We start from the raw sequence: 70,966 nt of genomic DNA on the forward strand, positions 1-70,966 counted from the left end.
AAGCTAAAAAGTGCATCTATCCATCAATCCATAGAATACTTATTCTTTGAGGGTCTCAGGGGGGGCTGGAGCTAATCTCAGCTGACATTGGGCGAGAGGACAGGCCGCCACCGTATCATAGGACTGACAAAGACAAACGACCATTCACGCCCACATTCACATCTACAGTTAGCCTTAGCTGCAGGCTTTTTTGACATGGGGAGAACATGCAAACTCCACACAGCTGGCTGCCAGTTTCAAACCAGAACCTTTTTGACATGAGTCAACAGTGCCACTGTACCACCGTGCCACCCACCTCCAGTTCAAAGCATTTTGAAATAACAAGTCACGGTGTGTCAGTAGCAGGGCCAGGTCATCCTTTAGAAATGTGCAAACAGTTTTAATGTGCCCTCATCCCCAATAATATAATAATAATAGGAGTCTGCACCGTCAAAGTAAACTATAAATGTGTTAGTAGAGCTGTGCATACTCTATCCATTATTTTTGGAATGAAATACTACTTTTATTATTTTTTTACTTATTCTATTCACTTTGCTACGAGTCAGTTAAGGTGAAGGCTTGCTCTGTTATTAATGCCTGTGTGTCATCAGGACGCATTAGTAGCTCTAATGAAAGCACCTTTATCCCTCCAATTAAATCTCGTCCTCTCGTCCAAGCATTTCTTCCTTCTCACCCCCGAACCCAGCAGCCCACACAGCGACACACACACACGCAGAGGTACAGACTGTTTGTTTTGTGGGTGCGTTCTCCACCTGCTAATTGGGCAACGTCCCTGACTATTATCAACTTCTGCAGGTACAAAAAAACTGTGTGCATCAGTGCGTGTCTGACGGGTGCGTGTGTGTTTTCCAATCATCTGAGGCGCAGCAGTGCACTTAGTCCATTCTCAGCCTGCTCAACCAAAGCACACAAATTAGCCGCGTTATAATGAGACGCGCTGATTTCACATACAGTTTTCAGCGCTGTAGACATCACTCAGTTATTCCTTGAGGAGTTAATTCATTTGCATCTGTCTTTGTTCTAAGATTTTGTAATTGGCTAAAGACTGACCCCCTAAGCTGTGGGGGGCTCTGGGGTATTTTAATCGAGAAAAAATTGAGAAAACAGAAGTGTAATAAAAATGTGTACACTCAAACCAATTATTATCCTCACACAGATAAGTTGGAGGGAAATCAGACCATGAACACAGTTGAGTAAGATGAAATGTGTCAACCACAATCATGAAATCACAAAAGTAAATGACATGATACGTGTTTTTAGGATAGAAATGTAATAATAGGAAATTACATTTTCTTGTGGTTTTGGAATAAACAAGAGACGACTTTTATCCCAGATGGCAAAGTACCATTTCATTGTTTCCTAATCCTCTGCGTGCCCCCAAACACAGATAAGGAAATCACAATTGATGGCCCTCCCTTCAGTAGCCTGGGAATTGGCTGCGATCATTACTGTCAGTGTAGTATTTGTTCTAATGCCTTCAGGATGAGAGACTTAATATGAGTCTAATTGTATTAGTGGAGTAAAGAGACGATCGGGCACATGGCTTTTGTCTTTGTGTACGTGAAACTCTTGCCAGGCAGCACACACACTTTGACTTTTGTCATGTTCAGAGAAACACACACAGGCACGCACACACATGCACACACATGCAAGATGTTGGTTGATTGCCCTGCATGAGTGAGGAGAGATTTGAGGTCAGACAGGGTAGACAAGTCTCATCGGAGTGTTTGAGCTGCTGTGATACAGTAATTTAAATCAACACACACACACACACACACACACGCACTTTGACTGCTAATTGGACGTCTAGTACAACTTACAGGTACAACTTTGTTCCTCTTATTTTTTTCTATTGCGTATTGACAGTGTCTAGTCAGCACGTATCAGAAGTATCATATTAATTAACGTGTGAACACATAAACCAGCAGATCTTTTGACATGCAATATTAATCAAAAATATTAACCAAAAACACCACAAAATGAATGATTAATAAACATTATAATACATTTGATACATGAACTGAATCCATCATTCTGGATGAATATCATCATTGAATTGTTTACATGATGACCTTTGCATTCAATTAATTTTTACACATTGCTCAATACATTTTGTAAAGAGTCAGACCTTGTGACAGAGTGTGGCCTTGTGAACGCTGCTTGTGCAGCACACACACTTCTGTCAACTTCAATCTGCTCTAGGTCAGCTACTACAGGTTTACTTTGTCGGATTTGAACAGTAACTTATTGTGGCTACTGTTTTAACCTGACATCTTAAGGCAGAGAAGTTTCCATTTAGCATTAACATTTGACCCAATTTAGAGAAAACCCACAAAGAGGAAAATGGAACTATATGTACCTTTCCATCCTGACAGTCAGACCTGGCACACATGGCACTCTCCCACCCTCAAAGAATATGCGTAACGGATAAGGGTGGGTGGATGATGCCTTTCAGTGATGACTCATAGCATGTTCACCCTGACCATGTTCTTACAGGCACACAGCCAAAAGGGACCACCCTCAAGGACAGTCTATTATTTGATGTTATTTTCTTTCTTTTCAGTACATGTTAACTGTTATCTGAGGTTTTTGCATTTTAGAGTTTCTTTTATCAAATTTATGAATAGTATTTTTTGCTGTATAGTGTCTGAGGTTCACCAACCTGGTTTTAGGGGATTTAACATCTTAAATGTTCATGTGATCCATTAAATGAATAGTTTTGGCTAAATATATTTTCATTCTGTTTTTACATGAAAAATCACTCTCATATCTAGCCTGGTTGGTTTCAGATTGAGTTTTCTTTGGACAGGTTAACTCTTTCCCTATGTTTCTCTATGTTAAGTTATCAGGCTACTGATTTAACCACATATCAATCTTCTCTTTTGAATCTCTGCCAGAAAGCAAATTGGCATGTTTCCCTTTAAAATCATCTTTCTTAAGTCTGTAACTTATCTCATGGAAATCCCACTAAAGAAGCATTAATGACTATGTTATTAATGGGCAAATTGGCGGATTTTTAAGGTAAAAGACTTTCTGGGACAAAGTTGCATCACTGGATTCATGTCTTGTCAGGCAGGTTGAGCCGAAATGAAGATTAGAAGATCTGGACACACACACACACACACACACAAACACACGCACACACACAAACACACGCTGCACTGCTGAAGTGACACACAAACACACAGATGGTCAGATAAACCCATAAATGTGATCAGTGGGTTAGCACTTGACGTCACTGGGGGTGCGCTCAGGATTATTTAATGTTTTGCAAATGCAATGCAGCAGCTCTTGCTGAGTTGCATAACATCTCGTGACAAGGGGACTGTGACACGACACTGTGACAGGGCTCATTTTGATTTCATTACAAGAGGCAGAAAGTCGTTGAGTGAATGGACAAAGTCATGCTGTCACTTTAGCCATTTTTGGTATAAAAGTGTCACGTGTTACTTTTCCAATGTTTACTTGGTGAAAACATATGTTTCAACTGAAGGCAAAGCTTGCTCTGGTTTCATAATTCCTCATTACTAATTCCTTATATTTGTTATCTGTGGTCCACTGCTGTTTGCTTACCACCTGCTTTCTGTTCTCATGCGTCCCCAGAGTTAATTTCCCTGTCTTTCTAATTGTTGCTGACCTCCTGTTTCTTATCTCTGACTGACAGGTGTGAAAAGTGGACTGGCCAGAGCTGTAGTTGCTGTTGTCGTCAAGGAAACCGAGAGTCCAGTCCTGTTACCATGGGTAAACAGAACAGCAAGCTACGGCCAGAGATGCTGCAGGACCTCCGGGAGAATACCGAGTTCTCCGACCACGAGTTGCAGGAGTGGTACAAGGTACGTAAACAGGACTCGGACTCGGTATGCAGAGTCTGGACATTTTTGGGAGAGCACTAAATTATAACTATGGACGTATTACTACAAGCCATAAAAATAAACTAATTTTGAAAAGAACGGTATTAGTTTTTATTAATTCTACTTAGCACTTTGAATACAAAATACATGATTATGATATGATAATGATATTATAGATAAAGTTAAATGAAAAGTAATGAACATTTGCCACAACTTAAATAGCTTTACCGAAATGAATCTTGTGTCAAAATGAATGATGCCACATGAATGTGAGCTCTGTTTTCTCTTTTGTTTTGGCTCTGTGTTGTTCTCCACCTCTTTAGCTGCTACATGCTGCATAAAATGCTACATAAAAACAAAACAAGGAGGTAAAACAGGTTTTAAAAAAGCTGAGGCGAAGTGCAGGGTTAATTCGCACTGGGTTTTCAACATTAATGCAGCTCTTAGATCTGAATACTGTGCTGTTGGTGAGACTTAAGAAGGTATGTTAACGTGTGTCCGTTAACTTTGAGTCCAAATGTCAACAATAAACTGATGTTGTGGCAAGTTAACACCTGCCAGGGGTGATTTAACACCTTTGTCAAGGGCAAATATCACTTTGGTAACACCTGTCAACACAGATAAATACTTAATAACAATTGAAAACACTGCTTGTTATAAAGCACACACCAAACAATATCCTTAAAACAATGTTTTTGAGAAATAAAGATAGCACAGTGGCCCTGAATGAATCTGTCAGCGCCTCCCTTCCTCAGTAAAGTCACGTTTTGTGAGTAATTACTAAAACCGACAGCTGCCTTCGATGTGACATTTTCCTCCGTCCTGGCCTGAGCTCCACCCGCTCCCAGTCTGTTAATCCACTGGGGAGACTGAATTAGATCTTGGCATGATAAAGTGCCACAGTGACCTGAGCGATATTGTGCACAGATGTGTGTTTGTGTAATAGCTATATGGCTTTATGCATGGATTAGACCTATGGAACATCTGTGTGATCTGTCCGGGTTCAGGGCTGCACATGTCAAACCGTCACCCCCCTGATCCGTGACTTAAGCCTCATTGACCCTGGGTCTCTTCACACCGACTGCGGATGCTGATGACGATTGTCCGTATTAAGGTTACTACATAAGACCAAAGAAGGCCCGAAAAACAAGTTTAATGTCAGTCTAAAGGTTGTGGCGGTGAAACACCATCACAGTACCCAAAGGCAGATTCCATCACCACCAAGGTCACATTGTTATAATGGACTGGGACTCCAGTTTGGGAGTTCAAGTTAGTGACAGTAATAGTGTTAGTGTAATATAATTGAGTAGAATAGAATTTTCAATGGACTGCAGTAGCCATGATAGCTCCCCAAAAGCGAAACCAAATTTCTTAAATGCCCCCTGGGGGCTGGACGCAGAACAGCTCGTAAATCTGTGTTTTCTCTTTTTTCCATTACGTTTGGTTTGAATTAGTTATTTGATGCCATAATATGAGGTAAAACGTCATGATTGACAGTGGAGATCGACTCACGATTGGTCGAATGCATATAACGGCAGGATCTCGCTACTGTGGTTTCATCCCCCGATCGCCACTTTGCAGACTCTGGCTTCAAATATGGAGGATGGCCTTGTTCGTTGCCATGATAATTTGGTTTAATTTGTGGATAGTGGGAGGAAGAGGAGACAGGTCGTCCATCCTACAGTCTATCCACGAGTTTCCACAAGAGTTGGGTTAGTTGTCATATCCTTTAATATGCCCTGCAAGGACGACAGCTTTTTCGATTTTAGGTTGCTTTACATGTGTACGCCTGTTAACATCCGTATTGCCCATCACCTTTCTGAAGCTTGCAGCAAAGGCTTCTGCTCGAGACATCTGAAGTTAACCCAAGAACCGCCTGCTCTAAACAGATTAACAGCTCCTAGATGCTGGAGATGTAATTTAAACTGTATAATATATTTTGCAGGATGTACGGGTGCCTGGGGTCCCAGAGAATTCATCCAGCTTGTCTTTTTGGGGGATTTATTAGCAATTAATCTAAGCTTTGAGTCAGAAAGCCTCCCTGCAAGTTGTAAAGCTCTCTTGCTGAATGTCTGGCAATGACATTATTTTCTGAGAAGCCATATTGGCTTTTCACCCTCACTTGAGAGAATATTTAATATGACGATCAAAATGTAAGTCATGCCTTCAGATCTGGACAATGACTTTGCTTTCTGCTTCTATCTTAACAGCCTTTGTAAAAAAGAACAAGAAAAGAAAAGAGACAGACAGAACAGAACAGAGATAGAGACGGACATGACTTTTACCTCCCTTTTCTTCTCAGGCACAATGGTGCTTTATCGAATGTGACCCCATGAAAAAAGGGGGGAAACTGCCTTCAACTATCCAAGACCACGCTCCTTTTTGAAAAATCACTTTTTCAATATGTCCAGAATAGAGCATTGCATGAATGCAACAATTATTGGTCAAAGTTCTGTTACAATAGGAGTTTCTGCTGATGTAATTGTGTTATAGAGATGTTTTGTATTGTACTGCAGCATTAAGGGACTTATTTTTAACCATGTCCTGCGTCATTTTGTCTATTTCCCTTCCGGCAGGGTTTCTTGAAGGACTGCCCCAGCGGAACCCTGAATGTTGAGGAGTTCAAAAAGATTTATGCCAATTTCTTCCCCTACGGTGACGCCTCCAAGTTCGCTGAGCACGTCTTCCGAACCTTTGACACCAACGCTGACGGGACGATAGACTTTCGGGAGTTCATCATCGCCCTGAGCGTGACGTCACGGGGCAAGTTGGAGCAGAAGCTGAAATGGGCCTTCAGCATGTACGACCTGGACGGAAACGGGTACATCAGCCGCCAAGAGATGCTGGAGATTGTACAGGTGAGCAAGGGACACATGGGTAATGTAGTCTGGCTGGGGGCAAAGGAAGAATTGAGGCATTTAGACTATGAAAAAGCATGTAGGGTATTTACAATTTACAAGTCTGTGCTTCTGCTCAGGTGTTTTGGGGGTAGCTAAAAAACAACACAAAATACTCTGCTGCTTTAGAGGCCAGAGGAACAGATTTTGAAAACAGCCCCAGACATTTTATTTTGCCACTTCAGGGACAGAATGTTCCAAGTCTTTGCTTCAGAGGCTATGTCCTGACTTTTAGTCCCTAGTTTTTGGGCAAACACCAAAACACTGGATCTCACACTTCCCTTAACACAACAACAGTATTAACCGGATGATGGCACCAGGAAAAGCTATGCGTGAGTGTCCTCTGGTAACACACTGGACCCCAGATAGCCCCTGATGGCTGTGCCGTGGAGAGTAAATGCACTGCATGAATGTGAGTGAATGGTAAAACTGTACTGTAAAGCTCTTTGAGTCGTCACCATGACAAGACTAGTGATATTTAAAAAATACAGACCATTTATAATTAATATTGAAGGGATAACAAATGCGTGAAGAAAACCTACATTTCCCATAATTCAACCGTTTCCATCTTTTGTAAGCCGGATTCGTGAGTCTTTGAAACTACACGTGTCTCAACAACATATTAGATTTCCTTTAAAATCAAGATAAAATGCACAATCCGATGGATCTAATATAGTGACATGTGGTTTGTGAGCAACAGTGTCATAAATCTCAAACCTAACTTTGCATTGCATTAACACATGGTGCAGTTTAGCTGCTCATTTTCTTTACTGACGCATTTCCAACATACCTTCAAGTTTCCCAGAAGAGCACTACTGTACATTTCATTCGAACCAGCCAATCATATCTCGACCCGGACAGAAATAGAGTGCTTACTTAGTTATATGATTAGTGCTCACTTAAATTATGCAAGTTAATACATCTGTTTAAGTATGCATGGTTGATACTTAATGTGCTGAATGCAATACTGTTGCTGTGAAGACTGTTAAGTACAGTGCTGCATTAGTGCTGAAATATGAGACTCATATATGAGATGGATATATATATATGTGGGATGGAGATATTGGTTGGAAGATCTTGCTGTGTGCTGTGTGTGTGTGTACTGTGTGTACTGTGTGTGTGTGCGCTTGTGCACCTCAGAGTGCTCATGGATTAGTGAGTTAAATTTAACAAGAGTTTATCCCTGAGTGTGCAGAATACTGGGATTATCCTCAAGCTCATTAAGGTTACGCACCCTGTGGATGAGAGAGGAGGGGCCCATTGTATCACTGCACACCGGCAGAGACGGACAGATCGTCATTGTGGAGGAAGTCAAATTTGTTTGTCTTCGCCATCCTAATCAACAGAAAGATAGATTTAAAAAAAAATGTATCTGGCATAGCAACCTGTTCCTGTTGATAGCAAACAGTGGAAAATGTTTGCCACATAAATAATGGAGAAAATCATTGTCCAGCCGCAAACAAGTCACTTAGTTTAGCACATTGACATCAGCGGTAACCCTTATCACCAAAAAGCTCTCTTTACACGTTTGCCGATGTCTTCCACGTGTATGACACCTCATTACACCTCCTGAGATATTTTCTGTTTTCCCCACATGGGCTCACTCGGACATTATCCAGAGTTTTAACCAGGGGGCTGGCATGAAACGCTCTTGAGAATGTCCACAGCAAATTACTTGGACCTTTGCAATCTCACATACAGCCTCTCCGGGTAATTTCTGGAGTCCAGTGCGTGTCTGAAAGCAGCTTTGAAGTCAAATGATAAAAGAGAACAAAGACAGAAATTGTGAGTCAGCCTCATTGTCCTCCACTTTTGATATTTTTTAACATATGAACTCTCATTTTGTTCTCCAAGAGATGAAAAGGATATTCACTGAAACGCACAAAGGGCTTAAGCTACCTTCCCTCCCGACGGCTGTGCTGTGACACCGATCCACCGTCACTTTTACACCCCATATTTCCGATGCAAGAGATTTATTGGGCACGAATATGATTGTAGCCCCGTGCCTGAGGCCAGCGGATCGTTGCAGCCTCGCCGTGCTCACTTGCAGAGGTTCATTTAAGGCTATCGGGGGACGGGAGGTGCTCAGATCAATACAGTAAGCTCTGCGTGTATACCACCACACACACACACAAACAAAGCCTCTGCCGCTGTGGTACGATGCTGTGGTTCTACAGGCGTACAGACCTCGTGTGGGTCTTTGTGGAAAAGCTGCCCAGGGTGCACCTCTGAGCATCTGGAGTAACAAATGTCAGTGTATCAGCATCTCAAAAGCTGCCGTGACTTTATTTTTCAGTTCAGTCTTGTTTTATTTCTCTCCCGCTGAGCCTGCTTAATGGGTCCCTGCTGGCCTGAATTCACTTAGCTTTTCTTTTCTCTCACCCCCACCCACTGTGTCTCTCTCTTCTTTTCTCTCTCGCTCTCGCCTGCTCCGCCGCCCGTCTCTCAGGCCATCTACAAGATGGTGTCATCTGTGATGAAGATGCCAGAGGATGAATCCACGCCAGAGAAGAGGACGGATAAGATCTTCAGACAAATGGACCTCAATAATGATGGTGAGTGGAGGAAATGGCAACATGGAGCGATGAATATGCTGCAGAGAGAGAGATCGGAGGACAGGAGTGATGAGCAGCAGACAAATGAAACAGATGAAGAGCAGCAAAGACCATTTGAAATGTGCTCATACAAATGAGATTTAGAAAGGCACTCAGTAGAGTACATATCTTCTCTGAGGCCTAGCCCTCCCCTTATGAAACAGCATTTCAATTCACCAGATCTAGATTTCTATTTGGATCGGCACGGGATCAAGATCCATGAATTCTGAGAAATGACCCTGCATAAACTGGATCTGCTACAAAATGTAATAGGTTCCTCGTAGGGTCATGTCTAACCCCTCCCTCCAATAAAAATGGAACATACAGTATATCCTCTGGTGATTTATATAAAAAAAAAAGAAAAAGGAAAATAAAGTTCTACCAAAAATCCTCTGTCTCATCTCTCAGGCTTTCTCCAAGTAACGGGCTAATTGAAATCTTTCATATGCAAACTAACCAACATAGTATTCATGCCGTGTCCATACTTGCAAAATAATTTAAACTGTTATTATGAATATTTACATCTTCTATAGGGGCTGACGTCACTGTGAAGCTTGTCATAATTGCAACATGTTTTAATGTTGTGGATGATCAGCGTTTATCCCTCAGGTCTCTATTGAACCTGCTAAACCACCAAGAACATTGATATTGTTAACTCCTGTGTCTGTCAATGAATATTCCTAGAGGATTCTGTATAGTTCAGGTGTTGTCATTTGACACCGTACCAACTTATGCTGATAGTCATTTTAATTTTTTGCTTTCAAGGGGAAGATGTGGTGTCGGACTCTTGAGTAAATGATTTTCTTGTCTTCTCTCTGTGGTCCGTCCTGCAGGCAAACTGTCCCTGGAGGAGTTTATCAAAGGTGCCAAAAGCGACCCCTCCATCGTGCGGCTACTCCAGTGCGACCCCAGCTCGGCCTCCCAGTTCTGAACCCCCGCCTGGCTATGCCCCCCACCCCCCCTCCCTTTCCTCCTCACTTCCTCTCTGTTGCTACTGAACCAGTCACAAAAAAATCAATGCATGATGGTTCTCATTTCTCATATCAACTTATATTTTTTTATGTTGTCTGCAAGGATCGAGGAGGAATTTTCAAGAGGATAAGAAAAGTCATCACTGTCATTTTTCTTTAATTTTTATATTTGGGGAAGATTCTCTCTCTCTCTCGCTCTCTCTCTCACTCTCTCTGTCTCTCTCTCTCATGTTTCCTCCTCCACAACACGTGTATATCATGTACATACTGTATGTCTATGTATATCATAAGATGAAGTACATTTGTCTTCATGTATGGTGCACACACTCCGGCATTGAAAGTCAGTATTATGTAGCGTAGCTTCCTGGTCTGATCTGAATGGGTTGTAGGGAGTTCAAGGTGGGTGGGTGGGGTTATTGGGATTTTACTGCTATATGATGTTTCGCTGAGAAAAAGAAGGCCTAAGATCCCATTAGGTTTTTATTAAATATCTACTGGCTTATTGTTGATTTTTAAATTTCAAATGTTTTTGTTTTTCATTTGTACATATGATTTTTCCTCCATGTTGTTTTATTTATTCATTTATATTCTTATCAGCGTGCTTTTACTTTGATAAGTTGTCAAAGATGTTGCAGTTTACAGTGACAGAAGGAGAACATTGTCCGCTAAGGTCGAGCTCTTTGGGATTTTTGTGGTTGTGGGAGAATACGCAAATCTTGTGAAATAAGATAAAGTCCCATGATGCATTTGATCAACGACACCAGTAGCACATATCGTTTGAGCCGCCATGTCTTTGTTAAAGTGTGGCCGCGCATTTAGGTCCGAATGTGTGTGTGCATGTGAATTTGCGCGGTATGCTTGAAGCTAACTTTTACAGTATTACCATGTCGTGCTGTTTCCTAATCTGTAAGTATTTTAAAGTTCTTTATCGACGAGCAGTAAACTTGAAGAGTCCCAATCCGTCACTACACTGCATGCTCCTGCGATTTAGACGGCGATAAGAATACACAAAACCAGTTCAGGCACGGTGGAATCCTTTTGTAGCTCTGCAGTGTCCTCAGCAGCGTACCAGACGTACCACACTGAATATTTGTCTCGCTCTGGGACAAACCCTGACCCCCCCAACCCCCTCCTCTCTCTTTCCCTTTTCCTCTGACAGACTGGAAAGTTCACTAAGGGCTCGTTCATCACTCTCTAGAGTCTCGTTAAATGCTTTTATAACCTGGATCAGTGCGCTCACGCAGCAGAAACATAGAGGGACAGGTGTCATGAGACGGGAGAGAGCTCAAGTACTGACTCTGGTTTGGATTTTTTGGGGTCACTTGTGCAGTAACTTGACAGAAACAGGAGGCTGTGTTTATATGAGCACTAATCGACATCTTTAAAATATAATATGATATTCTCAAGTTTTTATTTTGCATAAGTTGTGACCTAATTCAGGGGCTGCATCCTTTGGAGGAGCCACTCTATGAAGACCGCCAAGGCCGAACCAAAAGGAGGCGGTCTTGTCTCCAGAGGCTTTCTATGATCGGCATCACCAGCTTTTGCTGAAGTATGACATGCCAAGAAAGTGCCCCCTTGTCTTTTACAAAAATGCACCTTCAGCTGCTCAGTTGAGTTGAAGCATCATACTCAAGCATTGTGTGTCTGGTCACTTTCTGGTGACCTTACCTGTTTGAAAAGAAGGTTCTTCACTGAAGCTCAATGAATCCTTGGATGGGCGCGAAGCAACCCCAGTTGGAGCGTTCGTTTCTCTGGGACGGAAGGGTGCATTTGGAGGACACCTTCAAAATGGGACAGTATAGTCTTCTAATGCAGCCTCCGGAGGATGCAGCTCCTAAATTGAGACACAGAGAAAGTGAAGAGCTTGGAGATATGGCACCAAATCAGTCCCTCTGATTGAATAAAGTATTTTCAACTGCGTGAGATTAGAGTTTTAAAACAAAGCCTTGACTGAACGAATCATGTCTCACAATCCTACACCTCCATCCTAAATACTGTGCACATGTACAGAGCCACTGGTTGCAGCGATGCCAGCACCTCTCTCATGTTGAAGTCATGTAAGGCCAACGTTGCCGGATCTCTCTTACCTTCTGTTTTTGGAAATAAATCACACTATAAATTCTGTTGTGACACATGTAACCATTGGCCAAACTGACAACAAAAAAACAGATTGGAGCAAAAATACTATTTTCCATGGATCATGATTCTTAATCAGATATGATCCAAAACAAAAGACCAGTGGATGCTTTATATTGTTTGGATATTTAATATTGTTATGATAATGGCATTTCTTTATTCTTGATGGATACGGTAGTATATGTGTATTTGTGGTACAAACATTGGACTTTTTTACTTTTAACTTTAATTTATCAAGTATAGTTACTTTTTTAGATTAGGAACATACAAACATAGGATTAGTTTAATGTTATCTATTGCTTTAGATCAAAGTACTGAAAGGTTATATAAGTAGTAGTAGTTAAAAATAGTTCCAACTTAACTAACAACATTAAAGAACTGCTTATTAATGCATCAATAATTATGATCCAATAATGTGAAATTACAACACTGACTAGGGGTATTTTGCGTAATGGGTCTTTGTCCTGATACTATTTAGGCTAAAGCTTTATTACCGATATTGCAGTATAGTTATCTATTACAAACTGGTCTGAATACTTCTTCCAACAGTGCCAATTAGAATTCTTTAATTTGACCCTAAATATTCCCTCGCTTCAGAGAAAAGTGGAGAACGTCTCAGTTTCCATTTCTCAATTTTAGTCTTCTGACTTTAGGAAATCCTTTTCTAACTGGACACTGAAATGTTCCATTAAAACCCAGACTAATGAAATCATTTTATCCGTGTTAGAAGCTTCATAAGGCAGGACGGGCTTCAGTTCACACATTGTGGGAAATGTGCGGAGTAAAACTGCTCATTACACTTGGATGATTTCTCTGTCTGCCGTGGGAGAGAAAAGAAATAACCTTTTGTTCAATGCTCAAAACGACACTCAGTCAAAACAGGTTCAATTGTGAAAAAAAGGTCCAATATCAGCCTGATAAGTCCAGTATCAGTCTAATTGGGATTTTGTTTTTTGTGGTGGCCCGAGTGAACAGCCACTACAGAGCCTGAGAGCTGTGCTGGTGCAGCCACATCCACATGACATGACACTGATCCAAGGTTAACTCGAACCAAAAGTTTGCACGGGAGCTTCCTAACTCTGCTTTGGGGGAATCCTATAGTGTCACTGCCTCCTGCTGGTAGGATAAGGAACAACAGTTGCTACCCCAACACCAACCTATCACAGCTTTGCCCTTTTTCTATTCTCACTGCCTCTGACAAACCGGTACCTTGTGTTGGATAAATATGGCCCCTCTCCTCCTTTCTACCTTCCCTGTTCCCTCTTTCACTCCCCCCCCCCTTCCCTTTTTTTCGGTTGCATGAAAACCTCATGTGAGGATGTCATGTTTGTTTTCTGTTGGACCTGAAATTGAAATAAATATGTGTTTCAAAGCTGCACGTGTGGACTGCTTCCTCATTTCGGGTTATTAAGGACCATCATGCATTTGCACACTTTCGAGTTTGGAACATTCGTCTGTCATGCCATTGTTTTTTTCGCAATATCCTGTCGGTTGGTATCCATGCATGTCTGAGTGTAACCAGTCATACCTGTCCGGTTACTGTACCTGCTGCCATTACCACATATTAGAATGACTTTATTTTTCCACTAACAAAGGTCAGGTACAAAACAAACAAAGGAGCTTAATTATTTTTGAATAAAAACTTTATTTACTCAGGCAATAAATACAAAATCTTGCAGGCTTAGTTTCTCATTAAACTGTTTGTTGACTGCAGAAAACGCTACGCACACAAACATACACACTTTTCTAAAAGGTTGAAGGCGTGCCCACAAACATACAGCATATTCTGTGTTGGACATTTCACCGGCCTTCATCATCCATATTTATCTCCACATTAAAGTAATAATTCAACTTCAGATCAAGTTAATTATATTCTTATGACAGAAAACCGTAAAAGTAACAATTGGCACCTTGTCCTGACTTTAAAAGGATTTGTCTCCTCTTTCTATCCTGTGATGAATAGTTTGGCCATTATGAGCAAAAAACTTAAAAAGCACACACACACACTCACACATAACAGGGATTCCACACACAGTGCAAAGATCCTCTGAGCTGCAAACATTTCATGCATCAGATTCACGACGGCCCGGTGCACTGCTAAATAAAAAAGACCCTCAGTCAGAGTCTGTAGTTTTGAGGAGGAAAACAGTGTATGAGGTCTGACACTGCAGTGCACAGACACACAGCCCTTCTTCTTCATGAAGCTCCCACCTGTCAAATGTGGCTAAATCCAGAAGCTGGACCTTTCCATTGTGCCCCGCTCCAGCAGCTGGTGTTGCTCCGGTGCCGTTTGCTGGCTGCCAGCCCTCGTTACCGGCCGCTCTCTGTCTGACCTTTCTCTGTGCGGCTGGCGAAGGGGCTGCCTCTCAGATGCAGGAAGACTCTGGTACAGACGGGGAGGATGCTGAAGAGGCGGGGGAGGTCTGTACTGCTGTCTCGAGGGAGCAGTGTGCTGCTGTCTCGAGGGAGCAGTGCTCGGCTTTGGAGGTTGGCTATAGCCTCTTCTAGGAGGTTCGGGATAGTGCGATGGAGGTTCACTGGAGCTGCTTGGTGAATCTGTGTAGCGAGAGGGAGCAGCTGCGGCCTCCATCGGCCTCACCACATTGATCTTCACAAAAAACAGAAAGATATAATCCAGTTTTGAAATAAGGCTAATTTCAAACTAACATATACACCGGGATTCAGCCGCACAATGTGTCTCACCGCTCTGCCATGGTCTTTCGGTTGCTTCTTGTTCCGGCAGCACGGCAGGCCCAGGAAGGAGGAGCAGACGGCCAAGCACTGGGCAGAAAACACCATCTGGGTGATACATGTGGCGATCAGAGGCAACCAAAGGATCAGAGTGGTGCTCTGGGGAGGGATGAAGGAGCGGAGTTAGCAGCGGCCACCAGCTGGACCCTAGTACAGAGAACAATTTGAGGCAAGAGCTCCCAGCAGCATAGATGAGGACACAGTCGTGTAATGAGGCGACTGAGAATCTTATTTCTCTCAAATGGCTGTGGAGCCCTGTGCAACAAACACGGCAGCAAACCGTGGGAATTTGAGTTTGCACAGGAGAGTGTGGTGAATAAATGATACACAGCACAGAGTCAAAAGTGCTCGGAGGGGATTCGAAGAAAGATAGCTGCCTTTTGTTCGGCGTGCTCTCTAGCAGGCTACAAAGAGAATGTGGTGTTGTGAGCTTTCTTTGGAATCCATGATGAAATATGCAAAAAACTTGCCCACCTATCATTCACTGTCAGAGCCAGAAGCCCGAGACACTTTCATGTGATATAATGTGAGAAGGTGCTCTTTCTGAGTTGGGACTTACTGTCAGAAATATTTGGTTGATTGTGCCTTTGGTCTAATTTTGGTGCTGATTTTCAAAGAAAAATGAAAAGTTCATAATTTAATTATACCTCACATCAGGAAAAGTGTAACACCTGAACAATTTGTAAATTTGCAGATGAAATCATCACCTCCTTGGCAGAGGGAACACATATGGGTTTATAACAAACACTAATGTAGTTACACACAGCTATACCGACAATTTTAGTGTGTAATAACAAACCCTTTTTATCAAGTTAGATATGGTACCATTATAACTGTATCTACAGTGGGACCGCCATTGACCTCTTGGGCCATAGGTCACTTAACAGATAAATTGTAGATTACAAGTCGTGCTAAAATGCCAAAGTGGTGCTGATGTGTGGAAACAGCTGTGTGGCTGAGCAGACCTGGCAGTTGGTCTGAGGACCAGTGGAGCACGATAGAGTCTGAAGTGGACCGACAGGGTCAGGTCAGCATTTCTGCCACCAGCCCGTGGGCTGCAGAGTGTGGCTGACTGAGCGACAGAAAGACAAGACACTTCAACTGCCTCCTTCTCTCACACCCCATGTACACACACACACACCCCATGTACACACACACACACACACACACACACACACACACACACACACACACACACACACACACACACACACACACACACACACACACACACACACACACACACACACACACACACACACACACACACACACACACACACACACACACACACACGGGATTGAGCCTATGTGAGCGCTCTGTTGAATCTATGTGACAACAGTCAGCTCTTCAAAGAGCCAGTTGATGAGGAGAAAGCCGCTGTGATCTCAGTAGCAGAACAACGTAATGCACTCACGTAGATACGCGTGGGGTCAAAAGGACACTCGTTGGTGATGCTGGAGTAGCCAATGGCATCGGGGAAGCGGCAGTGAGTCAGGAGGCTCCGCCCTCCATGTATGATGGCCCTCACAATGGACACGAGGAGTCCGACGGATGAAGCCGCCGCCGTGACGGCTGCCACCAAACTGACTATGAAGAGTGACCACGTCTGTGGGAGACATATTGGGAAAGAAAACCTTGATCACTGTCTGTAAGACGGGGGAATATGCAGCCGTTAAATGATTCAGGTACAATAATGAATTAAGCATATAATACAAACAGAACAACTCCCTCAGATTTAAGGTATCTGCTACAACATGAAGAAAGTTTCCTATTTAAGAATAATCTATTATATATGGAACCTAAGGAAAAACAAACGAAATAAATGTCAGAAAACAACAATTTATTCTGTGAAGATGTGAAACATGTAAATGTGGAAAACCCAAAAAGACCAATTTAATAAAAACTTAATGCACCAATAGGGTTTTAAAATGTTGTGTACGTGTCTGTGTGTGTGATAACAGCAGCAAATAGTGTTGAACCAGGAAACTTCTCATCTGGTTTGTTCGAAGTTTGAAAATAGTTATTTGAGTGCAAATGCAGTCGGCACAGTGTGACCAGTCTATAAAGAAACCTCTTCTCTGCAAGTTGAGATCACCAAACAACAGGCCTGAGGACTGGATGTCATCATACAAATAATCCATATACAGTACAGTCTATGATCCAGGTCGATATCAAGAGTTAATACCTGGTTTAAATGGGACATGTAGGTCAGAATTTCTTTCGCTTAGTCTTCTCTTGTGATTTTCCCAGCTTCATGGAAGTCTCACTTTTAAACACCATGAAAAATCTCTTTTGAAAACACCCATGTAGAATCCATGAATTTATGCTAAATAACATCTATGGAATGCAACAAAGAGAATGCGCTTTTTTACGCAAAACAATACAAAGTTACATTTAATGTGAAACCAATCATTTTTCTAAAGGATTAATGGTTTCTGTTGTACTATATACTATTTGTTTCAGGAATATTTTTCTGGCGAAAATAGAGGAGATGTGCCAGAAATTCTCAGGTTCCAATTTCTGTTTATACAAGTCATCTGAAAAAGACATCAACTACAATGACTACAAAGTTTTTTTTTCACATAAATCATTTGAATTAACGATTAGCAGATTAAAGACAGGGTTAATAATGATGGAAATGCTAACTTCTGACAATCGTCTCTGAGGCTGAAGATTCCGGGTCGTGCACAGGTTGTTTAGGGACAAACAGGTACACCAGTCAATCCTTTCATTTTGTCCAAATTAAATGATTGGTTGTGTTTATTACAGATGCAAGACGATTTGGTTAATCAGGACCTGAAAAGTGTTTCAGAAACAAATTACATACTTTAGCTGATAACAAAAGGTTCAGTGTGTTAGATTATCTAATTGTGACATTGCAGTTGTGCACCAGGCTGCTCATCTACTCTTAATTCTCAGTACACAATAACTGCAAAGCTAAAATTTATAATAATATTTTAGTGCTCTGCTATTTTAGGAAATAATATGGACTTGAATAAAGTAAACTATGATTGTAACCCCTCTTTACTTCCTCAGCAGGTGCCAATGAGCTTGCAGCTGCAACAGCCAGGAGAGGGACGTCTAGAAATATTGACAGAGTGACTCCCCCTCTGTTGTTTTAGTCTTTTAAGGGATTGATTGATATAGCTGGATGATGGCAGCTTGACCAAACTCAAATATTTGAAGTAATAATGTAAAGCTATTGGTGATGCACAAGATTTATAGACAAATAAAAGTTCTGGATAGAGGAACCAACTCTTCAATAAGTTTACAGAAGGTGTGACGAGGGCACAGGAAGTCTCCAGACCGATCGGTGAAGAGCAGTTCAATAGAAACCTGATTATTAAACGAATTAGGGAGTGTTGAGATTAAGAGTCATTCTCGGCACATGATGCACGAAAAAAAGAGAAGATAAGACGGATGAGGAGGTAACCTGCTGCTCGTCGGCCCTGCCCAACCCGCTTCACAGTTTCTCCTAGTGACAAAGGGACTGGGAGTGGTTTGATCGTGGCAGGTTTGCCCGGGCTTACTCAATCTGCCTCGTCAGTCCCGTCTGAGCAAGCAGACAGCTGACTGAATAAACAGGGAGGAGAGGCCGCTCTGCATGACTGGAGGGAGGGAGCAAGGGAGGGTGGGGGGGGGGAGAGAAACAGAGGCTGTTCCGGCACTGCAGAGCTGGAACAGTCAGACAGAGAGAAATGCTGGAAATCAAATATGAGAAACCAGGAAAACAGCAGAGAGAATACAAGTGTATGTGAGGAGTAGGTAGAAGGAATAGTATAAGTCAGAGCGTCGTCTGGCAAAGTAGGGAGGGGGTTTCTGGGAAATGAGAAGAATTTTATTTTAATCACTTTTTGATAACTTTAAAATGTAATTTAAAAAACGCGATACTAACCAGGCCTCTACTCCTCGTGTTCTTAGACAGGACGATGGCCAGGATGCCAACAACGATTCCCTGCAGACACAAGACAGATGTTCAGTTTGCAGCTGCAACGTCTAGAACAATAAAGAGTCGACAGATCAGGCAAACAAACATCAAAGATTTATAAAACTCTAAGATCTCTCATCGTACACTTCTCATCTGGTCTCCATACAGGAGAGGCAGCAACACAAGTCAGCATCACAGCTGTGTGTGTCATTGCAAGCATTTCAAATATGTGTTAAGGCACCACTGTGTGTGTGGGCGTGTGTGTGTGCGTTCTGAAAGTTGTTTTTGTCAGACCTGACAGTCTTCATGAATCGACCTTTTACTTGTACAAGCAGGTCAGATTTGTGAATTGTGTCAAAAGTGTTTTTCATTCTTTGCTCGCAACATTTAAAATACAACCTTCACTCAGGAGCAAAAACCATACTAAACTTAAAAGAAATAATAATTTAAGATTTATCATGGTAATTATCAATATTGACTGGTTTGAAATTGTTTATCTTGATAAATGTTTTGGCTATATTGCCCAGCTCTAATATATGCATTCAAATTCAAGGGCAATCAGGGAGAAGATACTTTGGCCCGGCCACTGTATCGCCATTTTACAGCTCCAAACTTTAATGTCTTCTTTCTTGTTTCATTCCCTACCCCTCCAAAAAATAAAATAGAACTCAGTTTTGTAGTTTTTCGGTAATCCTGCTAACAAACTAACTCACTCTGATGAAAGCATTATCCCTTTTTGGGATTGCAAAAGGAGGAGGGGTGTGGCATTACAAGTAACCCTGATTATAAGAAGGATCCAGCGATCTGCTTGAGTGAGATTTTAAATGATTTTTAGATTAAACACTGTCCTTCTTGGTTTTTAAGGAGCCACATGGAGTTTATCTAACACACAGGCTGATGCTTCTTTTACCAAATGTATTTTCCCCAACAGCTAAAGAGAGACTCTTATGGCATTAAGCCAAAATAGCTCTTTGTTTTAATATTGATTTGTTTTCCTTTTTCTACAGCACTTAATGATAATTTCTAGTTCTTGTGGGGTATACTCAGTGTGCAGGCACAGACATGGTGGACAGCTCAGTGCGAGGCGTCCCATCTCCAGTGACTCACCACCAAGCCGGAGGTGAGAGCCACCACGTTGGAGATGGCATACTCCATGGCCCTGGCCTGCTTGTGGAGGCTGATGTGCCTGAGCACCACGCCGTGCACCAGCGCTCCCAGCAGGAAGTTCACGTGACCGATGAGGACCATGCACAGACCCATCTTCATCAGGGCTTTCGGTTCCTCCAGCCAGGAACAACACACTCCTGATGAGGGAGGGGAGGAGGGAGGAGAAGAAGAAGGTTATTGCAGCAGGAGGTAAAGAAATAGAGAGCTGCAGTGATTTCAGATGAGGTCACAACATGTCCATGTTCACCATGTGGTATGGATCAGAGACACAGGAGTCAAAGCCACTGCAGAGATGTCACTTGCATTAATGATTAGCTGCTGAGCACATAACTACAGAGCAAGCTGTGACACACTGGAACTGCACCAAACTACACTACACGGAAAAATCGAACTTTCAACTTCTAAAACTACCTGAAACTTAAATCGTACCAAATATTCAAGAGACACTCTCTGTTTGTTTCAAATTATGTTGAGAAGCAAAAAAGGATATTAATGTTAAATTTCACTTTTCTTTTCAAAACAAGTGCACACATGAGATCAGCTGAGACGTTTCAATGACAAAATGTGCTGTTGAACTAAAGCCATAGTTTTACAGACACATAGAAACCTGGGGTCAAATCTAGCACGTGAGAAACAACTAACTTTTGTCTGTTTCTGTGACATCGAGTAACTGCAGCATTATATATGATTCTCAGCTGTTTGTTGACTGTGTTTGTACAACAGGGAAAGTTGCTGTTACAAAGAGGAAAGTTAAAAGATAGACACCAGTGAGAGTAATAAGTAAACATGTAACACAAATGCAACGAGATGTATGAAAATATAAATGAAATTGAAATAATATGAGAGTGGAAACTAAATATTCAAAGTGAAACATTTTGCACAGGAGCCATTGAATTGTCCTAAAAAACGTTTTTGCAAAGTTAACAGTTGATAAACATATATATATAAATGCAAGTGCGTGTGTGTGTGTGTGTGTGTGTGTGTGTGTGTCACATCCCTGCATGCATTGGGACAACACACGTGCACAGGTGAAAATTAGCAGTTCACATTAACACTGTTCAGCCTCGCACACTTTAAACATGTAGGCCAAAGGCTGCTGGTGAGAACACACCCAGAGGATGAATGTGAAACATCAGGACTAATAAGTAAATAATGACTTTGATACATGTTTTCACAACTACTCACCAACACAAAGACAACGACACCTCCACACACACACATTTAAATTTACATCTATTACCTGCAGCGGCCATATCTGTGTCAGCTCACCATCCGTTTCAAGTGATCAGAGTGTTGACTTCACTCAGAGAGATCTGCTCCTCTCTCCAAACACGGTGACACAACAGTCACACAGCAGGAAACACACACAACAACACTTCTGCTTTCACAATAAAACCTCGTCTGATCTCCCGGCCTGTCTTGTTGCAATGTCGATTTATCAGAAAGATAAATAAAGAACAATAACACATCCTCAAAAAATCAGGACATGTAGTATTTAAACGAGGGTTAGATATATTGCACTAAGTGAGTACTGTATGAGACTATATTTGTTAAAACACTTGAGTTACAAACTACAGTTTGGGAAACAATAGTCAATCACAACCGTTTTAAATCTGACTGTATGTTTTTTTCTTAAAACAGCTCAAGTGTTAAATATTCATCTTTACCGGGTGGAGCGTCTAATGCTTTTATTTTGAAAAATTGCCAATCACCAATCGTTGATTAAATTTAAATAAAAAATTTTTTGTGTGTGATAGAAAAAAATACGGAAATGATTCATACAATGGTGTACTGGAAAACACCTAAAATAATTTACGTATAAAGTTGTTTATGTAATTATTGTTATTATTATTATTATAAGTAGGAGTCGTAGTAGTCGAAAAGTGACATGTATTTGTTAACACCTGGATCAAAGCCTGGAGAAACATGACAGATGTGTTTTTACAACATTTGACGCACCGATCATTCATTTTGCACTATTGAAATATTTACTGAAACATTACATTAGGCAACATATACATTAAGCGATAATGTGATTTCAGAGGTAGACAACTATTCCAATCTCACCTTACATACTATAAAGTTACTAATCACAAGATCTATAGTTAATTCATACTGTGGTAATTAAACATAGACTAGTGAGCAATCATTAAAGAACTCAACCATGTGAATGAGATCATTGAATGGATCATGTTTGCTGGAACCTTCAGAACATGATTATGAAGAAGGCCTTTAGCGCCTCCAGGTGGAAAATTGGCGCCCTTACAGGAGGAGAGAGCGGATCTTTCTACTCAATAACGAGCGTTTACTGTGATTTATAACAGGTAGGGAGAAAACACTTTATTCTCAGTGGTTTGACATTATTTATAGCAAATACAAAAAACAAATGGTTCACTATAATTATTCCTCTCGTCCATGAAGTCCAAGTAGAGATAATTTCCTAATGTAAAGACAATGTGGGACAAGATCCACCTGGGAAAAAAATACATTCATCAGAGGTTTCTGTTTCTGAGTACAAATCCTCAGTCATTTGAATCTCATAGGGCGGGACCTCTTCACACCCGATATGGACAGGAGGAACAACTACGTGCACAAAGACATGTGAGTATTGTAGTAAGTCAAACGTGAAAAAAAAGCTTTTCTCCTCTCCTTATCCTTTAATGGAGAAAAATGTACGACATTTATTCAAACTGAGGCATATTGAGACATTTAGTTTTTCTACTGGCTTGCCAGGATGGTGGAGAGGACTAGCAGCCATCAGAGCTCAGCCCAGGGTGGATCTTTCTTGATGCAGTGCAGGCGCTGCCTCGCTGTTTGAGAGTCACCATCCGGAACGCAATCACATATAAAATCTCACAGATGTTAAGCACCACACACGCAACAGACGCCCCCACCATGAAGTAGGTGAAAACGGTCTTCTCTGTGGGCCGGGAGATGTAGCAGTCAACCAGATTGGGACAGGGACTGACATCACACTGGACCTTCCTGGGCAGCTTGAAGCTGTCGTAGATGTAGTGGAGCACGTACAGGAACAAGACCTCAAAGGTGGATTTGATAAACAGGCTAATCAGATAGGTCCACCAGAGGCCGCCGTGCTTTTGGCCCGTGTTGTCATACAGCCGGGTGTGCTTCCCATGCTTGGCCTGGTAATTACGCTCCCGATCTTTTCGGTAGGCCACGTGCAGCACCACCATGAATGAGGGGCAGGTGACAAAGATGAGCTGGAGGGCCCACAGGCGGATGTGGGAGATGGGGAAGAAGTAGTCATAGCAGATGTTGGTGCAACCCGGCTGGCGGGTGTTGCAGTCAAAGTGTCCCTGGTCATCGGACCAGACACGCTCAGCGGCCACCACGTAGACCAACACCCGGAAGACGAAGACCACTGACAACCAGATGCGCCCGAAGGCAGTGGAGTACTTGTTGACTCCACTAAGATGTTTCTGGAGAAACTTCCAATCCATCTTCTTTTGACCTGTGACTGTCAAGGACTCTATCTTTATTAACTATATCAACTGCAGAGCTGTGGAAAAATAAAAAGACAAAGATGAACTTAGTAAAAAAATACAAAAACCTTATAAAATCGTTTTAATACTGCCCAATATTTTATAATCTGTTCTAGATATTTCACAGTATTTTTTCAATCTGTGTGATCGAACATTTTGTTGATACTCCAAAACCTCAATAATCTTCGTCTCACAGTTAAAAATCTTTATAAAATCTGGTACTTTAAAGAGAGATACTTAAGAGAAAATGGTTGCTTGTTCATTGAAATAGAAATACTTGGTTTCAGCCTCTTCCCACGTCTTTGGGAAAGTTTAGGCTAAAGTGTGTATGTAGGTTTTTTTTCAATGCTTTGTACACTGTTTCAAATGAATGACAGTAATCAACATCCAAATTCCTCTCCTGGATCTCACGTTCTTTGACTGAGCTAAAATATTCATAAGACATAACAGAAATTTCTTTGCCTACCTTATGAAGTGTGGTTTTCCCCTCAGTCCATGATGTCCCGTCTTGGAAGCAGACTTACTGTAGGAACACGGTCCACAGGCAACCTCTCTCCTACAGTGGTTCTCCAATATTGACTGTGTTGAAGAATCAAATCATCCATCTGTTGCAGTAAGTGTAGTGAATGGGGGACACTGCAGGAGCTCGTTCACTTTCACGTGTGTGTGAGACACTGGCTGGGATCCTGCTGCTGTGGCTCGGTGTGTTTCTGAATGATCGCTTCAATAAGCAGACACCTCTTAGGAGGAACAAGTCTCACAAGTTTCTTACAAGGAAACAGAATATTAGTTTTAAATAAAAACAGTCCCTAAAAGTATTCAAGGAACTGAAAGTTATTTTGTCTGAGACAAACCTTGGATTCGTTCCATGCAGAACCTGAACGCAGCTAAGGGTGGGGGAATGAAAGGATCCTGTAAAGTGACACACTGAGTTCCATGGAAGAGCACAAGTGACAAGGAAATGGTAATACATCATTTCATCACTTTTAGGGGCTGTTTTTATTGAAAACTAATATTAAGTTTCCTTGTAAGAAACTTGTGAGACTTGTTTCTTGTAAGAGGTGTCTGCTTATTAAAGCAATCATTCAGAAACACACCGAGCTACAGCAGCAGGATCCCAGCCAGTGTCTCACCCACAAGTGAAAGTGAACGGGCTCCTGCAGTGTCCCCCACTCACTACAGTGACTGCAGAGTGAATGAACCTGCTGCCTGTGGCTCCTATTGTTACTTTATTCAACTAAAAAGAAATAAAATCCCATAGGACCTGATTTGGTGCAATAGAATAATTATTATTCCCTGTTTTGCTGATGGAGGTCGATAGAGGCGTTGCAGGGATCCATGTAAGAGCCTTCGGTCAACCTACCTGTTCCTTTCAGATTAGTAAAGTAAAGTTATTGTTACAAAATATAACTTTAATACCAGTATTTGATGCCCTGTTAAAGAGTCTTGAGGCTTCACTTTAACCTCCTAACAAATTTTACAAATCTGCTCTCGGTCTGTTGTTCTGAGGAACGCAGGATGGTTAATTTGTCTGAAACTCAGTGTGGGAGTGGTAGTTTGATCAACTTAAGTCAATAATGCTACTCCCGTCACTAAACACACGTTGATAATTCTGTACCCAAGTCAGTTTGATACGTCACGTTGTGGTTTTTATGATTATTGAACACGTTTTAATACAGACTCTTGATCTGTAGTCATAATTTTACTCCATAGTAGTGCACCCATATTTTTATCTACCTTGCATATAGTGAATAAATATATATTATAATTATGATACACAAATCAGTTCAGTTTAATACATTAAACTTATCTAAAAAAAAAATAATGAAGAAAGGGCAGAAGCAAATTTCACATGATGGTAATTTAATTTAGAAAATATTACAGACATCTAGATGTCATGACATTGTGTTTGTTCTTACATATATATATATATATATACATCACTTCAAGGTTATGTAATGTTCACACTGCAAGTCCAGCAAATTTATTTTTTGCCCATTGTAGAAACAGATAATAAAATATTATAATCATATAAATAGACAAAATAAATCACGTCTGATATTTATCAGTCGTTTCAGATCACAAGCTTATAAAAAGTATTATATATATATTCAGTTCAACCATATTACAGGATGAAAACAGTATGTATCTCCAAAAATGTTTACCAAAAAATTGACCTTTGTAAACAACAATTCCTTAAAACTGCCTTCAATTTTAGCCAACATTTTAGCCAAAAGTCCAACATCAAAGTTTCTTTGGTTTTTAATTTGTTCTCTTAACCCTAACTCCCACGCTGGTGTCGCTCAGGACACTGCGATGCTGTACGGTGGAGATGAACTCTCTTTGCCAACTTCTCCATTGCCCTTCTCCACCATCTTTGGCTTCTCCAGGTTTGGATCTTTGTACACCGAGTTCTCCCGTCCCGTCAGAGGAGTTCTGACCATCATGAAGGAGTTTGGTCTGGGTGATTGCTGGCCTCCTCCGCAACACTCCCAGAACCTCTTCCCACACAGGTAGATGGTCTCGCAGAAAGTGAGGAAGATGCACACAAAGCTGGTCACCACCATGAAGACAGTGAATATCTTCTTCTCAGTGGGTCTGGAAAAGACATGGTCAAAGGTGAGAGATAGTATTGCATTAAGATTCAGTCCAGCCATTTAAATTCAAGGATCTTTAGGATTTAGAATGTCAGAGGTTCTCTTACCTGGCGATGTAGCAGTCCACCATATTCGGACATGGATCTTCATTGCATTTGACCAGTGGAGGGAAGAAAGTGGCCTCGTAGATGTAGAAGAGCAAGAAGACAAACACTGAATCCACTATGATCTTGAATAGCAGGCTGCAGAAGTAGGTCCACCAGAGACCCCCGCGTTTCTTGCCCGTGTTTTGGTACAGAGGGGTGCAGTTTCTCCCGTGCTTCAGCCGGTGTTTGCGCTCGCGGTCATCCCTGTAGGCCACATGGAGAGTCACGAGAAGGGACGGGCAGGTGACGAAGATCAGCTGGAGAGCCCAGAGGCGAGTGTGGCCGATGGGGAAGTAGTGGTCATAGCAGACGTTGTGGCAACCGGGCTGGCGAGTGTTGCAGTCAAAGTCCTTCTGCTCGTCACCCCAAACCTTCTCGCAAGCCACAACGAAGACCATAAGCCTGAAGATGAAAACGATAGCGAGCCAGATGCGACCGAAAGCTGTTGAGTACTTGTTCACCCCGCTGAGGAGGCCCTCGAGGAAGGACCAGTTCATGGTGTTGTCTCTCTCAGATACTGGGCTGGACCCCCACGAAGAAGAAAAAAAGCACTCAAACACTCGGTTGAGTGCTTGAACACAGAATTCTTGGACTCCCTGAACTGAGCAACTGAGCAAAGGCTTCTACACTTAATACTACTGCCTTCTTGGCACAGTTTAAGGGGAGGGAGGTTTATTGAACAAAGCAAACATTGACGCATTCTTCAGCTACAGTCTCTGTGGCAGGTAGTCAAAACCTTGACTAACAGGATGGAGAGATGGTACAAATGAATTTCCACAGGTGTCCAGTGCAAAGATTAAAAATAAAAACACTCTCCAGTAAACTTTACAGCTGAGTACGTCGGCCAGTTTTTATACAAAGGTTAAGTATATTTTACTAAGTGAGTACTGTATGAGACTAAATTTCTTTGAAAACTTACATTCAAGAGTAACAAACTAAAGTTTGTGAAACAATAGTCAATCACAACCGTTTTAAATCTCAATATAGGTATTTTTTGTTAAAACAGCTCCAGTGGTAAATATTCATCTATACCGGGTGGAGCGTCTAATGCTTTTATTTTGAAAAGTAGCCAATCCACAATCGTTGATTAAATTGTAATACTGGAAACACCTAAAATTTACGTATAAATGTGCTTGTTGTAATTATTAATATTATTATTATAATTATTATAAGTAGTAGCAGTAGGAGTCGTAGTAGTTGAAAAGTGACGTGTATTGGTTAACACCTGGATCAAAGCCTGGAGAAACATGACAGATGTGTTTTTACTACATTTGACGCACCGATCATTCATTTTGCACTATTGACATATTTACTGAAACATTACATTAGCAACATATACATTAAGCTATAATGTGATTTCAGAGGAAGCCAACTATTCCAATCTCACCTTACTTACTATAAAGTTACTAATCACAGGATCTATAGTTAATTCATACTGTGGTAATTCACATAGACTAGAGAGCAATCATTAAATAACTCAACCATGTGAATGGGATAATTGAATGGATTATGTTAGCTGGAACCTTCAGAACATGATTATGTAGAAGGTCTTAGCGCCACCAGGTGGAAAATTGGCGTCTTTATAGGAGGAGAGGGCAGATCTTCTTTCTCAATAACAAGCTTTTACTGGGATTTATTACAGGTAGGGAGAAAAAACTTTATTCTCAGTGGTTTGACATTATTTCCAGCGAATACAAAAAACAAATAGTTTCAGTTTCGGTCAAAGATACATTGACAATGGTTACAATTACATGAGTCTCCTTTTATTTTAATGATCAATAACTTTTATTTCACAAAAAATAATTCTGAAAGAATAAAATATTTTGGCAATATAGATACATTCAAATAGAAATTATATGAAACATTTAAATAACCTTAAGGGATATTTTCACTGATGTTCACCTCACGTCTGTCTTAAAACTATGCACACGGGCCCAAATGTTCCTGAAAAGAATATACTGTAATTATTCCTCTCATCCAGGATTTCCAAGTAGAGATCATTTCCTAATGGAAAGACAATGTGGGACAAGAAAAACAAATAGGTTCAACAGAGGTTTCTGTTTTTGAGTTGGACAAACCAAGTAGAAATCCTCAGTCATTTGAATCTCATAGGGCGGGACCTCTACACACCCAATGTGGACAGGAGGAACAACTATGTGCAAGAAGACATGTGATCATTGTAGTAAGTCAGACGTGAAAAAAAGCCAACCTTTCCTTTAATTGAGAAAAAATTATGATATTTATTCAAACTGAGGCATTTAAGACATTTCGATTTTCTACTGGCTCTCCAAGATGCTGGAGAGGACTAGCAGCCATCAGAGCTCAGCCCAGGGTGGATCTTTCTTGATGGAGTGCGGGCCATGCCTCGCTGTTTGAGAGTCACCATCCGGAATGCAATCAGATATAAAATCTCACAGATGTTAAGCACCACACACGCAACAGACGCCCCCACCATGAAGTAGGTGAAAACGGTCTTCTCTGTGGGCCGGGAGATGTAGCAGTCAACCAGATTGGGACAGGGACTGACATCACACTGGACCTTCCTGGGCAGCTTGAAGCTGTCGTAGATGTAGTGGAGCACGTACAGGAACAAGACCTCAAAGGTGGATTTGATAAATAGGCTAATCAGATAGGTCCACCAGAGGCCGCCGTGCTTTTGGCCCGTGTTGTCGTACAGCCGGGTGTGATCTCCATGCTTGGCCTGGTACTTACGCTCCCTCTCTTCTCGGTAGGCCACGTGCAGCACCACCATGAATGAGGGGCAGGTGACAAAGATAAGCTGGAGGGCCCACAGGCGGATGTGGGAGATGGGGAAGAAGTAGTCATAGCAGATGTTGGTGCAACCCGGCTGGCGGGTGTTGCAGTCAAAGTGTCCCTGGTCGTCGGACCAGACACGCTCAGCGGCCACCACGTAGACCAACACCCGGAAGACGAAGACCACTGACAACCAGATGCGCCCGAAGGCAGTGGAGTACTTGTTGACTCCACTAAGAAGACCCTGGAGAAACCTCCAATCCATGTTCTTTTGACTTGTGACTGTTTAGATCTCTGTCTTAAAAAACTATAATTTGCAGAGCTGTGGGAAAATAAAATGACAAAGACAAACTTAGTAAAACGATACAAAAAAACATATTAAAATTATTTTTCATTCTGCTCAATATTCTATAATCTTTTCTAGATATTTCACAGTATATTTTTCAATCTGTGTGATCGAACATTTTGTTGATACTACAAAACCTCAATAACCATCGTCTCACAGCTGAAAATGGTTTTAAAATCTGGTATTTTAAAGAGAGATACTTAAGAGAAAATAGTTGCTTGTTCATAGAAATAGAAATACTTGGTTTCAGCCTCTTCACACGTCTTTGGGAAAGTTTAGGCTAAAGTGCGTATGAAGGTTTTTTTTCAATGCCTCGTACACTGTTTCCAATAAATGACAGTAATCAACATCAAAATTCTTCACCTGGATCTAACGTTCTTTGACTGAGCTAAAATATTAATTCACAAGACATCACAGAAATCTCTTTGCCTACCTTAAGAAGTGTGGTTTTCCCCTCAGTCCATGATGTCCCGTCTTGGAAGCAGTCTTACTGTAGGAACACGTTCCACAGGGAACTTCTCTCCTACAGTGGTTCTCCAATATTGACTGGGTTGAAGAATCAAATCTTGACCATAATCTGGAGGTGTGGCCAGTTTCGGCTTCCACCCTGATTATCTTGTTAAAACTCCAGCCTCTTATGATTAATATTTTTTGAATGTTTCCTGGCAACAATTTATCATTAAACTGACATTTAGGTGAGCTGAGGGCTTAAGGAAGCATTGACGTTAAACTAATTTCTAATCTGTGTCCTACATGGTGGTCAGTGCTATAACTAGACAAAGAATTCAGAGACTGAACGGCAGTTTGTGGAAATAATAAAGGTGATATGATGATAATAATAAGGAGAAGAAACCAATAGCAGTTTTATTAATAATGTAACAAAGTGCTTAACAAGAAGAAGGATAACCAAAATATTACACCCAGAAAGGCAGATATGGCACAATGCATAACAAGTGAACCATAGTACGCCTCGGATGTTTGTCCGCTCTGCTCACCACGTTTCTTCACAGGTGACTCCGTATCAGTTCCATTAGGCGATTGCGATGTGGAGATATGCCTCTTTGTAGCCTTTGACTAATCAGAATTAAACAGGGCCACCACCTAACATTTGTTTGAGCAAGCACGTCCATTAAGAAGCACCAGAGATATGGGGAGCCTTTGTCGCAGAATCAGATAATCACTTATTCATTTTATCAGGTGAAAATGTACAAGAGGCACTGCCTTATTAGTACACGTTGCTTTATGATACTGCCCTTTACAAATCTGCTCTCGGTCTGTTGTTCTGAGGAACGCAGGATGGTTAATTGGTCTGAAACTCAGTGTAGGAGTGGTAGTTTTATCAACTTTAGTCAATAATGCTACTCCCATCACTAAACACACGTTCATCATTCTGTACCCAGGTCAGTTTGATACGTCACGTTGTGCTTACTCTGATTATTGATCACGTTTTAATACAGACTCTCGATCTGTAGTCATAATTTTACTCCATAGTAATGCACCCATATTTTTATCGTCCCTTGCATATAGTGAAGAAATATAAATATTATAATTATGATACACAGGTCTGTTCATACAACTTTTCAAAAAAGGAATAGAGAAGAATGGGGCAAAGGCAAAGTTCACATGATGCTCATTTATTTTAGAAAATATTACAGGCATCCAGATTTCATGACATTGTGTTTGTTCTTACATATATATGAATATACCTCACTTCAAGGTTATGTTAATGTTCACACTGCAAGTCCAGCAACTTTATTTTGTGGCCATGGCAGAAACAGATAATATATAATTATAAGATCATATAAATAGACAAAATAAATCACGTCTAATATTTATCAGTCTTTTCAGATCACAAGCTTATAACAAGTATGATATATATATTCAGTTCAACCATATTACAGGATGAAAACATTATGTATCTCTAAAAAAAATTACCAAAAAATTGACCTTTGTAAACAACAATTCTTTAAAACTGCCTTTAATTTTAGCCAACATTTTAGCCAAAAGTACAAAATCTAATTTTCTTTGGTTTTTATTTTGTTCTCTAAGCCTAACTCCGACGCTGGTGTCGCTCAGGACACTGCGATGCTGTACGGTGGAGATGAACTCTCTTTGCCAACTTCTCCATTGCCCTTCTCCACCATCTTCGGCTTCTCCAGGGTTGGTTCTTTATACGCCGAGTTCTCCCGTCCCGTCAGAGGAGTTCTGACCATCATGAAGGAGTTTGGTCTGGGTGATTGCTGGCCTCCTCCGCAACACTCCCAGAACCTCTTCCCGCACAGGTAGATGATCTCGATGAAAGTGAGGAAGATGCACACAAAGCTGGTCACCACCATGAAGACAGTGAATATCTTCTTCTCAGTGGGCCTGGAAAAGACATGGTCAAAGGTGAGAGATGGTATTGCATTAAGATTCAGTCCAGCCATTTAAATTCAAGGATCTTTAGGATTTAGAATTTCAGAGGTGTTCTTACCTGGCGATGTAGCAGTCCACCATATTCGGACATGGATCTTCATTGCATTTGACCAGTGGAGGGAAGAAAGCAGCCTCGTAGATGTAGTAGAGCAAGAAGACAAACACTGAATCCACTATGATCTTGAATAGCAGGCTGCAGAAGTAGGTCCACCAGAGACCCCCGCGTTTCTTGCCCGTGTTTTGGTACAGAGGGGTGCAGTCTTCCCCGTTCTTCAGCCTGTGTTTGCGCTCGCGATCATCCCTGTAGGACACATGGAGAGTCACGAGAAGGGACGGGCAGGTGACGAAGATCAGCTGGAGAGCCCAGAGGCGAGTGTGGCCGATGGGGAAGTAGTGGTCATAGCAGACGTTGTGGCAACCGGGCTGGCGAGTGTTGCAGTCAAAGTCCTTCTGCTCGTCACCCCAAACCTTCTCGCAGGCCACAAGGAAAACCATAAGCCTGAAGATGAAAACGATAGCGAGCCAGATGCGACCGAAAGCTGTTGAGTACTTGTTGACCCCGCTGAGGAGGCCCTCGAGAGAGGACCAGTTCATGGTGTTGTCTCTCTCAGATACTGGGCTGGACCCCCACGAAGTAGAAAAAAAAGCACTGAAACACTCGGCTGAGTGCTTGAACACTAAATTCTTGGACTACCTGAACTGAGCAAAGACTTCTATATGTGGCACTTAATACTGCTGCCTTCTTGGCACAGTTGAAGGGGAGGGAGGTATATTGAACAAAGCAAACATAGACGCATTCTTCAGCTACAGTCACTGCTGCAGGTAGTCAACACCTTGACTAACAGGATGGAGAGATTGTTAGACATGAATTTCCAAAGGAGTCCAGTGCAAAGATTAAGAATAAAAAACTCCCTACAGTAAACTTTATAGGCGTCTACTTCAGCCAGTATTGCAGGTAGGCAAAGGTAGCAGTCTATAGTTGCACAGTAGTTTGGCACCATTAGCAGTGAATGGGTGAACTGGACATTGTAGTCAACAACATGGTCAAACATAAAAGCTCCAGCTTGCACGGCTGCACCTCCAGCTTGATGCCACTTGTGTCCATGCAATCTCCAGGCTATACAATCCACACTCGCTGTGCAGAACAGAATCTGAGTTGTAATGCCTCCATCTGCAGCCTGTAACAGCTGGTTAAGATGAAATTCTTTGTGGACTGTCCAGTACTCAGACGGGAGTCCCAGACGATGAATATATAAAATGTGCTCCGGCCAGACTCCAGTAATCCTTTGGGTTTGGGCTAGACTGTATAATATGATTAGGATATTGTCTGTGTGAAGCTGGCAATCAAATCTAAGGGTATTATATTACAATGGGTATTCACTCTATCCACGCTGGACAGCTGAATGGACCTGGCACAACGCAGGCTTCCATTTGAAAAGGTTCTCTGAGCGAACGGCCCAAGGTCTCCGCCAGGACCCAGAGAGCCAAATCTTGAAATGTTACCAGATTTTGTGGACTGACCAAATATCTGACATGACGAAAGCACAGAGCTGCAAACACAGGTGAGCTCTGCAGGTTGAACCCATCTGTTCATTAGTGGATGAATGTCAATGCCAGTGGAGACCTCAGCGGCTCAGAGGGCCACACTAAATTCATTCCATTAAAATGTAAGGACGAGTAATCCTGGTTAACAATAATATTAATTAGCTTGACATCATAGTAACTTCTTCAATAGATACTTGCAAATGAGACTTTGGACTTTGAAAAACTGAAAGTGGCAGAGACGTGTTCATGTCAATAACTCGGCCGTGGAGGTGATGCTTTCAATGCTGTGTCTCGGTTGGCAGGATAACACAAAAACTAACAAACCAATTTTCTTGAAAACTTTGTGGAAAGATGTGGTGTGGCTGCTCTGAGTTGCCTTCTCGTTATAATCATTATTATGTCATTGTATTAATGATTGGTTTTATTCTATTATTTTAACCTTTTCAATAAATGTTTGTATCTGTATACATACCATACACCACAGGTCTCCAAATACCTTTTTCCTCAGAGCTACCATGAAAAATGACTTGTTATAGGCTACATTCTTCAACCCAAACCAACTGAATGAGTTCATTTTTGTGTTACCAGGTATTACATCAGTTTCAATGATTGTGTTAGGATTAGGAGTTATAACCCAATCAAACCTGAACACACATATATTGTCAGACTCATTGTGAGTTATACTTCTATCCAATACAAATAGAAAAAAACAACAACCTCATTTGTATTCCATAACTTGCCTGGAATTCCTCAAGTTTGAGTTTTTAGTTTTGTATAAGTAATATAATGATATTTTTCAGTACATCTGCTTGTATGCCGCAACCAGGAATGTATTATAGCTAATTAGGCATTCTTGATTTTCCAAAAGTTAAACAACTACAAATGTTGAACCCACTGTGTAACTTACTCGTAATTGTTTTATCTATAGCTGTTCTTATAGGTGAAGACTTTTGAGGTTTTACATTAAAACAGCACTGACACAAACAAGAGAGTAGTGTTATCTACTTTGACTGACAGCTGTTTAACCAATAGTGGTGTGGTGTGGAATAGGGGGTGGGACGTGTGTGTGTGTGATTTGACAGGGGCAGATTCCTTGAGCATGAGTTGTGTAATGTTTGTACTGTGTGTCCTCAGACTGTACCGTACATGATATGCTCTGCTGTGTGTTGGGTGGTGGTTGTTATATGCAGCCTATAGTGGAGCTGCATCAAGTCAGACACATTCAGTGGAATTATTTCCTTTTGCAAAATAAAAGAATACAACTCTCAACACAGTTCCACTCAAACTGCATAAACTAAACATCTAAGCACTGTTAGTTTTTTGATTTGAAAATAATTGTGTTATAACGGATTTATTCATGTGTATTTCTGTAAACTGGGGGGTTAAGGTGTAGACAGGAGAGTACAGTAGAACCGGAAACCATGAAGATCATCGCCGCTGTCTTGACTGGTGTCGGGTGAAGGGTCATAAATTGAGACAGACTCCCCACATCTGCATGTCTATTCCCCCCGCTGCATAGCTGGAAGACAACATGACCCTGCGCCGTCCACCCTCTGCCCGTCGCTGAACCACCAGCTCCGGCCCGTTGTTGTCGGTGGGGTCCGGTGGAGCGACACTTTTCCTCCACCCTTCCCACCACCGTTCCCCTCTCCGCCCGCCCGGCCGGCCGCCGCGCTCCCTCCCCGGCGACGCGAGGTAAGAAGCCGAGGGGGGCTCCGCGCTGGGACAACCCGCCGCTAGCTGCCGGCTAACTTTGCTAGCCTGCGAGCTAACTCGTTAGCAGGCTAGGCGAGTCCCAGCCCCTCCGGCTGAAAGCAGCAGATGTTTGCTGACAGTCCCGTTGACCCTTTAAGCTTTGGGACACATCAGCTGATCTGAGGTCGTGTCTCGTTGCGTGTGTGTGACCTCTGTGGCTGAAGTTTCACAGGAGTTCATAACCGAGAGCAGACACACTTAAGTGTCAAGAACCCAACGCTCACTGCTTCTTTCTTAGATGGCTCAAAATAAAATGTAATAAATTCATGCAACTGACAGAATTAATTTAGTCCTATGTATTATATAGTTTAGTGCACCCTACTTTGAATATAACGGCTTTATAGTTTATTTAAACCAGGACTCCACAATAAATGTCAAGTATTATACTTTTTTCTAAACTAGGGGCTTCAATTTACACAGAGGGGATAATTATATGTCCAACATCCATGCACGATTCCTGAAGCAGTGAGAGACACATCAATGTCCTTTCCTGTTTACCGTGTGGTCTATAGTTTTGATTCAAATCCACACATCATTGAATATAATCCAATGAGTACAAATTGTCCCTTGTTAACGCACATAGTGTACTTTTTTAAAAAAGGCTTGAAAATGTTAAGTATTTAAATTTGTTTGCAATGATTTATAGTATTGTTTGTATGTGACTAGTTTATTAAAAGTATCATGGAGAGGACGGGCACTTGGCCAATCCGATGCCCCCCCTTGCCCTGCCCATGGACCGCCCCTGTCACTAACTACCATTAAAGTACAATTATTCCGAATTAATTGGGGAGACGTGTTACAACATTGCAAAAACATGTACAAATAAATAGCACTTTCTCATATTTATTGTAAACATTGTTAGTTGCAGCCGTTTGCAGACAAGAACCTCCTGAGAATATCCGAGCGATAGGGTCGGATTTTTACAGAAGTATCATATTAATTCCGCTGTTAAGATTAGCTTTTGTTTGCAGCACATGGTAACCTGCATCGGCTCTTATCATCAAAATCTCTCTTAACAAGTTTGTCAGTGTCTTCTCCATGGACTCTGTTCTTTTTTTCATCTTCATCTCTGTCTCCTGTCAGAAACGTCACCGACACATCCACTCGCTTGAAACTTCCTCAGAATATCCGGTTGTTTTCTTACATGAGCTCATTCAGATATTCCTCAAAGTTTTGACAAGTGGGAAACATTTGCATTCTCACATTCAGCTTCTCAGGAGAATGTCAGGAGATGATCCATCACCACTGACGAGTAGCAGACTTCAGTAACTTTACAAATCATTGAACTACACCTGGGTTCATCACTTTATTGGTTCCTCTGGAAACATTTCCCTTTGTCGTTTTTGCAATTTGCAGCACGTTTCTGTATTTGCAATTGCTGTGACTTTTTGGAGTGCATGTGTCTGCAAATTGATGGAGATGTTTTCTTTGTGTTCTCTCCACTGTGCATGTGCTTTCTTATTTGCAGTGTGTTGAGCTCTCTCAGCCTATGACTACTGACAGCACAGGGGGCACTTCAGGGGCCAATCAGATTTTGTCTGGGGCCAGCGCTCCCCCATAGGCCCCACCCCTGAATCCGCCCCTGTACACTTTCATCCTGTCTGCTCTTATAGGAACACAATCAAACACACAGAAAGTTAGCGATTAATTAGGAAAAACTCTGCAACGCTCACACCCAGCCTAGTATAAGGGATGGCAGACAATGCTTTTATTGTGAATACCACACTGCAGTACTTCCGCTCTGCGTGTGACTGGTGGTGAAGCTGACTTTCTCCAAACAGCAGCGATGGATGTGGAGGCTGGTCCCCGGGGAACCGAGGAGTTGATACCGTTAGCTTAGCCCTTGTAGCCTGCTAGCGAGTGATCCGCCGCTGTGTGTGTGGGGGGGTTTGTGACACTATGCTAATGTAGCGGCAGTTTGACCGCAGCACACCGCAGTGAGCCTGTCGTCTCCCTCCGCAGAGAACCGGCCGAGCTCGAACTCCGCCGAGAGGAGCCATGCGACAGTGGTGCGTCCCCGCCGCGACCCCCCGCGCCGAGCCACTCCCGGGACGCCTGTCTGTGTCCCCCCCTCCGCCAGGTAAGACCCCCAGTGACGGGACACACTCTGATTTACTGCTCTTTTAAATCTCTATTATGTTGGATCAGTTGCACAGGAAGAAAAAAACTAAACTCTTCAGCTCTATCACGTAAACACAACAATGTGCATCCTGTACACAAATCTGGCAACTTTACTCCTGTCCTGCAAAGTCACATGACGGCCGAGGACTTGAAGCATCCCAGAAACCGTTGTCCCTTCCGGGTGAAATCGGGACACATCCCATTTAACAAGATTAACTTTCTTTTTTATGGGCTCAGCTTGTTGGAGCTCACTGCAGCTGCTGTGTGTTTTAAGTGGAAGCGTGGCTGAGAATACACCTCTTTGCTGGGTTGGTACAAATGTATTGATGTATTATGTTTCCCCCTTTTTATCAACCTGGCCTGGTCATATCAAATAGAAAGATTTAAAATAAATAAAATGCAATGTTTATGGTGTATTTGAGGGTCTTCTTCCCTGCAGCCCTGCACAGGAACACAGAGTAAAAGGACAGATGGATGCAACTGAGGGGACCTGATGTTAGACTATGTATGCCAGGGTGATCTTACTTTAATTCCACTCTGGACAAATGGAACAAGGTTAGCCCCAAGTGCCTGTGCCAAGTGTTTTGAAAGGCTGCCAACATTTTGAATAACCCAAGGGTTCTTCAGAGGAGAATGCAGTCTCTTTCTTTTCCCTAAGTTGAGTTTTGTAAGTCAGTGAGTCTCGTGGCAGCTCAAAGTTATTTGGTCGTTACAAAAGAATGCAATATTTTCTTTTTTTTTTACAGTTGTGTTAAAGATAAATGAACCACAACAAAGGTAGTGTATTGTTTGAATTTAGCTTTGCTTGTCTTTTTTTATTTGTGTCCTTGTGGCTATTAATAATTCCTTCATCATTTATCAGTTGGTGTGCTGGTTTTTGAAGAAGTCTGCATCATATTCTCTAAATTTAAGGTGTATCAAAGATGCGGAGAAGGGATAAATATAGCAGTGTAGGTCTGGGTAACGCTTTGTGAGGACTTGCTGTTTATCTGGTGAGAAATCCACCCAGCCCTGCTATATTAATAGAGCTGCTGTTGGTTCATATTCACTTACAAAACTGGTCTTGTATTTCCTTCAAAAAGCCACTCTCAGGTTCACTTTGGCAAAATTTACACCCCTCCTAATGTGCGCAGATGCCAGAATGGAGTGCTGCGAGTCGGAGCCACGCTACACCATCGAACAGATCGACCTCCTGCAGCGCCTGCGTCTCTCCGGCATGACCAAACCTCAGATCATCCACGCTTTGGAGTCCCTGGAGAGGCTCGACCCCGACCACCGCCCCTCGCACTGCGACTCCCACCCGGCCCCGTCCAACAACACCCCCGCCACAGCCGCTCCGGCCCCGTCCTCGTCGTCATCCTCCTCTTCCTCCTCCTCGCTCTCCCTGGCCTCTGCCACCACGCAGACCTCTGGCCTGGACGGCGCCGCGCTGTCCCCCAGCCACAGCTACGAGGCCTCGCCTCCGCCCCTCTACACTCCCAGTGTGGCGGTACAGCGGTCGTTCAGTTACGACATGATGGGCGAGGAGGAGTGGGACCTGGAGGAGAAGGTGGAGGAGTACATGAGGTGAGAGGAGAAGGAGCAGCACAGTGGTGCTAAATGTTGTCAGAGAGCCAGAGATGAATGAGTGCTGGGTGGGGACGAGTTTAAAGACCAAAAGAATAGTAGAGACAAGAGGAGACTATTATAATGTCAGATAATGACAGCAACTGTCCCCAGAGGTGGAGACTTGTTCTGCAGAATTTTAGTGGAGTTAATTCAGGTCAGGTGTTCGGGGATGGCTGAAAAAAGAGAATCAGTGAATAAGGTTAGTCGGAGCACCGGCTCATGTTTTAACCACAGTGTAATGGTTCTGCTGCTTTTACAGGAAAGACAGCAACCTGGTGAAAGAAGAGATCAAAACGTTCCTCAACAATCGCAGGATCTCTCAGGCAATCGTAGGCCAAGTCACAGGTACTCTGCTTTCTCTGTTGTTTTTACAGCTTGTTAAACTGATCCAGCACATGATGCATATCATAGAAGTGTAATGTTAGAAATCAGACTTCAGTTTGATTTTGATTCATTCAAGATATGGATTGGATTCTTCAAAAGGAAAGAGGGCACTATTTTCATTTTCTTATGCCGTTGCACTGTCCTGAAACATCCACTGGTGTTTTTCATCCATTGAATAGCGAAAAATAACTACTTGTATGTGATTCAAGACCCTCAAAGTGGAAGAATTTAGCTTAATTTTAAAAAAATTTAATTAGTTTAGAAACATAAGGTCTGCATGTTTGTGGAAACAAAAGTCTATCACATTCTTATTTGACTTTACATTTAAGAATTCTAAAGATACAACTAACAATTTTTCCTTTATTGATAAATCTGCTCATTATTTTTTTACAATGAATTGATTTATCACTCAGCCTCTAAAATGTCAGATAACAACCCCTCACAATTGTCTAAACTTACACGTTAAAATGTCTTGTTTGTTAATCCATCTAACCATGATAACGCGAGAAAGAACAACAGAAAGTTCGGAAAAACTGTATATGTATATATATATATATATATGTGTGTGTTTATGTGTAAATATGTATGCAAGATAGGTTAACAACTTCCAAAATTATGTGAATTCTTGGGTAGGACCTGCTTTTCTGCATTAATTTGACATATTATGTGATCTTATCCATAGTAGTTAAGACAAACACACTAAAGATCATATTCCACAAACCTATATTTTTGTATCTTTAATGAAATGCCACATAAATCATGAAAGTTCTGAAGGAAAAAGTAAGTAAGTTCTAGGATTCAGTGATTGGTCAAGTCTCCCTTTGGCATCCCTAACCTCAGACAGGCTCTCCACGAAGCAGTGGATCAGACCTGCACAATGCTCAGGAGGAATTTAGAATATTCTTCCGACAGAGCTGCTTGAGTTCCGACGTTCTTCTGGTCTTTTCTTGTGTTAAGACCAGTCTTTGGTCGCTCCACAGTATTTCGTCAGGTTATTGTACCACTCTAAGAGATTGATTCTCATTTTTTAAAGTTGTTCTGAAGCAGATTTAATTTGATGTATCGGGTTGTAGTTCTGCTTCATCACTGGATATTTCTATTGTTCCTCAGCTAGTGGACAGGCCCACCCAGGTTGAACACATAACCTCCTTGGTGGAGGTTGGTTATCAGTAATGACATAATAACATAGATGGGCTTGTGCCTCTGCAGCCATGGCTCCACTTATAGACAATAAATGCTGCACTTTGCATCAACAAAAGGTTTTCTTCTCTGTGTCCTCCCTGAAAAAGGTTTTGCATTAAATCACATGTCCTTAATTCAAGTATAGACATTGGATTTCATTATCTTAACAAGAGTGTTTCGTGGTTGGCTCGCAGCCGATCTGTACAGATGCCGTTGTTGCAGCATGAAATAAATCAATGTCTTAAATGTGTCAAGATAACATGTCCCGCCTCATGCACACAGGCATCAGCCAGAGCTACATCTCCCAGTGGCTGCTGCAGCAAGGCCTGGAGATGAGCGACTCCAAACGCAGAGCTTTCTACCGCTGGTACCTGCTGGAGAGGAATAATCCAGGTGAGATGAGGGTGAGGGTTGTAGAGGTCTAGTGTAGAACATTGGGGCTTTCAAACCTATCTTGCTTAGTTCTGACCTAGGGAGCTTCAGTGCAAATCCAAATAACAGGTGTGAAAGGTGCCTGGTCGTTGGACCAGAAGAGTTGGCATCGGTCTGGATCAGAATGAACCACCGTTTGGTCCATTTGCAGTGTGAAAAAACAGTTTTGGATAGTTCTGGCTTTCGGACCAATTGCAGAAAGTTGAGACAGAATTAAACAGTAGAAGAGGAAAAAGCTTTACTGGTCTTGAGTTTCCAAGGCTCCCAGTATTTCTTGCATTCTTTGCCTCCAATGACTAGGACTTGGATGCTAAACCCAAGTACTGCGCCTGACGTTGGTGATGCTGGTAGAAATGAATAAGTAAAATTATATTACAGTGGCAGTGAAATTTTATGAAATGAACCATCTGATTACTTTTCTCCATTCAGTCGGAATGACTACTTTTTTAAAGCTGCAATTTATTCAAAAAAGTTAGTGAATACAATAGCCATGAACTTCAGAGGCATATCTGTCTACAAACCAATCAATGTCAAGGATAGGTAGACCCAGCCCATGCAGGTGTTGAAGACAGGATGTATGTCATACGTCTCAAATGATTTGCCTAAATTGCAATGGGAAACCAAAACTAACCAGATCAAATGGGAAAAATGCAAACAAACACACTTGTTTCAGATTTTCAGATGTGAAAACGCTCTGATTGTTTTTGAGCCAATGAGTGAAATATAGACTGTTGCAGGGATGATGGTTGTCACTTACAGGAAGACTAATTATGAGAGTGCTGATCTGGGCCTCAAGGTTGAATGTCAGGTGGACGATGGCGTATTATTCTGTAGATACGATAAGATAGGGAGAAAGGCTTGTATTAAAAAGAGAGGATATTTGTTGTGTTTGGAAAACGTGAACCACTTGCTTGCTAACCTTCCATCTGCCCCTCGCTCTTTACCCACCATCCTCTTGCATGGTACGCCCACGCCCCTCTAATACCTCAAGCTAACGGCATCCTGGTCCCCGGGGGCTGTGAGGTCAGGGAAGGACATTAGACTGATCTATAATTTCAGAGGAAAGACAAATGATAAAGGTAGTCCTGTCACAGGAGATGCGAATCAATAATTTTGAAGGCCCCTGGTTTGGGAATGAAACTTTAGTGCATGAGAGTGGTTTGTCTGTACAGGCTAGAGTAACAGCTTGGGTTGGTGATGACCTCTCCATGTCCTAGGATACAGGGACACTAACAAAAAATATAGTGTGGTTTAAAAAGACGCTTTTACTGGTTTGTGTGCCTCCACAGTAAATCATGTACAAAATGATACATTACAATTTAATGCCACCAGTTTTGCAAACGTGAACAAAGCCACGGATGGACCATCTGCTGTCCCTGCTCTCTTCCTTCATCTTAGTCTTTTACTTTCCCCCCTCCACCCTCCCAAGCTTGGCTCCTCTGTAGTTCTCAGCCCTGATGCTGGAGGTACTCTGGTGCTGGTTTTCATTCCTAACAAACAGGCTTTTAACAAAGATACTAACATTTACTACGTTTCTCTGCCATGTTTCAAAGACAAAGCGGTCGCAGTGCTTTGCTTCTGACGTAGGCTGCTATTGATCTGCCCGTCATGAAACGTGAAAGTTTCCGAACGCAGTGTTACCAGACCAAATCTTGATTGGGAAATACCAGTTTGCAAAAGATTTTTAAATTCCTGACTGACGGGTCAGTAAACCCACTTAGCTCTCCAATGACGTGAGCCAAACCTGTCTATAATCTGATCCATGGCTGTGGCCTGCCTGACCATTGGTTTTGTCCCGACTGAAGGGCTGAGGTGGAGTGAAAGCCAGCACAGCGTGAGCCCCATGCCCAGGGCCAGGGGAGGGGACAGAGACGGGACGGTAGCAGGGGCAAGTGGCAGCCTCCCCAACATCCTCCCCAACCCCAACACCAACCTCAACCCCAACCCTGTGTGGAGCAGACAGAGAGAGCTGCTGATGCACTTGCTGCCATGGTACACTGCTGCCGCTGCAGCCGCCCAGGCCCAGCCAGGTAACCAGTCCCTCCCTGCCCTGCCCTGGCCGCAGCAGCTTGCAGCAGGGGACACCTGCACTGTAGCTGGCCTGCATGCCATTAAAACCTAATCCACAATGACACTGTTGTATCCTATGCTGATGAACTGCTATTCGTTTTTTTTAGCAGTGATTGTTCTCAAAATGCTACATTGGCAATATTCTATTGAAATCCTCTTGAAAGAGAGTCAGTGCATTTATTGCTCACATATAGGGATGCAAAGGGGCGGAAAGTTAAGCTCTGGAATTTGGGGAATTTTGAAAAAAAAAAAAAAAATGAGCAAATTAAACGCTGAGCAATAAAAACATCATTCAAAACTCTATTTTAGAGATGTATGGAATGCAGCACACGCTGCACGTTGAATTTCAACCCTCCACTGTGCATTCTTCCATCACATGTAAAAATAATTCCCAGCATCCTTCACACTACAGCAGGGCTATTGAGGCCTGCTGTAGTGTGCAGGACTAGTCTGGTAAATGTTGATGATATTACTGGGGAAAATATATTAGCATGTTGATTGAAGATTGTTCATCTGTTCATCTAGCATACTTCCATTAATTTATCCATCAATTATAAACTATTTTGACAGACGATTCCAATTGTTTGGCTAACTATTTATATCTCTGGCATTGCATTAGTGTTTTTACAAACTTTTCTCATCTTATTCTACAGAACAATGCCACGTGCACTATCTCATGTGTGGAGACATTTCACCCCATCCAATGTAGAAGGAAAAGCTGTGTACATTTGCAAATACTGTGCAAAGACCTATGTTAAAAATGACACAACGATGCACAAGCATATAGTCAAGTGCCCAAAGTTTCCTCAGGGCTCAAATCAGCCTATGACAAAACACAATGTTTATATTTATGTCTGTATATGACAAGGTAAATACAATTAGTATAAATTACCTACAACATTTCCAGTTTTTTCCCGTTAATTCCCGTATATTTCCATTAATTCCCGTTAATTCCCATGGAAAGTTTCCAAGTTTGAATATTCCCGGAATTTTGCAACCCTACTCACAAATACTAAACAGACTTTAAGATAAGATCAACTTTATTGATCACATGACAGTGAAAAACACTATAATGGGTTGAGTAAGAAAATGTGTATCAATAAAGTGATCTCACTAAATCTCAGATCAATAAATGTGTCTCTTTAAAAAAAAACGTATTTGTCGAGCTCTGTTAACAATGTAGCGTAAAATATAAATCTATACAAAGCAGGTGCAAGTCATTCCTTTGTTATTGTTAATGGTGAAAAGGTTAGAGTAATGGTAGCAGAAACTTTAATGGTAGTAGAATTTATGTACATACATCCCCCCGTAGATATTTCTGTATGTTGTGTTGCAGGTAATGATGCTACAGTGACTCTTTATATAGATTTTTGTTTTGATTGGACAGATGTTTCAGAGCAACAGATTTATGCATTATTAGAAGTGTAGTAATGCTAGAATCTAAGACTTTAAGTCCTAATGATGCAACCAGATTAAGTAAATCTCTATTTTGAAAGTCACGCAAGCACAAACAGGCAGTGTGTTGAGATGATACAAGTGCGTTTTCATGCTGCATTCACTGGAGATGGGAAATACTTCTGCCACCAACTGGTTGCTGTCGGTTTCGGTCTTTAGCACGCCTCAGGAAAGACTTGCAAGTTCAACTGAAGCAAAGTAGTATCGACGGTGACTTCCGCTGACTTCTGTGTAACAAAGTGGCGAGTTGACAAACTGGTTACATCGAAGCAGTTAGTGCTGACTTTGCACTGCAACTCCAAGATCTGCTGTTCAGCTGGTGAAGCGGCAGATTGAGTGTAAACGTGATCACTTTCATCTTTGTCTTTCCACCAATTCTCACAAATTGCTGCATGTGCTGCATTCTTTAGGTGCCACCTTATCAATGCGCTCTCTGGTGAAGGAGGAACCCGACTGGAGGACAGGGATCATGTCTGGCGACAGGACAGGGATAGTGGGCGGACCGCTTAGGCTACGCAGAGGAAGCAGGTTCACCTGGAGGAAGGAGTGTCAATCAATTATGGAGAGGTGAGTGAGTCTCTTTAGACTTAGGAGATAAAAAAAGAGACTTCTGACAGAAAACTGTTTGACTCACATTTAAAGGGGGGAATTCATGTCAAGAACTCAAGGTTTGCATCTGATTTAACCGTCCTTCATTCTAACAACACTAAAGTGCCCATATTACATTAAGTAAAAGTTCTGAAACATTAAAAAGTCCACTCCACAGCAAAACTTGTCCTTCTCTTTCACAGCAAACAATGCTCCTGAAGAGCCTGACATATCTTGTTTACTGGCTTGTTTTCAGTTACTGGTCTATGTCACTTGGTTAGAAGTGGTACAGCAGAACCAAGGCCATTGTTACCGTAGATACAGCAGTGTTAGCAGCTGATCAGGAAGCCTCTTTGTAAGGGCTTGAGATGGTTGATCAGTCACAGAGGAGTCGAACCTGTGCCCTAGGAGGCAAATTGGGATATTGGCTATATGAATACATTTTTGATTAATTGAGCAGCTGACCGATCAGAACAAACTGCACCTTTTCAGGGGCTTGCTGAGAGCAAAGCTCAAATGATATACCTGTAGAGATCTAGAGGTTTCTGAAATGTTCCCCATGGTTCAAAGCCTGTTGTTCACTATATTCAGAAGAAATAATAGCAGCCTTGGTTCTACTTGAAAATGGCAAAGTATAATGAAATATTTATTTTTCTCCGGTTTTTGCTACAGTACGCTTGTAACCCTAGTGCCATGTAAAATGGGAATTTTTTGGGGGTTTAAAAGACAAACAAATATTTCACTGCGATTGAGTTTGTGTTATTCACTTAACTATTAAAAGCACATCAAGTTCTTGTGACTGTCATTTCCATATGATAGGAATGCAGTGTTGCCCGAAGTTAGAGTCTATTATAAATAATCCTGCCAGGGTGAATGTCCTTTAGTGTCTTACTTTTGTGACGTTCTGCTGTTTGTGCGGCTCAGAAGCATTTGATTTATGATGCAGGGCTTTCTTTATGCGCTTTATTATGTCCCTGCTTCTCTTCATGAGGATGCAGGGAAAGAGGAGAGGAGTAGGTATTCCTCTACCCACCTACTGCGTGCCATTGATTTCTCTATTACATGGTTGCTGTAAGTATAGGGTGCAGACTGGACACTCGCCTAATAAGACCACACAGGCCCTCATACTACACTCACGAGCAGTGCCCGCCGGATTATGCAATTCTACCGCAGTGCTGATCCTTATGAGCTAGTTTCGACCCAAGGACGATACAGCAGAGGTGAAGATGGTGTGTGTGTGTGTGTGTGTGTGTGTGTGTGTGTGTGTGTGTGTGTGTGTGTGTGTGTGTGTGTGTGTGTGTGTGTGTGTGTGTGTGTGTGTGTGTGTGTGTGTGTGTGTGTGTGTGTGTGTGTGTGTGTGTGTGTGTGTGTGTGTGTGTGTGTACAGGGTAGGGCAGCTCTGAGGGTGAGAGAATAAGGAGGCTGGAAGAAATTGATCCCTGTTTGTATTATGTGAGACAATGATTATTTTTTAAACGTGGATGAAAATAAAGAAGGGAGACATGAATAAGGATTAAAAAGGGTTTCACCTGGTAATGTAAAATCCAGTTTTTCACAAGGAGAGTCTCCTCATTTATAGACATAAGTAGAGATTTAAGTATTTAAAGCTCAAGTTACCAAAATGAATCCACTTAATGCTTGCATTAATCTATTCCTGTACAGCGAGGCCCTCTCCTGATGCTCCTCCCCTGTATAATATATATATATTGTCCTTATCTCCCCTCTGGTTCAATACAAAAACTGAGAGTTGATGAAGTGTAAAATGAGACTGGTGTTATCTTCTTATCAACGCATGGCCTGTGATGCAAAATTATTTAACCGTTTCCAATATTGTGGATCTCTTGTCTCCCACAGTTTCTTCATGGAGAACCAGTATCCAGATGAAGCCAAGCGAGAAGAGATCGCCAGTGCCTGTAACTCTGTCATTCAGAAACCAGGTACAACTGAAACCAATGATTATAAATGGGCAAACACCAGTAGTATCATGTGTCCTCTAGTCCTCATAACTTGTTGTAGGTCTCAACTAGCTATAACTTTGTCACTGGTTAGTAATGGCCTTCTCTCCAATATTATCTTCATGATGCACAAACAGTGAAGCAGCTGAATTTAAACCCCAACCCTCAGATCCAGTGATCCTGACACTTTCATCATTGTGTTTCCACAAACGCTGAGTAGAGTCAAATTGCTCCATGTGCTGCGTTTGTCCAGTGACACCTTAAAATACGCTGTATAAGGAGAAACCCGATTCAAGGACAATTTTTTTTTTAATTTGCTGACATGAAAATGACACGATTTTCTTTGTCTGTTTTGTTTAACCAATCAGGTTGTAAACTGTCTGAGTTTGAGCGTGTGACGGCGTTGAAGGTTTACAACTGGTTTGCCAACCGCCGGAAGGAGATGAAGAGAAGAGCGAATATTGGTGAGGATTTGATAACTGATGGTGCTTTACATACAACAGGTGGATTCTTATGAGGAAGCATTCGGTCTCCGCCTGTGGACACTGGATCATTTCCATGCACATTTACACTTAATGTGTTCTTACAATCCCCACTTTCTTGTCTCCCACAACTAGAGGCTGCCATCTTGGAAAGCCATGGAATTGAGGTGCCAAGTCCAAGCTGCCACTCAAATGGTGAGGAGGGGGAGATGCAAGAGTTTGCTGATCAGGTGAGTCACTGATTCTCAGAGCAAGTACGACGACATGGAGCAAATTAACTACTACTGAAGAAGAAAAGCCATGAGGCCATGATCATGGTACTGCAAATTCAAGCTGTTTGTGGCACGAAGGATTACACTTTTAGAGAGTTGTATTTCTCAGAAAAAACACTTTCAATAATTTAAACAGTTAATATGAAAAATCTTTACTCTACTAGTTGGACTAATGTTATATTTCAAAGACCTTTTATCAGATGGACTTGTCAGAAAAGGAAAAGCACCAACACTATATTGCTATTATTATTACCATTACTATACTATTATGGTAAATGGTCTGTATTTATATAGACCTTTACTAGTCTTGATGACCACTCTAAATACTTTAAAGTACAGTTTTTGCCATTCACCCATTCACACATACATCATAGACCCACACACACACTGCTATCACAGGTAATTGGGGGTTCAGTGTCTTGCCCAAGGACACATCAGCATACGGAATGGGGGGGACTGGTATTGAAGCGCTGACCAACAATTCACCATTTCTTTTTTATATTTTTCACTCGAAACTGAAATATGAATTTACCTTGTGTACAACAAGTCAAATTGTGATATTTTTCATAATAATTAGATATATTTTCTAGCTCTGTAATGTGGACACGATACAGACCAGACCATCCGTCTGTGTTTGTGTGTCTGTCATGAGAACTGACATGAAACGCAGAATTCTTCAGTGTTTCTGTTGAGGCGGTGCTCGCCACTGATGTTACTGGGATCACTGCACACATGTTTCACCCAGCTCAGTGGTAGGTGGTCATAAAAGCCACACTTTACTACACTGAGAACAAATTGAGGAATTGCCAAGAGGTCTCAAGGGGTCACAGCAGAAACTCTGTCCAGCTGTTAGCTGCTCACAGCAGGTAGGAGGACATAAACAGCATCGCTTCACTAACCTCACGAGTGGACCCAGCCAAAAACTGCTAGTGGGGACATGAAGACTGTTAACAGCCTTTCGAGACTTTAAACAACCAAAACTGTTTTATTGGTAAGAATGAGCTAGTTTCCAACAGGACGTATCCAAATAAGGAAAGATGCATATAATATATATATTTTACTCATATTTCTACGGTCTGTCCTTCCACAGGAAGACCCATCCTCCCAGAGGATTGTCGACCAAATAGACTCCTCCTCGCTGGCTACTACAGAGGTGGCTGCCCTGCCAAGCCCCACCCCTCAGGTCCTGGAACAGAAAGAGGAGGATTCAAAAAGGGAGACTGTGGATGAAGAGTGACCAAAGCCAGGGAAGTCTGGATCGTCATGTTTGAAGTTTAATCCGAAGAAATAGTTAAACAATAAGTGTCCCCTCCTCCACCTTTGTGTGGGGCCTTTGGGGGCTATGACACCCAACAATCACAGGCAGACGGGTGCCGAAGCTCACTGAGGTGCCTCTGATGGTAAGGAGGCCACTGTATTTATCAACAGTAATCCTGCTTATATTAACGGCAATATACAGTATACATACATATATATATAAATATATAGTGCATTCCAAGATGGTATTAAAAAGCCTAAATTCCTTAGAGGGAGAACTATGTAAAGGATACCTCGCCCATTTGAAGCTAAGCTTTTTCTGTTGTCTCTGCTACGCGCCTTCTTTTAGCTTTTCTTTTGTAAAGAGCGATTGTTTGATGGACTGTGGCGACACGAACGTGCTGAGCCTGCAGGTCAGGTTGTGATCGGTGGAGAAATTAGTGAAAGGATCTGGCTTGTGGTGACCCGAACACCATCTGCTTGCTTGAACGTCTTCGAACCCCATCTGGTTCGTTAAGACTCTAACCTCAATCAGTCGACTGATCAAATCAGTCGATCAATCGACGAGTGCTGTTGCTATCAAACCCGTAAAGCCCTGAGGGACAACTGGAATCTCAGGTAATCCCCAAAAAATGGTGGGAAAAGTAAGAGGAGAATTGCACCAGGTTTCTTATTTGTGTCTTAACATTTGTTGCTTTGTTTTCTTCATCTTAAATCTGTATTTAACCAAAACAGGATGTGTTATTTATACCTTTTTATATTAGCCAAACAAGCCTAGGACAATATATCATATTATATCATAGTATCTCTTTTGTCATCCGTCTTCTTTGTTATACTTTATACTGAATGCTGCTCTTTGGTCATTTTTGTAGTCCCTCATTTCAAATTCTGTCTCAAACCTCAGCCAGTGACGTGAAGCTAGACGAGTCGCATACGTCTACTGATGTTTTTCTGTCTTATTTTGTAACGTTTGAAAGAACGCTAAATCAAATGTGATAAAAACTCATCATGCTACGAGCACCTTTCTCTATTGGAATAAGCTACAGCCTAAGCTCATGTTAAGTTTGTATGACTGCAAAGCTGCACTTCAAAGTGGATCTCACTATAACTGAAAGAGGAGCGACTCAGACTCCACCTGCATTTGGGCCTAAGACATGTACATAACCCAGAAAACACACACGTCTACAGGTGCTTTCCTCCACATTGCAGTAGCAGTATATAGAAACTGTTATTTGTCAAACTTGAAATATGAATAGCTGACTTTAACTCTGCATTGTGTAATCCCTTATTATATTATATCCACTGGCCCAAGGCCTCGGGAGCTCCTCCCTAAAGGTTCATAAAATGGACACAGGCGCTTGTTCTCAAACAGCCCCCAAGAGGGCGCTAACATGTTACCTCCTATTGCCAAAGCTATGCCAAGGTAGAGATGAGCTACAGTAACCTGTGCTTACAGGAACAGGACCAGACGGTCACTACAGTATAGACATACAGAGCCTAATAGATGTTTATTTGCTCAGTACAACACTAGCCAACTCTAGTTTACCTCAGAATAACTGTGTGTCATGAATGTGTTACAGGCTGAGTGTCTTCCGACACGTAGCAGCCGTCATTGTGACTGTTTATGACGCGGACAGTGTCATGTAGCATTTCTGATCGCGGGGGTTTGCCTCGTATCATATACTCACCTCAGACCGGTCACTCGTCCGGCTTTGGACAGGAACCCCCAGAGCCGCACGCTGTTTCTGATGAGAACGCTCCTCTCTATCTGCTTTTATCTGACAATGAGAAAAACAATAACGACAATAAAATTGTAAACAACCCAGGTGATTGTGTCTTGATTTATTCCCAGTCAACGTTCAGCTGGTGCCAAGATGATGAGCCTTGGTTGAAAACTCTTGGAACAAGTAGAGTCTTATTTGAAGCAACGCCAGGTAGAGGTGATTCATTCGATCAATAAATTCTCAGTTCTGTATCCATCACTTTGTAATTCAGTGCCGGACTGAAGGACTTGTTACAATGATTTTTTCGGTGAAAGCTCTGCTGGTTTCTAAAGCAGTGCTGATGTCAGGAGAAGTGTCAGAGCTGTGTGATCATATCTGGGGCTGAGGATGATGTGGGCTGATAAATGTGAAGCAGCTGAACATCAGGGTGAACACAAGTGTGACCTAAGTTCTCTAAGTCTAAGTTTGGTTCAGTCTCAGCAGCTAAAACTTAAAATCCTGCATAGATTTGACTCAAAGGGAATATGCTCAAATTTCCATCTACCTGACTTGAAGCACAAAGAAGCATGATCTCCTTTCCTTATGTAATTGAATACATTTAAGACTATATCTGAAGAAATTACCTTCCATCAAAGACGTGTAAAGCCTCTGCAACTAAGCCTACGTGGTAGTTGCTCAATTTTCAACAGTAGATGGCAACAATGTCCCTTATTAATAAATCAAAGAAATGTGTTAGCCAAGGCATAAAGTTCTACATTTTACTGAAAGTGATGCACTCTACAGAAACGTCCATCTATAGCTCCTCATTCAAAATAAAGGTCTTTGCACCTCATGGTTACATTAACTGCAGTTTCATTCTTATATGTAACAAACATTTTTATGCTACTTTAAATTCAGCATCATCAATCTTGGTCTTTTTGTTCACATTTAAAGCTCCGAAGGCTCAACGTCTTTTATGTTTACATATTTAGCTGAAGCTAAAAGGTCCATAGTGGAAAATAAGTTTATGTTAAATAAACAAATATACGATTAAAACAAGGTTACATCCACGAAATGAAAAGAGCTGTCATGTTTTTCACAACACGACATTGCGACACAAAAAGGCATCGCTAAATACGTGAAACATTTCTCGTTCTAACAATATAGAAATGTATCATGTTATGTAAAAGGTATAACATTATATAATTAATTCTCTTAATTACAAGATGAAATTTCACGTCATAGTTGTAATGACGTGAACATATAACAATAGACTTAAAAATCTAACTTTTAAGCCTTTACATGCCCTAACACATTTCAATTAAAATAAAGTATTTTTTTTATCATTTTCAAAGTCTTTTTGAGAAAATAAAGTTATAAACAATATCTGAATAGTTCACAACATCTTTAATTTCGGTTAAGAAATTTCCTTCCTCTACAATAGTGAAGCTTTACATGACTGACGTGTCCTTTCTGCTTTGAAACCTCTGTGGTCTTGTTGCTGTGCTGTGGAATATAATCTGCAGATTAGGTGAGGATGCTACGGTCTGCCAGGTCACATAGCTACACAGCTCTCAGTGCAGGCGTACCTCCACCAGTGCTGAACAATCCTGATTGTCAATCTCTAATAGAGGTGACATAAATCGAAAGAATCGAAGTGCTCACACTTATAAAACATAGTAATAGAAAAAACAAATTCCTGGGTAAACCTGTTAATCTGCATCTGCATCATAGATCTCATACGACCCAACTGTCCCCTTATGAAAGCACATTGAAATTCAATAGATCAGTATTTCTACTTAGATCTGCATCAAAATGCACAAATTCATAAAGATCAATCCCCTGAACATGTCTACATTCTTATTTCTCTAAGATCTATGAAATGTTGTTCACTCTAAAATCTGTGAAAATGTCAAGAAAAGAAACACTGTTAAAGTAGGTGATTAGAACAAATCCCGGATTCTGCCCTTTTTGTCCTGATTCCAAAAATGAAATGGGTTCTTACTTGGCCCATGTCCCATCCCCCTATCAAAGCTGGAGACAAATCTCACCCAAGTGTGGTGTTATTAAGTTTGACCACACATTTGTTTTACAGTACAGGAACTTGTAAGAACCCTATGTCATAGTTTATTCCTCTTTACTTTTAATATTACAAGTTGTGTCTCCTTTGTTCTTTAAACCTACATGAAGTCAGTTCTTTTTCATATCTGATTATTTGATAAAATCTCGTTGTTATAACCTACAGTTAATGTGATTCTGATCAATGCCACATCTTCTTAATGAGCAGCCTGTGCTCCATCAGACCAACACGCAGATCACTGCTTCTGACTCTCAGTGAAGCATCATTCAAACTGTGTGTAGTGCAAACATTTCCAAAGAGAAGCTTTTTGCTAAAATGTTGCCAGAAAGTCATTAAACCCTCTCATATTAGTCTTTCCCTTCCGGTTAATTGATTATGAGTTGAGCCGTGTCTGTGAAGCAAGAGGAGTTGGCAGAATGCAAAGATGTCAAATTAACTCGTCTTGGGAAGTTGGCATTTGAAAAAGAAACACTGGTGCTTCGTTGCCCATGGACCCGCTCACTGATGTAATGTTATGGCAACATGATACAATTTGCCCCGAATCCCTCAGAAAGCTGTTATGTGCTGTAAGTTTGGCCTGAAGGCTGAAGTGTGGAGCTGCTCCAAATGTTTGGAATCCATTAATTAAATGAGCGTATCGCCTTGTGTGTGTGTGTGTGTGTGTGCAGAGGTGGGTGTGTGTTCATATGTATTCATGCTTGCAGCCTTATTCATGCCCTTTACAGGTTGGTTGTATCCCATTAGAATGCACAATTCCTGAGTGAACCGTTCCCCTTGTTCCCCTGTGGTTCTTTCTGTACACCACATGAGGGCAGTATTGTTTACTGCTGATGTCTGAGCCCAGGAGTTTGATTGAGCTGTTACTAATGTAGTAACATTGTTTATGTGCTGCACCTACTTTTTATTTTTGAACAAATCAGAAAAACTGGTCGATAGGAAAAGACGACGTGATGATTGTCATCCCATTCCAGCGACCACATGTATTTTACAGCTCTGTGTTTTTCTTGATGCCTGCGGCTCCCTGAACACTTGCTTTGCAGTAAAACCCCGACCATCTGTTTCGTTTAAAAGCCTGCAGCAAACCGTCCAACAGATTGAGTTTGAATGTAACTCTGCAGTGCAAAAATCTGAATGTGAACTGGATCAGTGTCGGCTGCTGCCTTTCCCTTTATACAAGGCCTGAGATGAATCACAACTGGTATGAAGAGTCCCAAAAATTATTTAAAAAAAAGTTCATATAAAAACATATGAACATTGAGTCACACACAAATAATCTTAATCCAACCGTTTCACCAATTATCTCATAAACATACAAACAGCCCGAAAAGCTGTTTACCTCTCCCAGGGAGTTTATGTTTTCGTCTGCGTTTGTTTATTTGTCTGTTTGATATTAACCAGGGTGAACTTGGTGGAAGGATGCGATAATGGTCAGGGAACCATTTATAAAGTTTTGATACGGATCCTGTCCAGAGGTCGGACCCAGTCTTTTATTTAACACTGTGAGGCATTAAGATTTGTGGATACAAATGTGGATGTAGTGAATTTAAATGTAGTATTAATAAGGGGACTGCTTGATCTTTATAATAAAAAATGGAAGAAAAGCAACTACAGTTTCACAGTGTAAGAGTCACAGACAGGTTGTCAGTTTTGGCACAGAGACGACCTGGGCTCACTGACACACAGTGTATTGAATATGAGGTTAAATATGAATACAATCAGATATTCTTTGGATAATGTCACACTAGCTGTTAAAGGCATTTTGTTTTTTTGTTCAATATGTTTATTAGTTTTTTTTCAGGTAGTTAAGTACAAACAGACAAATATTAGGAGTAAGTAAGAAATTATGCCAAAATAAAAGGAAAAGAGAAAGAAAGAAAAAAGAGTCAATTGAAATAAAATAAAATAAAGGCATAAAAACAGAACAAAAAACAAACAGACAGAACTAACAAACAGGGCGTACAACTCTAGACAATGAAATGTATTGATGCATCACTAGTACACAAAATACATAAAAAAAAGAGGTGAGTGGCCTATTGTGAGTCTAATAGCTGCTCTAAATCTCCATCAAATTGAGCAAGATGGTCTAAGAATGGCTGCCAGATCTTGTAGAATTGTTTAAGATTGTTTGTCAAACTGCATCGGATTTTCTCCATATGTAATAGAGAAGTAAGTTCTGATAGCCACGTCTTGATTAAAGGCATTTTAAAACAAAATGTATTAATTGTCTGTTTGGAAAGTGTAATTCACAGTGATTTTAAAAATCGGGTGTATCATGCCTCTACGTTTAGATTTGACTGAGCTGCGACTCACACATAAGCAACCACCAGTATTCTATCGATCGCGTTGGTTCGCAGCAAAACTACGCTACTTAACTTCCTGTTGTTTCAGATCACCGTCCCTTTCACAACACACATTCATTTGTATCCTCACGTCTCTCCCTCCGTGCCTGGACCCCCCCCCCCCCCCCCCCCCACGCCTCCCGCACAAAACTCTGGCTTATACAGCCGGAATTTTTGCAGGTGGAAACTGCACCAGTGACACAATAAGCTCCAGCTTTGCACACAGATGTTTGAGGGACTGGTGTGGAGTGATGTTATATATCACTCTTGGATAGAAGGCTTGAATATGTGACATCTGAATATGTTTTATTTCTGTTGAATGTATGATTGACTCACTGCGGTCAAGCCAGCCGACACAGAAATTCTACTGCGAGCATATACTTACATTTATGGTAAACGCATCCAAAGCGTTTATTCAAAATAAACTGTTGACATGGAGTATATACAAAATGCATATAAGTATATATCGTCTCACTTGTCATTTTTATGAATAGTATTTTGACTGTATCAATTTAGAGATTTTACAAAATAAAAGTCACACATTTTTAGCTTCAAGTAGCTACTATCTGGATATTTCAAAGTACTGTAAAAACACTTTGATCAATAATTCCAGAGAGAGACTGATATGCCTGTGTTCAAGACCTCTCTGACTACTTACATACTGAAGATTTGGACATTTTTACTGTATAGATTTGGACATTTTTCAAAGTAAAGTCCTACAAGTTTACAATCAAGTCAGTTAATTTTTAGAGATTTCAAAGTTCTATAAAACACTTTGCTCAATAAGTTCAGAGAGAGACTGACCTGACTGTGTTCACGACCTCTCTGACTACCTACATACTGAAGATCAAACATTTTAACTGTATAGATTTGGAGATTTTTCAAAGTAAAGTCCTACAAGTGTACAATCAAATCAGTTCATTTCTGGATATTTCAAAGTTCTATAAAAACACTTTGCTCAATAAGTTTAGAGAGAGAGACTGATATGCCTGTGTTCAGGACCTCTCTGACTACCTACATACTGAAGATTAAACATTTTTACCGTATAGATTTGGAGATTTTTCAAAGTAAAGTCCTACATGTCCAAATCAAATCAGTTAATTTCTGGATATTTCAAAGTTCTATAAAACACTTTGCTCAATAAGTTTAGAGAGAGACTGATATGCCTGTGTTCAGGACCTCTCTGACCTACATACTGAAGATCAATCATATTTACTGTATAGATGTGGAGATTTTTCAAAGTAAAGTCCTACATGTGTACAATCAAATCAGGTCATTTCTTTAAACTCCAAATGAGTTTCTCTGGAGGATTCACCACGAGTGGGTATTAGAAATGACGTTTCTAATACGCTACAGAAGGAAAGAGGAAAAAAAGACACAGACGAAGGTGTCAAGAGAGCTTTTGCTGATACATTTTGACACCAGTGTCAATAAAACAAAATAAAACACATGTTCTCAGCATTTATGCGTTACATCTTTCCCTCTGCCTGCTGCACCACCCCTCACCGGAACGCTGCAGGGATTTCTGTGTTGTTGTGAGCGCGTCGGAGCGGAGAATCTCCAGCTGCGTTGTTCGTGGGTGAAAGGCAAACTCAACAGAAATACAGGACCTGATTGTGCGGACATCCTCCAAGTTCATGTCTGAAAACCGACATTACACTTACACAAGAGTTGTTCTAACCTAAACAATATCTAACTGTAAAAATGTCCTTGCCTTAAAATTAAACTATTTCCGTTATGTCTTTCTGCCCCATAAGGAAGACAAGTCCCCATAATGAGACAGATTTAGGTCCCCACAACATTAGTGATCCCTGGACCACACACACTCACACACACACCACCAGGCGCACAGTGGTGTGTTTTGGCAGCGTCAGGCTTTGAGACCAACCTGGCTCTTCTATCATTCATTCCCCTCAGAAGTGTTTTTCATCCTCGTTTCTTCCCCTGTGGAAAACAGAATTCATGACCCGTCACCTTTTCTGCTGACTGCATAGACCATCTGCTGCCTCGGTAAACGATTTCCCAGCTATTTTCGTTGCCTCACAAAACACTTGATGACACAAGTGGCATGAAAAGTATGCAATTCAATTTGTCAGTGGTTATCACTTTGTAGCGAGGACAGTTGCAGTTATGTTTTGATTACGGGCATTTTCTGTCGAGTTGAACCGGTCCAAAAAATGTTTTTAACTTTGGACCGTTTTTAGAAGCAGAGAAAAAAGTGTTTATGTGTCTCTCTTCTAGGCGATCTATATATGTTGCATTCTGATTACATTGCATCTCATTGCCAAGCTCACCTTTCACTGAGGGGTTTCTTTTGTGCAGCAGACAGAGAGAGAGAGAGAGAGAGAGAGAGAGAGAGATGAGAAGGTGCGAAGCAAGGTGGAAAGCGGGTGTTTCACAAGAGAACAGAAAGGGAGGAAGCGAAAAAAGTAACCTTCAACCCAGCAGTGGACTGGAGAATTTGTGCGAATGTGAGAGAAAATTCCATTTACTCCATATACATCCTCTTACAGCTACATATGTGTGTTTTTAAATAAGGCTGCAGCACCAAACAAATGAGTGTTTGCCCTTGAAAGAATGACACAAGGGTAGATGAGTAGGGAACCTTTTTGTACCATGTCCTATTTCGCAGGACATATAAAAGGGAAAACACACACACACACACACACACACACACACACACACACACACACACACACACACACACACACACACACACAATGACACGCTGTGCCCTGAATCTGTCAGGGCCTTGGTCCCGTTTCCTCCAGTCAGATAAGAATTTCCTCAAAGGACTTGTCGCAATCCCTTTTTTTTTTTCCTCCAGACTAATTTTACCCAAAACTCAGAGCATCTCTCAGCAGCAGATCACAACTTCTCAAATGAACGCGAGCAGGTTCAAATAAAACTAAACTCGTCTCCCCCCCTGAGGCTCTTCCTCTGAGCTACATATGTGCTTTCTTTTGAATTCCTACTCGCTCCTGCTCCTACACCGTCACTGTGAGTTCAGTTTCCTGCCCTTGGATGAATCCACTGCTGGCTGCACCGTTCTCAAGGACACTTCATTCCTTTTTTTCTGATGTTCCAGTAGGATCTATTCATTCGCTGTCCTCAAATCCTCAAATTTCCCCATTCGGTCCTGAAACCCGTGAGACCTCACCAGAGAAGCATCAGCCACTTACTCAAGCACTTAAAATGTGTCGCGAGCTTCTGTGGCCGTGTGAATAATGACTGTGGTCTTAAAAAGCCAAAGGCAGGAATAGAAAACATCATTAAAATTGTACTCACCGAAGTCACTGCCGAGATCTGGGGACTCACCGGAATAGTCAAAACTATTGTTGAAGTTGAACAAGCTGTTAATTTGGCCAGATGAACTAGAACTCACTATGGAGGTCAAACTCTAACAGGGCACTCCTGTAAAGTTGTTTATGACAAATTGGTGGTGCGGTGATGTCTGGTGGATGTTGGCAACGTAGAGTTTAGGTCATGATTTTGCAGAGTGATAATTCTAAATCCTAGCAAAACCTCTCATGTTAAATGTGGAAATTGTATCTACTGTTAAAATGACGCTAAAAATAAATTTGTGTTACTGTTTCAAGCTAAATTCAGAGGCAGTATGATGCACATATCATCAATGGAAAATAGACACAAATCAAAATTCTGGTGGTGGAAATGTTTGAAGTGACAGATGAGGCTCTGGTTGTGACTACATACAAAAACCTCCTTTGCCAACCATGTGCAGCTTCAGTCCCCGAAGGACTTCCTGTTTTGCATTCACGCTAATATGAGGTCGATTTGACAAATCTAATCGACTCGTGTTTGAGTCCAAGTGAAAATTTGTGCCAAATTTGAAGAGATTAGGAACGGCATACTTGTTCAAAAAGGCCAATTACACGTTACGTGAGGCCACAGTGACCTTGACCCTTGACCACCCAAATCTAATCAGTGGATCTGTGTGTTATGCTTCTGGCTATTGGCTGAGCAGATGCATAAAAAGAGGCATATAAAGAAGAGAAAATAATCTAACACGTTTTGCATGAACACTGCAAATGAGCGGTCAAACGTGAACAGTCCATCCATCCAGCCTCCTCCTTCTTGGAGAGGTTGTGGGTGTGTTCCCCTTTATGATCGGCTACACCCTGGACAGATCCATAAGAGTATAATGTCAAACACAAATGTGTTTCAATCTAAACATACTGTTATAATGCAGTTACATCACAACTGTTCACATCTCATCTCCCAGTCAGCTTTAACATGATCACGCTCATTTACTAACCTCAACCATAATTTTTGTAATTTTCATCATATGGGTACTTGTGTGGAGTCCTGTTGAACGTCTTTTACTGTTAAGGAGGGTGGACTCAAAGCTCACACCTGCCTTATCTCTCCAGATATCTCACGTCTTTGTGTAACATTAGCACAAAGTGGCTCAGCAGACGGCGCTCCTTCACAAGATTTCATGTTACAGCCACCCCGCTGTTTCATGAGGGTTTAGGCTTTGCCTTCAGAGGACACATGAGATGAAGCAACCTGCGTGTGCTGAGCTTCACAGGGTGTTACTCTGACCACGCCAGATAAGACCCCGTCTCCGCCGTCAGCCTCCCTCGCCACACGCTCATCCCTCAGTGAAAACGATTGAAAAGGAAGATTTGCCGGAAAATTTTCAAAGCAGCAAACAGGATCAACAGCTTAGCCGGCTTTCACTTCTCAGCAACTTCCTCGTGCCTAATGTTTGGGGTTTTTAAAAAGAGGGATGCTGCTGCTAGTGTGTCTGTGTGTGTGTGTGTGTGTGTGTGTGTGTGTGTGTGTGTGTGTGTGTGTGTGTGTGTGTGTGTGTGTGTGAGTGTGTGAAAGGGTGGTCTTGTGAGGGAATTTATTCTCCTGTGTATTGGAGTGTAAAAGATGCCAGAATGCTGTCTTTCACTTCACTGATGATGTGCAGCAGCCACATGAAGCAGGAAAGTAAACCTCCCTTTGCGCTCACACACACACACACACACACACACACACACACACACACACACACACACACACACACACACACCCCACAGACACACACTGTAACTTCTGGCTTTTTACCATCACAGTCATTGTGACATTCATCCAAATATACCCACTCAGTACATTCGTATTTTAAAAAAAGGCCCTTACATTATGCTCCTGCCTTTTATGGCCGCTGCTCCATCGTATGAATCCAAATGAGGTTTATATCCGTACACACAGCAGATGCACAAAAAACAACAACCTGGAGATAAAGGCTTGTAGCAACCGGTGCCAAAACCCAGTGTGCATGAACCGAGTCTTCCTGCTGCCTCTAAATTCCTCAGTCTCATTATTGTTTTCTTGATGTTTTTCAGCAGTTTTGCCCTTGCGAGGGATTGAAGTGATTTCCTGCATCTTCTATGTTTGCACCCAATGTTTTTTCTGCAAGCATCAAAGTCCACATCAGCGCCAGAGGCTGTTAATCCATCAATCAGGAAAAAAAAGGAGACGGAGGAAGGAAGAGGGTTGGAAGACACAGAGCAGCACACTGGCTGTTGACGGCTGCAGCTGTCGGGGTCGGAGAGCTGTAAAGCAAGGTCTTAGCATCGATCTCTCCAGCATGTCTTCAAACTGGGGCCTCAAAGGCTTCCATAGAATCCATGTTGAAGCACAGCGCATGCTGGAAGCTGGAAAGGTCGGAACACGTCAAAAGAGTCAGATGCATGAAGCTGTGCGGATGCAGGACTCTTTGTACAGCCTGAACAGGAAGCTGAGCACTTACTTTGTGCAGGTATCACCACACTCCAACCTCTCTCCACCCCGAGTGTTAGGAGTACAAAGCTTTATCTTGGCTTCCCCAATTGACAGAATTAGTAAAAACAGATAGATCTTTCAGACAGGCAACTACAAGACAACAAAGACACACAACACCATCCACTACAATGCGGAAATCCAACCTAACCACAGTGCACATAAACACTTAACAACTTTACATTATATACAAGCATTGTGTTGTATTATGACACACTGTGGTTCATCTGTTTACCTTTCCAAGCTTTTTTCAGGTAGGGACAAATGATGTGCAAGCCGGGTGCTGCAGGCAACTGTTGCTATTGTGCAGCAACAGAAAATGGCTGAAGCAAGCCTCTAATTGGCCAAATAGAGAAATCTGAGGCGGAGGTGCTACTTCAAGAGTTAGAGGCCAAAAATGTTTTTATTTTAATAATTTGCACTCCGTCTGCTGATATTAATACAAAAAGAAAAGACATATATAGTGGGAAATTGTAGAGTAGGCACACTGTGAATTCATGTGTTCTTATAGTGATGTTAAAATCTGTCATCTTTTAGATATATGTATATAATAATTTTTATTTTGCTAGGTAATATGGAAGAAGATGTATGTTTTTAGTCTCTTAGGGGTGTATTGTATTCCCAGAAAGGGATGGGCCACATGCACTAGCACGAGACAAAAATCAAGATGTATGAATGAACAATAGGATAACAGATGTGCTGTTGGCTCCCCATCCAGATTTATAATAAATAGGCTGCATGAAGCATATGTTATTTACTTTAGTGTGATTTTTTTTTTACTCCCAAGAGACCGAGTGGTGGCAAAGCTTTTCAGGTCGGTATAAAAAACATACCACCGCTCCAGTGGAGGCGGCGCCACCTCTTACTCTCTCAACAACTGACTGGGTGAGGGATTGCAGCTCATTGTACCTTCGCTCTGGGTCAGTCATCGGGGGGGTTGGGGAGGGAGGTTTGCAGCCATGACTCTAACTGCAGAAACCGCAGTCTCTTAAACAAATAAAAGACCCGCACACACACAACTTCACACCCACACATAACATTTACATGTTTTATCATTAAACCTCACAAATATGAGAACGTCCACAAGACTCAAAAACTTCTATAGATGCTAAATAGTGGATATTAGCACATTGAAAAAATAAACTGGATTTTCATTTCCACAGAACAACACTGCAAACTATGATATTACAACACGCTCTCAACACAGAAAAAAGTCTTTGCAATGTACTAAGTTATATGAAGCTTCTTTTTCCCCCTGCCTACATGTCCCTGAACACAACGTGCACCTGACATACAGTACCTGCATTATTTCTCTTGATGGATATGATGATAATGGTTAACTATAGTATTTGCTTTATTCATATATATATATTTATATATATAAGTTATTCCACCAAAAACTATTGTGATATACTACATTGAGACAAAATTAGAGACTGTTCCTCTCTTTTCCAACATTACGCACTCAAGGGAGTAAATTACTCACAGAGACAAATGGGTGCTAATCAGAAAACACAGATTCTCTAATTCTTCAGGGAAACATGCATATCTTGTTATTTTGGGGTATACGCTCTCTTGGGTCTACATTTCCCACAATGCAACTCAATCACAATTTCTGTCTGAGATAAGGTTGAAACCTGAAACCTCCCATCAGTCAGTTCGAAGTGAAGAGGCCCCTCGGATGAGATGTGGAAAGTCATCAGGAAACACAAGCAAGTCAAGTTGCCTTCATACACCTGCACAGGTCCTGAAGATAACATCAACAAAGGGTTCTTCATATTAGACAAAAGGACTGGAGTGATGCATTCTGTGAACGTTAAGATGCTGTGATCATGACAGCACTGGTGTGTACCAACTCCTCTAAGCATTCAGAGGAGAGAGTCTGCAGCTGACAAATGAAATCCTGCTCTTTGTTCTGCTTGTTATTTGGGTTGTGGGCTGCTCCTGTGTGCTGACCTGTGCTGACTCCTGGCTGTATGCACTGCACACACTGAGCTGATGCTCTTCTTGTCAGGCGGCGCTGCTGGCCTCCTCCAGCAGACCTTGCTGCGAGGAACGCACCTATGTGGCCCCGGCGTGCCTGGAGCGCCAGAAACGTCCACGTCGAAAATTCCATATCACGTTAACGCTCAGCGTGTGTGTGGCATATACAGTCGGCCCATCAAGTGAATCTGTGAGGTTTGACACTTTGGTTTTTTGCAGAGATGCTGAAGGCTTTTCAAGCTGTGCATGCCGTCTGCTTTAGTGTGTGAGTGTGAGTGTGTGTGTGTGTGTGTGTGTGTGTGTGTGTGTGAGTGTGTGTGTGTGTGCGTGTGCGTGTGCGTGTGCGTGTGCGTGTGCGTGTGTGTGTGTGTGAGAGTCTGAGTGTGAGTGTCAGTGTGAGTGTGAGTGTGAGTGTGAGTGTGAGTGTGAGTGTGAGTGTGAGTGTGTGCGTGTGCGTGTGCGTGTGGGTGTGCGTTTGCGTGTGCGTGTGCGTATGTGTGTGTGTGTGTGTGATTTTGCCAAACACAAACCTCCCTCTCTGACAGAGAGATAATGAGAAACTTAAGACTCGAGCCGTGATCACATCCAGTCTCTGGTAGGATCACATCCATTTCCTCTCTCGCCACTTCCCGCTCTCTCTCTCTCCCTGCCCCTCTGTTGTTCCCTCTGTCGTCCTGCTTGACCTTGTATTATTCTAATTACGCTCATCCCTGCGTGACTGCAGAGACTTCCCGTAGCAGGTTGCGCTGCTAACCGCCGAGCCTCGGCTGACCTTGGAGACAGTCGGACAATGATGGCTCATTTAAACAGAACGCCGACAGTCCTCGGTTGGTGTGTGGGAGGAAAAGAGGTGGGGGGGTTGGTGGGCTCGCTCTGGGAGCTGGTTTGTCTCCTACACAGGTAATTAATATGCTTATTAACTCCTCGGCTCATATCATAATCAAAACCACTAAAGAGAGTGGTGGGGGTGGAATATCTTAATGGAATTCACACAGCTTTAAGTTACAGGGTCGAGCCTGATGGAAGAGGAGGGAGAAGAAGTAATAAAAGTTTAGAGGTGACTGAATCACTGAATCGTTTGATTGAGTGTGCTGTGCCTGGTGTAGTAGCTATATGCATGGGGTCAATTGGGTATGGCAAAGTGTGGGCAGTCGCCATATCTGAGCCTGGAAGGGAGAACAAACTACATTTCTTAAGCTGATTTTCAGACATGGACAGAAATCTTGTACCTTTTTCAGCTGATCCGGATATTTCCAGGACTCTGGTTAAATGTTCGAAAAACACCGGATTATCCCATTTGATTATACACAGAAGGAAGTTGTGCGAGTGGGTGGACGTGTTGATGATGCTTTGAATGGTGCTTTCAATTTTGTTTAGTCTGAACCAATAACAACAGGTGTGAAAGGTGCCTTGGATCATGGTCCAAACCGACAGACCAACATTAAGTCCGGCCAAAAAAGGTGGTTTCAGTCTGGTTCAAATGAAAGCATATGAATAAAGTTGAGACAGCATTAAACAGTAGGAGCGGCTCGCAGGAAAGTGAGGATTCTTCATAACATAATGTTTAAACAATGAGGATTTTGATTTTGCTGGTTCTAACACCACAATATTTAAATCATATCCTTACCCAAACTAAGCGGATCAAATTCATACAATGTAACAAATACATGAACTTTGGCTCAGACCATGGTGGAGACATTCAGGTGTGAAAACCCTTTACCATGGAACAAACATGAAACTGGATGAATACAAGTTTCTCAGGATGAAAAGAGGCGTTACACACGTAATAAGAGCGCAGACCAACATGTCACCTTGGACAATGACATTCAAGAGCTTTTGGATGAAATTGTGCGGACTTCAGACTGAAAGAAGCTTAAGTTGGTTGTCAACTGGTTTGAGTTTTTGTGAAATCATTCAAGCTGAAAATATATTAGCATGCTGATTGAGGATTGTTCATCTGTTCATCTAGCCTATTTCCATTCATTTATCCATCAATTGTAAAATATTTTTACAGACGATTCCAATTGTTTGGCTAACTATTTATATCTCTGGCATTGCATTAGTGTTTTTCTACAAATTTTGTTCTCATCTTATTCTACAGAACAATGCCACGTGCACTATCTCATGTGTGGAGACATTTGACCCCATCCAATGTAGAAGGAAAGGCTGTGTACATTGCAAATACTGTGCAAAAACCTATGTTAAGAATGACACAACGATGCAGAAGCATATAGTCAAGTGCCCAAAGTTTCCTCAGGGCTCAAATCAGCCTATGACAGAATAAAATGTTCATATGTATGTCTGTATATGACAAAGTAAATACAGTTAGTATAAATTACCTACAACATTTCCAGTTTATTCCCGTTAATTCCCGTATATTCCCGTATTTTCCCGTTAATTCCCGTTAATTCCCATGGAAAGTTTCCAATTTTGAATATTTTTTGAGAATTTTGCAATATCTCAATAAAGAAGCCAATATTTTCTCAGCACTTATTTGATTTTGTTCTTCATTTTTCCCAATTTGTCACCAAACGAGGGGAAGTATAGTTTGTATTAATCAGAAACGTTTCCAGTGATACAGACTTCACCGAACTGCTTTTCCTGTATGAAGGAAGACGACGAGGGGATTTAATACACAAAGCTTCACTGAACATTGCAAAAGAATTGCGAAACAAAAAAATTGAGCTTTCTTTCAAATTCATCTGAAGTGAGCTGGTGAGGTTGGATGGTGTGCCTGACCTCACAACTGTAGGAAACACTGCAGGTAAGTCCATTGAGGATGCAGGGTTTCAGACGCCCGAGGCCACATCACCCCTCATCAGGCCAGCTGTCTGGATCCAGGTGTTGTCTGAGTCGGGAGGCCTCACCCTCTGCTTCGCCCACAGCTTATGTGTGAGTCTATTTTTATTCAGGCGTCAGTGGACATTGTTTGGGCTGCGTGCGTGTGCTTTTTTTTACCAAAGGCCAGAACAGACAGATCTAACTCGACACTCAAGAAGGACCTTGTAACCTCAGAGTGAGGGGGGGGGGGGGGGGGGGGGGGGGGGGCTGCCAAACCATCAGATTACCCAGAACGACAGGGTGGAGGTTGGCTGCCCGATATGTGAACGGACCGAAAAACTAAAGTTCCTGAGGATTTTGATTAATGGCCTTTTTGTTTAGGTATGTGAACCTTACACAAAAAATAGATTACATTCGATTTTAGTAATGCATGCTTAGTGAGGCGAGCAGCGAGGTGAGAAAACAGAACGCTGTGTTTTAAATTAACAGGTGAGACAGAGAGATTTTCTGCTGGGGGGGTTCGCTGCTCTGAATGCAAAGCAGCGTCCACATGTCTAACATACAGTTAACATACATTGCTTAGTGGAAGATAAGTGGAACATAACATGTCGAAGGAACAAGGACGTTGCAAAAACGCTCTGGGGAGAGAGCCAAATTTCAGGCGGATGTGCTTCTTCACTGCAGAACGCTGAGTCAGAACATGGATATTGTTCTAAGGGAATGAACAGGAAAATGTCTCCTCCACCCATGAATCATTTTTAGGGACACGTGGAGCAGAGAGGTGATGAATTGCATATCACTGCATTTGTTGCGTGCACGGAACATGTGAAGCAAACGGTGGTGGTGGCACTTTGTTTATTCTTTTTGTTTGCATTCAGAGTCGCGGCGTCTGTGATTAGCTCGGAAGAAACAAACACTCATTTCCACTCTCTCTCTCTCTCTCTCTCTCTCTCTCTCTCTCTCTCTCTCTCTCTCTCTCTCTCTCTCTCTCTCTCATATACCTCAGAGGGTTGTATTTGATCACACGTCTTTGGCTCTCAGGAACATGGTGTTTGGTTTTCTGTTTATATACACACTCGCACCCGCACACACACACACACACGCGCACACGCACACACGCACACACATACACACGCACACACACACACCCTGACATGGATCAAAGTGAACCCTGAACAGAAGCTCAAAGGCAGGATATCTCCTCTCCTCTCCTCTTCTCTATTTTACCTTAAAAGAATAGGCTAGTTGCTTTGAAGAGGCAGTATGGAGACAGGTATATATCATTTACAACCATTAAAAACTGAATGTGGGATGAGTAACGGATGAATTTTCATAAATACCCTGAAGGTAGAAAGCAGGCGAAGGGCTGACATTTCTTTACAGGGCTTTAACGGCTAAGAAAGGGCTCTGATCTCCATCTGCAACCAGCCTTTGAAGGCCTGGATGCATCTCTAATTACAGGAGCCCTAAACCAAGTGATAAATCCCCCCTTGCTTTCAGAGATTATTTATAGTATTTGTGCTTTCTAGGCCCTATTCAGCGGATTCAGGCAGGAGAGTCCACGGTCTGAGATGTCAAATAGGCTGTGAGGAGCCGATGCTGCGCTGTGACTGAGCCAGCAGAGTCTCAGCTTTTGTCCAGGACAGTCCACCTGTTGTGGAAGGAGCTGAACTGACACACAGGAAATAGTCACACAAATAGAGAGTAGAATGATCGTGATGATGATTCTTTCTCTGAAGTTGCACTAAATGGTGAATTTGAAAGAAGGTGTTTTGGGGAGATTGTCCTGCATCCTTAAAGTTCACTATTCAATATGTTACCCATGATTATCTCTAAATAATCTAGTCATCTATCAAATGCCTGACTTTGGCTAACCCATCCACCCATCATCTATATCGCTTATCCTCTGAGGGTCATGGTTGGGGTGGGGGCTGACATTGGGTAAGAGGTGGGGTACACCCTGTGCAGGTTCGACAACGTATCACAAGGCCACTAGCAAACAGAGACACACAACCACTCACAACTACGTTTGGAGTCTCCAATCAATCTAATCAACCCAATCTGCATGGGTTAGGACTGTGAGAGGAAGCTGCAGTACCTGGGGTAAAGACCACGCAGACACATGGAGAACTTGCAAACTCCACATAGAACCAGGATTTGAGGCGGGAACCTTCTTGCTTTGAGGCGACACCACACCACCCTATTGGGCCAAAAGTGATTCTGCGACCTGACCCCCATCGATCCAAGCACTGATTGAAAACAACAACTTTGATCAAGATTTATCTTGTATTTCTGCCAAACAAGAAATAATGCCATGGGATCAACTTGAAATAAGACATAATACACCAAAAGAAACTACACAAGGTGGCTGTAAGTATCGCAACAACCCACTCCATAAAAACTGAAAAAAAACATACAAGAGAGACTACTAAACTCCAGCTGAAATGTGTCTACAACAAAATGAAACCTTCACTCGGTGTATGTTTGGCACAACAGTCCTGTCTGAGAGAATAAATATGTCCCACAGCCGGTTTACTGTTTGCTTACTGGGGACGTGGAACCAGGAAATGAATGCAAACTGTTACCGGAGTGATCTCTCTGAAGAAATACACTGGATATAAAATGTAACAAGCCTCGGGGCATTATGTGATGATATATATGTGTCTATAAAGACCTTATTGGCTTTTCATTTGAGTTTGATGAAAGTGTGAAGGGGAGAGGGAAGGCCCCCTTAGTGTAAAGCAGGTTCTAAATAAATCATCACACACAAGTGGCCCCCAAACAAACACACACATTCCTACACACCCAAAGAGATGGAATAATAATAACTGCGCTCAGAGAAAATACTGGATGAAATCCTTGAGTGTGGGTAAACGGATTCAGCCTGTCCTCTGCTCCCTGGTCTCAGAATAGAGACGACTTATTTTCAGCACAAATTACACCAGTCACACACATATAAGACAATATCATGCTTTTGAGGTATGAACCAGGTGTTTACGATACTTCTGATGGAACATTGAGTTTGCACCAAGTTATGTATCCCTGTCAAATCATTGTCAGGTGCTAAACAAGCATGTGAGTAATATTGTGTTGAGTTAATAGTAAATATAAGTGACTAAGAAACAGTATTCAGAAACATAAACCTTTGATGTAGTTATTGTCCATATCACTGATATTTCATTTTATTTTCTGCTGTTATTATACTCAAAAATATGATTATCAAAAACAACTAACAGCCGTTTTTCCAATAGCTGTAGGAATCAACTTTTAGGCCACTAGCGGGCAGAAAAACACCAAAACACTCCCGCAGAAAAAACAGCCTAATTATTAAGTTGATATAGCTATTTGTTTTTGCAAACAGTTGCATATTTACACATCAATCGAGACATAAAGTAACATCATCATCCCAGTGTTGTTGTGATAGTTGTGTTATGCCACCAATAAAGGTACGTCTTTTTGAAGCTCTGGTTTGATTAATGTTGAGGAATTTTTTAACCTTCCTCACACATTAGTGTATATGCCACTATACATTACGTATATTGTATATTACACTATATCTGTACAGGAGAATAGTGCCTGTCTAAATTCCACAGATACTCCCTTCTCTCTCTAAGCAGCACAAGGTCAGGTTATAGATAAAGGGCCAACCAACAGTTCATTGTAGAGTCTACGTTGAGGGACTTTCATATAGAGAGACACCAACTTCAACTCTCACCAAATTTATGTCTTTTGCGTATTTCACCAGTGGCAAAACGTAAGGACAGAACAGGATTTAGTTATGTATACTTTAGGCTTAACCATCCAATAGGATGTGAACACCTACATGTAACATAGAGAGTGACAGCAATTCTAGCCATGCATGGATCTGCTGTTAGAATAGGTGATGCAGGTAGAGGGAGTTACACTGGGATGATGTGGGAGACATCCTCAGACTTGTTGGTGACAATTTCTCATTTTGCTCTGTTAGTGTTTGTATATTGTTTCACTTTATGATCCCCTTGAAGCATCAAGTCTACATTAAAACCTCCTGCAGCTGCTGCCTGAGCTCTCCTTTCACCAGCTTCCAGAAAACTTCCATAACAGTTGTTGTGAAAAACATTTGGTTAATTAGTTGCTAGATTATTATGCAACATTACTTTTTGTGAAGATTCAAAGTCATCAAGGTCATGGATACTTTCTTCAAAGTTAATGTGTTTAATTGACTGATGTTCTGGACCGGGCAAAGGCAGGAGGCCTCAAATACGCTCTGTCATGTTGCATTGGTACTACGTCATTGATTTTTATTTTTTTTTAAAGTTACGAACCCTGAGGGACCCCACAGGTGGAACAATGGTACCCACGTTTCAACAAAAATGACATGAGTAGAGTTATGGATGAATGGCATATAATATTCTTACTTATTCAACCTGAAATGTCGCATTACTTATTTATTGACCTGCCATCTTTTTTTTTTACTTTTCGGGTTTATTAAGAAGGTAAATGAACGTGTTTGGCAGCTGATGCTATTTTTTTCCCTCCTGTTTTTGCAGTACCAGCAGAATATATAAGTGCCCACACTAATGGGTTTTCCAGGAACTCCTCTTTGTTGTGGAATCAGACTCTTGAGATGCAATGTCTTTACTTTCCAGTTCACATAGAGAGCCAGAGAGATCAGGTCATCCAAATCAAAACAACTAAACATTGATCCTCAACATGGATAATCATGCCAGCGACACAGAGAGAGCACCTGGGGGACGGGATGAAGGGCGAACTTGTTTTCTGTGTCGTGTGGGTGATGAGGGAGAAAGGGTTGGGCAGTGCAGGAGTGCGGGAAGAGGAGGAGATGGAGTAAGAAGGCGGTGCGGGTGGGGTGGAATTACAGACCTAAGCAAGTGTGACAGTTGTGAAAGCTTTCAAGGGGAAAAAAAGGTTTCCCTGGCCTCGTAGCAATGCTAAACTGAGTGTGACCCTCGGACTGAACCCAGCCATCTCTCTCAATCGTGCGAGGACAGGAAAACCCTCCACTGACTGTCTGTGGGATTTCAGCTTACAAATTCAGATTCTCCATGTTTGTCTCCTGACAACTTTCATTTGAACTGTATCTTCTGTTCGCCATTGCCAACTGATATGAGATTGCAGA

The 70,966-nt window shown here is 41.8% G+C and overlaps 7 protein-coding genes across 7 annotated transcripts; 2 read left to right on the top strand and 5 right to left on the bottom strand.

Annotated features, from left to right (window-relative positions):
* Positions 1–3,737: 3,737 nt before the first annotated feature.
* On the top strand, positions 3,738–10,273 carry LOC133026026 (hippocalcin-like protein 1). The gene is made up of 4 exons (XM_061092838.1): positions 3,738–3,833; positions 6,428–6,709; positions 9,198–9,303; positions 10,176–10,273. The coding sequence occupies exons 1-4, from the start codon at positions 3,738–3,740 to the stop codon at positions 10,271–10,273; spliced, it is 582 nt and encodes a 193-aa protein (XP_060948821.1).
* Positions 10,274–14,077: 3,804 nt separating this feature from the next.
* On the bottom strand, positions 14,078–21,630 carry tmem54b (transmembrane protein 54b). The gene is made up of 6 exons (XM_061092730.1): positions 21,542–21,630; positions 20,242–20,438; positions 19,102–19,161; positions 16,621–16,812; positions 15,156–15,302; positions 14,078–15,060 (listed from the first exon to the last, which is right to left on the bottom strand). Exons 1-6 carry the CDS (start codon positions 21,552–21,554, stop codon positions 14,677–14,679), a joined length of 993 nt encoding a protein of 330 aa, XP_060948713.1. The 5' UTR covers positions 21,555–21,630; the 3' UTR covers positions 14,078–14,676.
* A 1,418-nt stretch (positions 21,631–23,048) lies between these two features.
* LOC133026419 (gap junction beta-3 protein-like) lies at positions 23,049–23,762 on the bottom strand. The gene has a single exon (XM_061093316.1). The coding sequence runs from the start codon at positions 23,760–23,762 to the stop codon at positions 23,049–23,051; it is 714 nt and encodes a 237-aa protein (XP_060949299.1).
* Positions 23,763–26,107: 2,345 nt separating this feature from the next.
* On the bottom strand, positions 26,108–27,047 carry LOC133026208 (gap junction beta-4 protein-like). The gene is made up of 2 exons (XM_061093076.1): positions 26,509–27,047; positions 26,108–26,402 (listed from the first exon to the last, which is right to left on the bottom strand). The coding sequence occupies exons 1-2, from the start codon at positions 27,042–27,044 to the stop codon at positions 26,108–26,110; spliced, it is 831 nt and encodes a 276-aa protein (XP_060949059.1). The 5' UTR covers positions 27,045–27,047.
* Positions 27,048–28,852: 1,805 nt separating this feature from the next.
* Positions 28,853–29,566, bottom strand: LOC133026421 (gap junction beta-3 protein-like). The gene has a single exon (XM_061093317.1). It carries the CDS (start codon positions 29,564–29,566, stop codon positions 28,853–28,855), a length of 714 nt encoding a protein of 237 aa, XP_060949300.1.
* Positions 29,567–31,719: 2,153 nt separating this feature from the next.
* Positions 31,720–32,659, bottom strand: LOC133026215 (gap junction beta-4 protein-like). Its single transcript, XM_061093082.1, has 2 exons — positions 32,121–32,659; positions 31,720–32,014 (listed from the first exon to the last, which is right to left on the bottom strand). Exons 1-2 carry the CDS (start codon positions 32,654–32,656, stop codon positions 31,720–31,722), a joined length of 831 nt encoding a protein of 276 aa, XP_060949065.1. The 5' UTR covers positions 32,657–32,659.
* Positions 32,660–35,096: 2,437 nt separating this feature from the next.
* Positions 35,097–50,991, top strand: zgc:91944 (uncharacterized protein LOC436941 homolog). Its single transcript, XM_061092639.1, has 11 exons — positions 35,097–35,302; positions 37,325–37,442; positions 38,617–39,049; positions 39,351–39,436; positions 40,940–41,050; positions 42,895–43,119; positions 45,025–45,181; positions 47,057–47,139; positions 47,526–47,621; positions 47,775–47,869; positions 49,002–50,991. Exons 2-11 carry the CDS (start codon positions 37,361–37,363, stop codon positions 49,146–49,148), a joined length of 1,515 nt encoding a protein of 504 aa, XP_060948622.1. The 5' UTR covers positions 35,097–35,302; positions 37,325–37,360; the 3' UTR covers positions 49,149–50,991.
* Positions 50,992–70,966: the final 19,975 nt, after the last annotated feature.

Source organism: Limanda limanda, chromosome 19 (assembly GCF_963576545.1).
Source record: "Limanda limanda chromosome 19, fLimLim1.1, whole genome shotgun sequence".
NCBI classification, from domain to species: Eukaryota; Metazoa; Chordata; class Actinopteri; order Pleuronectiformes; family Pleuronectidae; genus Limanda; species Limanda limanda.

Bases quoted from the DNA above. Each gene is read 5' to 3' on its own strand.
- zgc:91944 (XM_061092639.1), top strand. From the start codon at position 37,361: ATGCGACAGTGGTGCGTCCCCGCCGCGACCCCCCGCGCCGAGCCACTC. The intron at 37,443-38,616 runs GTAAGACCCCCA...TAATGTGCGCAG, and splicing joins TGTGTCCCCCCCTCCGCCAG to ATGCCAGAATGGAGTGCTGC. The intron at 39,050-39,350 runs GTGAGAGGAGAA...CTGCTTTTACAG, and splicing joins AAGGTGGAGGAGTACATGAG to GAAAGACAGCAACCTGGTGA.
- LOC133026215 (XM_061093082.1), bottom strand. From the start codon at position 32,656: ATGAACTGGTCCTCTCTCGAGGGCCTCCTCAGCGGGGTCAACAAGTAC. The intron at 32,015-32,120 runs GTAAGAACACCT...TGTCTTTTCCAG, and splicing joins GTGGACTGCTACATCGCCAG to GCCCACTGAGAAGAAGATAT.
- LOC133026208 (XM_061093076.1), bottom strand. From the start codon at position 27,044: ATGAACTGGTCCTTCCTCGAGGGCCTCCTCAGCGGGGTGAACAAGTAC. The intron at 26,403-26,508 runs GTAAGAGAACCT...TGTCTTTTCCAG, and splicing joins GTGGACTGCTACATCGCCAG to ACCCACTGAGAAGAAGATAT.
- tmem54b (XM_061092730.1), bottom strand. The intron at 15,303-16,620 runs GTGAGTGCATTA...ATCCCTCCCCAG, and splicing joins TTGACCCCACGCGTATCTAC to AGCACCACTCTGATCCTTTG. The intron at 15,061-15,155 runs GTGAGACACATT...TTTTTTGTGAAG, and splicing joins CGAAAGACCATGGCAGAGCG to ATCAATGTGGTGAGGCCGAT.
- LOC133026421 (XM_061093317.1), bottom strand. From the start codon at position 29,566: ATGGATTGGAGGTTTCTCCAGGGTCTTCTTAGTGGAGTCAACAAGTAC.
- LOC133026419 (XM_061093316.1), bottom strand. From the start codon at position 23,762: ATGGATTGGAAGTTTCTCCAGAAACATCTTAGTGGAGTCAACAAGTAC.
- LOC133026026 (XM_061092838.1), top strand. From the start codon at position 3,738: ATGGGTAAACAGAACAGCAAGCTACGGCCAGAGATGCTGCAGGACCTC. The intron at 3,834-6,427 runs GTACGTAAACAG...CCCTTCCGGCAG, and splicing joins AGTTGCAGGAGTGGTACAAG to GGTTTCTTGAAGGACTGCCC. The intron at 9,304-10,175 runs GTGAGTGGAGGA...TCCGTCCTGCAG, and splicing joins AATGGACCTCAATAATGATG to GCAAACTGTCCCTGGAGGAG.